A 72,089-nucleotide genomic window follows, 5' to 3' on the forward strand; every position below is an offset into this window, starting at 1 on the left:
TTAAAGGGATGGAGGTTTGCTTATGATTCCAATGAGCTGAGACCACAGAGAACACTGCTTGGCTGAGTGTGTGGGAGAGAGGGAGGGAGGGGAGAAGGAGAGAGAGCGAGAGAGAGAGAGAGAGAGAGAGAGAGAGAGTACAATGCATTCAGAAAGTATACTTTTTCCACAACCGCCTCATTCTAAAATGGATTAAATAGTTTTTTTCCCTCATCAATCTACACACAAACGCCATAATGACAAAGCAAAAAAAGCAGTTTTTTATACATTTTTGCAAATGTATATAAAAAAAAACCGGAAATATCACATTTACATAAGTATTCCGACCCTTTATTCAGTACTTTGTTGAAGCATCTTTGGCAGCGATTACAGCCTAGAGTCTTCTTGGGTATGACGCTACAAGCTTGGCACACCTGTATTTGGGGAGTTTATCCTATTTTTCTCTGCAGAGCCTCTCAAGCTCTGTCTGGTTGGATGGGGAGCATCGCTGCACAGCTATTTTCAGGTCTCTTCAGAGATGTTCGATTGGGTTCAAGTCCGGGCTCTGGCTGGGCCACTCAAGGACGTTCAGAGACTTGCCCCGAAGCCCCTGCTGCGTTGTCTTGGCTGCTTAGGGTCGATGTCATGTTGAAAGGTGAACCTTCGCCCCCAGTCTGAGGTCAACGATCTCTGTGTACTTTGCTCCGTTCATCATGCTTTCGCTCCTGACTAGTCTCTCATTTCCTGCCGCTGAAAAACATCCCAACAGCATGATGCTGCCACCACCATGCTTCACCGTAGGGATGGTGCCAGGTTTCATCCAGACGTGACGCTTGGCATTCAGGCCAAAGGGTTCAATCTTGGTTTCATCAGACCAGATAATCTTGTTTCTCAACGGCCAAGAGTCTTTAGGTGCATTTTGCCAAATTCCAAGCGGGCTGTCATGTGCCTTTTGCTGAAGAGTGGGTGGAGTGCTGCAGAGATGGTTGTCCTTCTGGAAGATTCCCCCATCTCCACAGAGGAATCTGGAGTTCTGTCAGAGTGACCATAGGGTTTTTGGTCACCGCCCTTCTCCCCCGATTGCTCAGTTTGGCAGGGCGGCCAGCACTAGGAAGAGTCTTGGTGGTTTCAAACTTCTTCCATTTAAGAATGAAGGAGGCCACTGTGTTCTTGGGGACCTTCAATGCTGCAGACATTTTTTGGTACCCTTCTGCAGATCTGTGCCTCGACACAATCCTGTCTCGGAGCTCTACGGACATTTCCTTCAACCTCATGGCTTGGTTTTTGCTCTGACATGCACTGTCAACTGTGGGACATTATATAGATAGGGGTGTGTCTTTACAAATCATGTCCAATCAATTGAATTTACCACAGGTGGACTCCAATAAAGTTGTAGAAACATCTCAAGGATGATCAATGGAAACAGGATGCACCCGAGCTCAATTTTGAGTCTCATAGCTAAGGGTCTGAATAACTATGTCAATAAGGTATTACAGTTTTTTTTATATATATATATACATTTGCTAACATTTCTAAAAATCTGTTTTTGCTTTGTCATTATGTGTTGATTGATGAGGGAAAAAAAGATTTAATACATTTTAGAATAAGGCTGTAATGTAACAAAATGTGGAAAAAGTCAAGAGTTCTGAATAATTTCCTAATGCATTGTATGTGCCTGTGTGTGTGTGTGTGACCTGAGACCACATCCATGTGGCTGCCAGGATATTGTGTGCAGGAACGCAAGGCCAGTGGCCACAGGTGTGTGTGTGTGTTTGCGCATTTGCCTGTGTGTGCATGTGTGCATGTGTGAGTGTATGTTTGCATATGCACCTGTGTATATGAGTCTGTGTGTTTTGCACATGCGGCTGCGTGTGTGAGTGTAACCTCCTGCTGCGATGTGGATCATCAGCACGCAATGCTCTGAATGAGCATTGATAAATAATCCAAGGTGTTTCAGTTTGAAGTCCCAGACAGATACATGTAATATTACCAAGAATAACTAGCAGTCCTTCACAAACACAATGAAAGCTGAAGCAGTAGGTACAAATAGAACAGGGTCAACATTCACAATGCACTGAACTCGTTCTCGCACTGCCTGAAATGAAGTGTCTTTTCCAGAAGATTACCAGTAAGTTGCCAGCATTCAACGTGATAGTTATACTACTGCTGTAGTTATAATGTTGCTTCAAAATAGTAAATTCTAGTGATAACAATTGTGTTTTGCTGCTCATGATTGAATGTTGAACGCAACTGACGATGACAGTGATGTATTGGCTATGGCATAATGATCATAATTAAACTCATGGAAACACAAGGAATGGTGAAAAAGTAGAATGATAATGGGTAAAGGAGTAGATGGTTGGGAAAGTGTGCAGAAATATGAGTGTAAGCATACTGTCAGATACTCAAAGATGTGTGTTTAGAGTGTTTGACACACCAAGTAGTGTGTGTGCCTGCTTGAACATTATATCATTGCATGTGTCAGCTCCTGGCCTCATGGTACTTCAGTTTCCTGTTGAGAGTAGCCTACACACCCTGGCCTTTCTCTCTCTCCTTCCTGACTCAGAACTATAGATAGTATATACATTCAATATCTATTTCCTGTATCACATATACATCTATACTCAGAACAATAGATGGTATTTTGATTACATACACATCTATACTCATAACTAGAGATAGTATATTGATTACATATACATCTATATTCAGAAGCGTGTGCTCTCATGTTTCAGCATGCGGATGTTGGTGAGGGATCCGCTGCCTCTGTGGTGGTGGTGGTGTTGTTGGTACCCATATCCCTGGTGCTGTTCCTCCAGTCACCGCTGGCTGATTCCAGACGACACATTGCTGCTGGGGCTAGAGCCGCTCGAACCGCGGTCTTCAAACACACTCACCTCGATCTGGAGGGCACAGGAGTTAAGGAGTGCGAGGGAAGGGGGTAATATATGTACACAGATAGGGGATAAGGGGTATACTCTAGGCCAGGGGTAGGCAACTAGATTCAGCCACGGGACAATTCTTTCTGAGCGAATGGTCGGGAGGACGGAAAATCATTCTAATAATTTGTACACTGCAAATTGACCAAAACTAAGCCAAATAATAGATTGTATTTTAAAATAACAATAATTTCATACCTTGATTACATTGCGACACGATCACATATGTCTCTTTTTTGTGTGGGAATACTTGGGAACAGATTTCCTAAATTAAAACATTTTTGCTGTATTCCTGGTGATTTTAGTCTTCATTTAATTTTTTTCATGTTTATTTAAAAAAAATACCTGTAGGCTGTCACTCAAAATAAAAACAACAGTAAGAAATAAATACAGAGTTTAAGTAATAATAAATTCAGTATAAACAGGAAAAGAAAACAAAAAAATTGGGCCTCCACCCTCAAACTCCCATTCCATTCCCCCAACCCCACCCAGCAAACATGTCTCCATCCAGAAGCATTTACAGTGCCTTTAGAAAGTATTCATCCTTTTAAAGAAAGGGTAACCCATTTTGAATGTTGTATTGCTTTTGCCTCCCGTATTTATGCTGCAATAGTTTATGTGTTGAGGGGCTAGGGTCAGTCTGTTACAATATCAAGAATCTGATTAAACAGCATGATCATTACACAGATGCCCCTTGTGCTGGGGACAATAAAAAGCCACTCTAAAATGTGCAGTTTTGTCACACAATACAATGCCACTGATATCTCAAGTTTTGAATGAGTGTGCAATTGACATGCTGACTACAGGAATGTCCACCAGAGCTGTTGCCAGATAATTTAATGTTCATTCTCTACCATAAACTGCCTCCAATGTCGTTTTAGGGAATTTGGCAGTACATCCAACCGGTCTCACAACCGTAGACCACGTGTGTGGAGTCGTGTGGTCGAGCGGTTTGCTGATGTCAGCGTTGTGAACAGAGTGCCGCATGGTGGCGGTGGGGTTATGGTATGGGCACGCATAAGCTACGGACAACAAACACAGTTGCATTTTATCGATGGCAATTTGAATGCACAGAAATACTGTGATGAGATCCTGAGGCCCATTGTGAGGCCCATTTTTTTTAAAGGTATCTGTGACCAACAGATGCATATCTGTAATACTAGTCATGTGAAATCCATAGATTAGGGCCGAATTAATTTCAGTTGAATGATTTCCTCATATGTGACCCATTTCAGGAAACTAGGTGGATGTCGCAAGTCATGACTTCACAGGAGAGCCATTTTAATTCTATATTTTTTTAATCAAAATGTGTTTTTTGGCAGAAATGCTTTCTGGGACATGTGAACTTTCATGTACCTTAATAACAAACTTGTATGCCATCTGTAAATATAAATAAAATAGTTAAATTACAAGCCTTGTTGGTTAAGCCACAGAAAAAGTCAGCAACCTTCCCACTAGCCATGATTGGCTGACATTAATGAGTGGGCTGACATGCCGAGAGAGGAGTTTGGATTGGTCTGCCATATATGTCTATTTCAGCTGGTCAGTCTGTATTGGGTAATCCGGTCGAAATAACATTTTTTTTCAAATGTATCGTGTAATGGAGCTGAATAAGTGTCACTCTCCACTCTCTGGAGGATCAAGTTTTGAAATCAGTGGAATTAGAGTATGATAGCTAAAGAGACGGAGACAACACCTGTCTCTGGATTACATCTTCAAACTAAGGGCATGGCATCCGTGACAGGGAGACACATCCATCATGCATGATGATATATACGGGTAAGATAGTCTAGCTAGCAACATTTTCAGATATTACACGTTTTTAATTTTGACAGAAAGTGGTTTCATTTCAAGATAAAGTGTACTGTTAGCTAGCTAGCTAACATTAGCTGGCTGGCTCCCTAGCTAATGTTACGTGATGTGACATGTGTGATCTTACACGTTGTTTACCTAGCTAGGTTCATTGTTTACCTAGCTAGCAAGCTACATGTCTTAAGCTAAAGTGTACTGTTAGCTAGCTAGCTAACGTTACATGTATGACATTATTCGTATCCCAGAGCCATTTGCGTTGCTAGTTAGAGCCTAATGTTAGCTAGCTAACATTGAACCTGGTTGGTTAGCTCCAGCAGATACATGCAGGGTAGTAACAATATGATTTGGCACTAATTTCATTGTTGTTTAACTAGCTAATGTTAGCTGGCTGGCTCGTTGGCTAATGTTACGTGAAGTGTGTGATCTTACACGTTGTTTACCTAGCTAGCTTCGTTGTTTACCTTGCTAGCTAGTTAGCTACATTTCTTAAGCTCAAGTGTACAACACCCGTTGAATATGGCCGGTGTCAGTAAATGTCGGCAAAAAAGCGTAATGAAATTGTTGCCAGCAGACCTGGTTAGGCTGTTTCATGTTATCCAGAGGTAAACAAATCATTGGCCAGAGCGTCAAGTGTGTGCTCTGAACACTCCAAGAGCGAAACGAGATGGGTGGGGCTAAAGCTTAAGAGGGTGTGAACGATGCTGAATGGGTGTAGCCAAAGAGCTCTTCACTAGATACCAAATCATTCAAAGGCCATTTTTTCAAAAGTGAGTTTACAAGTTTATCAATTTCAAAGCAGAATTACTTTCCCATTGTTCCTCATAAAAGTGTATGATATAGCATTTTGTAGTCTCTACTTTTATCCAATGTAAAAAACATAATTTGAAATGTTGCTACATATGGTGAGTTACATATGAACTGTAACTAAGTAAAATCTTTGAAATTGTTGCATATTGCATTTATATTTTTGTTCAGTATAAATACAGTCTGTGAACAAACTTAAAATGTATAAGGTTATGGTTCAAATTATGGGATGCCAAGGTCATTTTTTAAATATTATTTTCCAGTTAAAGGGTGGTTCAGATTCAATTAGATCTGTGAACCATACTTTTTTAATGGCTAGCTCAGAATATGAGCTTTCCAAAAGTTGTTTATATATCATAGAGATCAGTCCTTTCAAGAGCTGCCGTGGAAAATTACATAATTAGTCACGCTATTCCTTGTTTAACAGCTTATAGAATAGTCTCTTGTTATATGCTAGTGTCTTTCTAACCTGATACAAACTTTGTGGGACTTAGTCATAAGACTGGGCGTATAGCTAAGGTCAGTTTGGGTGCGACCGCAGCATGTGACATCCCGTGGGTTTACTATCTACAGAAAGTCACATGTATGGTAACTTGCAGAAAGGAGCACATTATAGTGTTTGCTTTTGTGAATGCAGTTAGACGGTTCAGCCCTCGGGCTATCAACCTCGTGCTATCTTAAATCTGCATACAACTAATTGCCTTTTACACACTATCTGCTGACTGCCACATCTACAAAAAGGATGTGCTTCTCTATAAAAGCTGAGAGCCGACACTGTTCGTTGGGCCTTAACTGCACAACTGTTTTAGTGCGTAGTTAACTGCTCCATTTTTGCAAATCTTATAATAAAGTGTTGTTTGAAAGAATCTGCAGTCTCTCTTCCCTTTGATTAGAATTTCTACGACAGAGCCCAGATAGTTTATTTATAAATCCCATAATTGGAAAGAAAAAAGTAGCTGCCTGGTAATGTGTATGTATCTTTCAAATCTAGAAATGTTCTCAAAGCATTACTGTACATGATATCGGCAAGGGTACAGTTCCACAGTTGGATCATTGGGAGTATGCAAATGGCTGCCCTCCTGATCGCAAGACATTATTGTGAAATATTTGAGTATTACATTTCCATGATCATTGCAGAATAAATTCCTCATCTTTTCTGACTTTGATGGTTTCATAGACCACTCACAAAATAACCTATAGGCCTACAACAAGTTAGTATAGGCTACCATTCGTTTGATCTCTCATTTAACTGGACCCAAGTCACAGTAGTAAATAGATAAGCTACTGTAGATTCATGGAAAAAAGTGAATGCAAAATATTATTGCTTTCAAACGATCTGTTTACAGGTCCACAACTATTTGCAATTGATTTTGTCTTGCAGAAACGGTCAGATACAGCAAATGTCACTTAAAAAAATACCTTCTGCGCCACAGAAATGTTATAAAGTTTGCCATTGCTATTTCCTTTAGATACTGTCTTGGCCTAATTCCAATACTTCCAAAGTATACAGCACATAAGGGCATTATTTGTCACCATAAAAGGTGAATTATGGGCGTTATTCAAGCAGAATTATAATGTTTGTTCGCACACTCACTTTTTTACGACAGGTCTTGATTTATAACGGGCACGTGTATGTACGGTGTGCGCCAAGTTTATAAAACTCAATATTTTTGTGCGTGCACAGTCTTTTCAGAAATGAGGCATGCAGATATTTACAGTAGTGTTACATTTATGCAACGGTTATAAATGAGGCCCCAGAGGAGAGAGCAGGGCCAGGGGGGAGAAAAGGAGGAAGACAACAAGGTCTTCATAAAACAAAAATTATCTTTAGTGAGCTACAACCACACTGAAGTCGCCCTAACCCTCTAAATTATGACTCTACGAGGCTTTGCCTAGTCACTTTAATCACCAGCAGTCAACTTTAGGGAAATCTATGTCTTGAAAGACACCTAACCCTAACCTCTATAATCAAATCGCTAACTTTTGGTAAGAAGACCTGCCGTAACAATAGACCAATGTATTGCTCAAAAAGGATACGACTCTCATGCCTCTCTCTACAGGATCGGTCAGTAGCAGACCTCTGGGAGCGTAGATCTTCTCATTCTGTTCCTGGATATACCCAGAAATCTTCTTCAATACCTGACAGAGTGAGAGGAGAGAGAAAGAGGCAGAGGGAGAAGAGGGAGATAGAGGTGAGAGGGAGAGAGAGAGGAGAGAAAGATGAGGGAGAGATGGAGAGGATGTTGCTTAGAATAAAATACGGCTATAAATCCTTGCCCCTTGCTTTTACATTTGCACCTCTCTTTACCCTCCCCCCTCATGTGCCCAACAGAGTGGAAGAAATGATGGATGGAAGAAATTACTTTGCACTAATTCTTTCTGTCCATGTCTGCTTGTCTTTCTGTCTACAGCTGCTTGTCTCTATCTTGTCTAAAGCCCTAACATAAGCAAAACCCAGTGTATTTCTATTATGCTCTAAGGACACTACGTTATTCTAACACACACTTCCAAAGAACTCATGTTGAGTGAGACCCATTGAATTAGATAAACCAGAATTGATGACTCAGAGTCTTTCACCATTTGAACTTTTCTAAACTTTTCTCTCTTTTCCATTTAAAAGCTTTGGTCCATAATTTGGAGACTTTGGTTGGTAATTGTTGAGATGCCCTTTTTTCAGTGTAATTCCCATTTTTGGATGAACTGTCTGCAGTGTTTGGTTGAAGTTCCTGGGCCCTGCGTCCTGTCCAAAGGGTCTACTTGTACATCAGCTGCCTCACGCTACAGAAACAGGAGATAAGCTCCTGCTCCGGGCCAAGGCTTGTGCAAGGCTAGTTACTGGGTTGTTAAATCAAATCAAACAAATGTTATTTGTCACATGCGCCGAATACAAATGCTTACTAACAAGCCCTTAACCAACCAGTTTTAAGAAAATACCTAAAAAAAGTAAGAGATAAGAATAACAAATTATTAAAGAGCAGCAGTAAATAACAATACCAGGGCTATGGTACAGAGTCAATGTGCAGGCAGGGGCACCAGTGTCAAGGTAATATGTACATATAGGTAGAGTTATTAAAGTGACTATGCATAGATAATTTACATATAAGTCATTTAGCAGACGCTCTTATCCAGAGCGACTTACAGTAGTGAATGCATACATTTGAGCCGTTTTATTTATTTTTTATTTTTTGTACTGGCCCCCCGTGGGAATCGAACCCACAACCCTGGCGTTGAACACACCATGCTGGCATTGCAAACACCATGCTCTACCAACTGAGCCACAGGGAAGGCTAATAATAGAGAGTAGCAGCAGCGTTCCATGCAAATAGAATTGAAAGCCATTTCATTAGCTGATGCAACCCGTCAGGATGCTCTCGATGGTATAGCTGTAAAACCTTTTGAGGATCTGAGGACCCATGCCAAATCTTTTCAGTCTCCTGAGGGGGAATAGATTTTGTTGTGCCCTCTTCATGTCTGTCTTGGTGTGCTTGAACCAGGTTAGTTTGTTGGTGATGTGGACACCAAGGAACTTGAAACTCTCAACCTGCTCCACTACAGCCCCGTTGATGTTAATGGGGGCCTGTTTGGCCCGCCTTTTCCTGTAGTTCACAATCAGCTCCTTTGTGTTGCTCACATTGAGTGAGAGGTTGTTATCCTGGCACCACACTGCCTGGTCTCTGACCTCCTCCCTATAGGCTGTCTCATCGCTGTCGGTGATCAGGCCTACCACTTTTGTGCCATCAGCAAACTTAATGATGGTGTTGGAGTCGTGTTTGGCCACACATTCATGGGTGAACAGGGAGTACAGTAGGGGACTAAGCACACACCCCTGAGGGGCCCCAGTGTTGAGGATCAGCAATGGGCGATAATTGTGCACCTTACTTCACAATTGAATTTAAATTAGGCCTAACTGAATGATAAGGAGGATGAAGAGGTAAATTTAATTTAGTTAAGGTAACAAAGTTAAGGTATTGGAGTGGACATCACAAAGCCCTGACTTCAATCCTATATAAAATGTGTGGGCAGAACTGAAAAAGTACGATATTCTTTCCCATGTGCAGTTGCAAACCGTAGTCTGGTTTTGGAGCAGTGGCTTCTTCCTTGCTGAGCGGCCTTTCAGGATATGTCGATATACAGTGAGGGAAAAAAGTATTTGATCCCCTCCTAATTGTGTACGTTTGCCCACTGACAAAGAAATGATCAGAACGCATGTCAAAAATGTTATAAATTGATTTTGCATTTTAATGAGGGAAATAAGTATTTGACCCCCTCTCAATCAGAAAGATTTCTGTCTCCCAGGTGTCTTTTATAAAGGTAACGAGCTGAGATTAGGAGCACACTCTTAAAGGGAGTGCTCCTAATCTCAGCTTGTTACCTGTATAAAAAGACACCTGTCCACAGAAGCAATCAATCAATCAGATTGATGGCCAAGACCAAAGAGCTCTCCAAGGATGTCAGGGACAAGATTGTAGACCTACACAAGGCTGGAATGGACTACAAGACCATCGCCAAGCAGCTTGGTGAGAAGGTGACAACAGTTGGTGCGATTATTCGCAAATGGAAGAAACACAAAAGAACTGTCAATCTCCCTCGGCCTGGGGCTCCACGCAAGATCTCACCTCGTGGAGTTACAATGATCATGAGAACGGTGAGGAATCAGCACAAAACTACACAGGAGGATCTTGTCAATGATCTCAAGGCAGCTGGGACCATAGTCACCAAGAAAACAATTGGTAACACACTATGCCGTGAAGGACTGAAACCCTGCAGTGCCCGCAAGGTCCCGCTGCTCAAGAAAGCACATATACATGCCCGTCTGAAGTTTGCCAATGAACATCTGAATGATTCAGAGGACAACTGGGTGAAAGTGTTGTGGTCAGATGAGACCAAAATGGAGCTCTTTGGCATCAACTCAACTCGCCGTGTTTGGAGGAGGAGGAATGCTGCCTATGACCCCAAGAATACCATCCCCACCGTCAAACATGGAGGTGGAAACATTATGCTTTGGGGGTGTTTTTCTGCTAAGGGGACAGGACAACTTCACCGCATCAAAGGGACGATGGACGGGGCTATGTACCGTCAAATCTTGGGTGAGAACCTCCTTCCCTCAGCCAGGGCATTGAAAATGGGTCGTGGATGGGTATTCCAGCATGACAATGACCCAAAACATACGGCCCAGGCAACAAAGGAGTGGCTCAAGAAGAAGCACATTAAGGTCCTGGAGTGGCCTAGCCAGTCTCCAGACATTAATCCCATAGAAAATCTGTGGAGGGAGCTGAAGGTTCGAGTTGCCAAACGTCAGCCTCGAAACCTTAATGACTTGGAGAAGACCTGCAAAGAGGAGTGGGACAAAATCCCTCCTGAGATGTGTGCAAACCTGGTGGCCAACTACAAGAAACATCTGACCTCTGTGATTGCCAACAAGGGTTTTGCCACCAAGTACTAAGTTGTGTTTTGCAGAGGGGTCAAATACTTATTTCCCTCATTAAAATGCAAATCAATTTATAACATTTTTGACATGCGTTTTTCTGGATTTTTGTTGTTATTCTGTCTCTCACTGTTCAAATAAACCTACCATTGAAATTAGACTGATCATTTCTTTGTCAGTGGGCAAACGTACAAAATCAGCAGGGGATCAAATACTTTTTTCCCTCACTGTAGGACTAGTTTTACTGTGGCTATAGATACTTTTGTACCTGTTTCCTCCAGCATCTTCACAATGTCCTTTGCTGTTGTTCTGGGATTGATTTGCACTTGTTGCATGAACGTACGTTCATCTCTAGGAGACAGAACGCATCTCCTTCCTGAGCGGTATGATGGCTGCGTGGTCCCATGGTGTTTATACTTGCGTACTATTGTTTGTACAGATGAACGTTGTACCTTCAAGCATTTGGAAATTGCTCCAAAAGATGAACCAGACTTGTGGGAGGTCTTCTAAAGCCATGACATCATTTTCTGGAATTTTCCAAGCTGTTTAAAGGCACAGTCAAATTAGTGTATGTAAACTTCTGACGCACTGGAATTGTGATACAGTGAATTATAAGTGAAATGATCTGTCTGTAAACAATTGTTGGAAAGATTACTTGTGTCATGCACAAAGTAGATGTCCTAACCAACTTGCCAAAACTATAGTTTTTTAACAATAAATTTGTGGAGTGGTTGAAAAACGCGTTTTAATAACTCCAACCTAAGTGCATGTAAACTTCCGACTTTAACTGTATGTTTGCTGCACCTTGCGGGTTGATATGCATCTGATGCATACTGTATGCTAAAGGGGATACCTGGCAACATTCTCTAGTGTTAACACACAGATCATGCATGCACGTACATGCTCATACACCCACCCACACAGTATTCCTGGCTGGGTATACTTTATCATCAGTCATCTACTGAGATTTTATCAAATCTAGTATAAATAAACAACTTTCTTCACATGGCCAATATGATCTCGAGATCTCCATGTTGCACATATCTTAGCTGACAAATATATTATCTTACATTGACATGAAAGGAGAGCACAGAGCCCACTTCTGCTTGGCTCAAACCTGAATGGCAATGAATCTAGTGTGTCTTGATTCCCTTCAAGTACTTTTGCATTGTTTTGATCCCAAAATTCTTTAAAAAACAAACAGAAACATACATAGAGATGAATTCTGTGTGTCTCGATTTGCTGTGTGATCTTCAGCATAGTATCAGTGAATGAACGCTTATGAGAACATTACAGAAACATGGAGATGAAAGTTGTGTGTGAGAGATAGCGAAGAGGGGCAGGCTGGGACTTTTTGATCTCTTAACGTCTTGCTCCGTCTGACCTACTAACACACGCACGCACTCACACAGACACACACACGCACAGCTGAGGGGAGGATTAATTAGTGTGTGTGTTTGTGTGTGCATGTGACCGTAGGGGCATCAAGAGAAAGATGAATCCCTTCATCAGCTGTGTTTGTGCCTGTCAGTCGCTTAGACGGAACACACACAAAAGCCATGTTATGGTTGGAAGGGCTGTCCATGCCCACTGGCACCCAGGTGCCAGCTGTATGTCATCACACACACACACACACACACACACACACACACACACACACACACACACACACACACACACACACACACACACACACACACACACACACACACACACAAAGCAGTGGACAGCTGAAGGCAACATAGTGTATCAGAGGCTCAATCAGACCATATCACAGAGCCTTTGGCTGAGTGTGTGTGTGTGTGTGTGTGATTGTTTGCATGGGATGTGTGTGTGTGTGTCTGTGTGTGTGGGTGTGTGTGTGCGTGTGTGTGTGTGGAGTGTATACGTGTGTCCAGCTGATAAGAGGCCACACACCAGTGAGCATGTATGAGTGGACAGATTCCCAGGACTACCCACGGTCTAGATCAACATCTTTGTCATCAAAGCACACTGATTACACATAGCGTGTCAGAACAACTACAAAAAACAATGTTCTCTCAGCCGACACTCATAACTAATTCAGGTTATTGAACCAATTCAGTTTATTTCCCTGCGTCAAATGGCAGGTTTCCAAACTGGTATTGCTAACCAGTCAAACCTTAGTACACGTGTTATCTTAATTTGACCAGTTTCTCACAGCAGGAAAATATTCATGCAGCAACAGAAATTGTGAATTATATATGGATTATAATAAATGTATATGTTTGTTTGGGGTGAATACATTTTTAGTTAGGATATATCAAGTCTGACATTTTAAAGTGAAAATTACACACTTGAGAAGCTTTTTTAAACCTTGAATACTACAATTTCCATTTCCTGCTGCAACAAAGTGATCAAATTAAGATAGAACACCTGTAGGTGGACGTCACAATAAAACTTGCTGACTTCAAGAGTCAGCAATTGCTGTGCACTTGCACACTGCAAACTAGCCATACAGACAAATGCAGCATGTCAGAACAGTTGTAATTCAATTGAATGCTTCACCATGCCACAGTTCACACCTCTGAAGAGGGGCGGCATTTCTGACGCTACCATCCTGTGATCCCTACCCCTTTCTCTTTGGCAGAATGTCTCAGTGTTTCATGTGAACTTCCCAAGGCCATAAGATACCAGCCTTTAGACCAACTGTTCTTAGTTTCACCCAATACTGACGCTGCATTGGCACTCTCAATGTCAAATTAGTTCAAATAACGTGTGTATTTTTGTGTGTTTGTGGGGTGTGTGTGGGTGTGTGCGTGTGTGTGCGTGTGACACCACCTCTCTGATCAACTCACCTGGGTCTCACAGTGTATATAAAACCCCATAGAGCCTGATCAAACTATGACATGGTTAGATTGAAGTCAGCAGAAGCATGGCACATCAGCATTGTAACTGTCCACAGGAGCATGGACGGCTAGCGCTGCATAAGCAATCCAGTCGCTGTGATTGATGTTAAGTTAGTGTAGCATGTTAACGAAGATGCTACGCTAAGATGCTACGCTAACGTGACATCAATAACAGCATGGAATAAAAAAAAAAGATATATTTCACCTTTATTTAACCAGGTAGGCCAGTTGAGAACAAGTTCTCATTTACAACTGCGACCTGGCCAAGATCAAGCAAAGCAGTGCGACAAAAAACAACACAGAGTTACACATGGGATAAACAAAAGTAGTCAATAACACAATAGAAAAATCTATATACAGTGTGTGCAAATGGAGTAAGGAGGTAAGGCAATAAATAGGCCAATAGTAGTGAAGTAATTACAATTTGGCAAATTAACAGATGATGATGTGCAAGTAGAAATACTGGTGTGCAAAAGAGCAAAAGAAGTTAATAAAAACAATATGGGGATGAGGTAGGTAGTTGGATGGGCTATCTACAGATGGGCTGTGTACAAATGCAGCGATCGGTAAGCTGCTCAGATAGCTGATGCTTAAAGTTAGTGAGGGAGATATAAGTCTCCAACTTCCGCGATTTTTGCAATTCGTTCCAGTCATTGGCAGCAGAGAACTGGAAGGCAAGGCGGCCAAAGGAGGTGTTGGATTTGGGGATGACCAGTGAGATATACCTGCTGGAGCGTGTGCTACGGGTGGGTGTTGTTATGGTGACCGGTGAGCTGAGATAAGGTTGAGCTTTACCTAGCAAATACTTATAGATGACCTGGAACCAGTGGGTGCAGAGCATACAGGTCGCAGCGGTGGGTGGTATATGGGGCTTTGGTGACAAAATGGATGGCACTGTGATAGACTGCATCCAATTTGCTGAGTAGAGTGTTAGAGGCTATTTTGTAAATGACATCGCCGAAGTCGAGGATCGGTAGGATAGTCAGTTTTACGAGGGTATGTTTGGCAGCCTGAGTGAAGGATGCTTTGTTGCGAAATAGGAAGCCGATTCTAGATTTAATTTTGGATTGGAGATGCTTAATAGGAGTCTGGAAGGAGAGCTTACAGTCTAGCCAGACACCTAGGTATTTGTAGTTGTCCACATATTCTAAGTCAGAACCGTCCAGAGTAGTGATGCTAGTCGGGCGGGCAGGCGGGTGCGGGCAGCGATCGGTTGAAGAGCATGCATTTAGTTTTACTAGCGTTTAAGTGCAGTTGGAGGCCACGGAAGGAGTGTTGTATGGCATTCAAGCTTGTTTGGAAGTTTGTTAACACAGTGTCCAAAGAAGGGCCAGATGTATACAGGATGGTGTCGTCTGCGTAGAGGTGGATCAAGAGCAACATCATTGATATATACAGAGAAAAGAGTCGGCCCGAGAATTGAACCCTGTGGTACCCCCATAGAGACCGCCAGAGGTCTGGACAACAGGCCCTCCGATTTGACACACTGAACTCTGAGAAGTAGTTGGTGAACCAGTCGAGGCAGTCATTTGAGAAACCAAGGCTGTTGAGTCTGCCAATAAGAATACGGTGATTGACAGAGTCGAAAGCCTTGGCCAGGTCGATGAAGACAGCTGCACAGTACTGTCTTTTATCGATGGCGGTTATGATATCATTTAGTACCTTGAGCGTGGCTGAGGTGCATCCATGACCAGCTCCGAAACCGGATTGCACCTCGGAGAAGGTACAGTGGGATTCTAAATGGTCAGTGATCTGTTTGTTATCTTGGCTTTCAAAGACTTTAGAAAGGAAGAGCAGGATGGATATAGGTCTGTAACAGTTTGGGTCTAGTGTCACCCCCTCTGAAGAGGGGGATGACCGTGTCAGCTTTCCAATCTTTAGGATCTTGGACGATACGAAAGAGAGGTTGAACAGACTAGTAATAGGGGTTGCAACAATGGCGGCGGATAATTTTAGAAAGAAGGGTCCAGATTGTCTAGCCCAGCTGATTTGTATGGGTCCAGGTTTTGCAGCTCTTTCAGAACATCTGCTATCTGGATTTGGGTGAATGAGAAGCTGAGGAGGCAAGTCACTGTGAGTGGTGCGGAGCTGTTGGCTGGGGTTGGGGTAGCCAGGAGGAAAGCATGGCCAGCTGTAGAGAAATGCTTATTAAAATTCTCGATTATCGTGGATTTATTGGTGGTGACTGTTTCCTAGCCTCATTGCAGTGGGCAGCTGGGAGGAGGTGCTCTTATTTTCCATGGACTTTACAGTGTACCAGAACTTTTTGGAGTTAATGCTACATGATGCAAATTTCTGTTTGAAAAAGCTAGCCTTTGCTTTCTTAACTGAATGTGTGTATTGGTTCCTAACTTCCCTGAAAATTTGCATATCGCGGGGACAATTCGATGCTAGTGCAGTACACCACAGGATGTTTTTGTGCTGGTCGAGGGCAGTCAGGTCTGGAGTGAACCAAGGGCTATATCTGTTCTTAGTTCTGCATTTTTTGAAAGGGGCACGCTTATTTAAGATGGTGAGGAAATTACTTTTAAAGAACAACCAGGCATCCTCTACTTACGGGATGAGGTCAATATCCTTCCAGGATACCCGGGCCAGGTCGATTAAAAAGGCCTGCTCGCAGGATAACCTACGTTTCGCGAATGCTAACATTCGCTCTGGCATTACGAGACAATCGCTAAGATGTCATTAGCACTGACATGAGAACAGATCAAGATGTTCCTCTCCTTTTCTTTTCTCTCCAATTCTACTTTTCTCTCTTTCTTTGCTCTCCCAGAAGAGAGGAAAAAAGATGTCTGATCACTAGAAATATACTTTGATTTTGAAGGTTTAAAAAGGTCCTACGAAAGTCAATATATGCCTTCCTCGGCACTCACAAAAGAAAAGAAAAACAATCGCTCAGCGCTGGGTGTAAAAACAGCCAGCTCATCTCTTTTCCAAGACCCCAACTTTCCTTTGGTTTTCCTACTGGAAAAAGGTCACGCCAATCATCATAATTTTATTAGCCAATAAGTAGACTTTTTTTTCATGGGACTTAGCATAATACCCGACCTGGCAGGGCCACAGGCATGTCTGTAGTTTCTATTATGATGACCAACCTGTTTTTCTCTTCTGCTTATTCTACCTTCTTAGAAGAAATTGCTTTTCTTTCTGATGTTTATTGTGCGTGCAGCTAAATAACCACAATTAGTATCAGAGAGAGTGGCTTTGTATGTGTGTGTGTGTGTGGAACTTCATTAAACCCTTGAACTGGAACTACTGCTTCCTCGTGTTCTGACCGGACACCCTGTGGTGGTTGCTACCGGCCTAAAATCCAGCACCTAAGTTATCCCTTTTTATTGGTCCCTTGAATTCATAAACAACCCATATGCTTCACTGGCCGCAAACTTGATGCGCAGAGCCGGAGAACGCTGCTTAGACCACTATGCCACTGCAGTTCACAATGCTCTAGCAAGCTGTGAGAATACTTGATGGTAATAGCGCATCGTTTTTTATTATTTTGTTTTAAGACCCCTAGATCTTTACATTGTGTGAAGTTGAGGTGATTATGAACGACAGACCAATCACAACTGTAACAAATTACCCTAATGATCTAGAACCCCTGACTCCGAACCATCTGCTTCATCTGAAAGTAAAGCCAGTCCTGCCACCAGGACTATTCCAGAGAAGCGACCTATACTCACGAAGGAGATGGAAGCAAGTACAATATATCACTGACCTCTTCTGGAAGAGATGGATCAGGGAGTATCTTCCACTTATGCATGGCCGGAACAAGTGGAACAAAACTAAGAGAAACTTCAGTCCTGGTGACCTTGTTGTCATCGTTGATGACACTGCCCCAAGGAACTCTTGGCTAATGGGGCGTGTGGTGGAGGCTTTGCCAGGGGTCAATGGTCTTGTTCGGAGCGTCATGGTTAAGACCAAGACCAATATTTTACGGAGACCTATCAATAAACTCTGTCTGCTCCTTGAGGCGGTGGAGTGAGATACACACACATACACAGTGCTCCATCTTCGAATCACGTGCCCCTTCTTATTCGTTGATGTCGTACTCTTACATTCTTTGATGTCGTAGTCATACATTATTGGACGTCAAACTCTTGACATTTTTGGAAGTTGAACACCTGAACACTTCAACTAAGACAGATCTATAGACTCCTTTCCTATATGGGACCTTGTATATTTGTATATAGCTATGAACTGTAATAGTGCTCTGGTATAGAATGTTTTGTGTATTGGCTCTACGTTTGAATATTAAGTAATTGTTGTGCATTCAGTGCAGTTAACAATTAGGGGCCGGTATGTTAGAGCCGATTTGGACATATTTGTATAAAAGACAGAACATACAGAGATCCATGTACGTTTGTGTAATATATTAAATATGAATGTATATGATGAAATATTAGGTACGTACCTTTATGATTTATATTTACCTGATTGAGATGTATTCATTTGTTGTTAGTGTAACTTTGTTTCTGGCCCCCCCTCTTGCCCATTCATTGTACTGTGGTAGGTGTGTTAGGATAAAGGAAGGAAGTTCAAATCAAATCAAAACTAATTTGTCATGTGCGCCGAATACAACAGGTGTAGACCTTACAGTGAAATGCTTACTTACAGGCTCTAACGAATAGTGCAAAAAAGGTGTTAAGTGAAGAAATAAAACAACAGTAAAAAGACAGGCTATATACAGTAGCGAGGCTTTAAAAGTAGCGAGGCTACATACAGACACTGGTTAGTCAGGCTGGTTGAGGTAGCATGTACATGTCTTCCCTGTGGCTCAGTTTATAGAGCATGGTGTTTGCAACGCCGGCATGGTGTGTGCAACGCCAGGGTTGTGGGTTTGATTCCCACGGGGGGCCAGTATATAAAAAAAAACTCTATGAAATGTATGCACTCACTACTGTAAGTCGCTCTGGATAAGAGCATCTGCTAAATGACTAAAATGTAGATATGGTAAAAGTGACTATGTATATATGATGAACAGAGAGTAGCAGTAGTGTAAAAGAGGGGTTGGTGGGACACAATGCAGATAGCCCGGTTAGCCAATGTGTGGGAGCACTGGTTGGTCAGCCCAATTGAGGTAGTATGTACATGAATGTATAGTTAAAGTGACTATGCATATATGATAAACAGAGAGTAGCAACAGTGTAAAAACAGGGGTTGGGGGGGGGCACACAATGCAAATAGTCTGGGTAGCCATTTGATTACCTGTTCAGGAGTCTTATGGCTTGGGGTAAAAACTGTTGAGAAGCCTTTTTGTCCTAGACTTGGCACTCCGGTACCGCTTGCCATGTGGTAGTAGAGAGAACAGTCTATGACTGGGGTGGCTGGGGTCTTTGACAATTTAGGGCCTTCCTCTGACACCGCCTGGTATAGTGGTCCTGGATGGCAGGAAGCTTGGCCCCAGTGATATACTGGGCCGTACGCACTACCCTCTGTAGTGCCTTGCGGTCAGAGGCCGAGCAATTGCCGTACCAGGCAGTGATGCAACCAGTCAGGATGCTCTCGATGTTGCAGCTGTAGAACCTTTTGAGGATCTCAGGACCCATGCCAAATCTTTTTAGTTTCCTGAGGGGGAATAGGCTTAGCCGTGCCCTCTTCACGACTGTCTTTGTGTGTTTGGACTATTCTAGTTTGTTGTTGATGTGGACACCGAGGACCACACGGCCAGGTCTCTGACCTCCTCCCTATAGGCTGTCTTGTTGTTGTCGGTGATCAGGCCTACCACTGTTGTGTCATCTGCAAACATCATGGTGTTGGAGTCGTGCCTGGCCATGCAGTCGTAGGTGAACAGGGAGTACAGGAGGGGACTGAGCACGCACCCCTGTGGAGCTCCAGTGTTGAGGATCAGCGTGGCAGATGTGTTGCTACCTACCCTCACCACCTGGGGGCGGCCCGTCAGGAAGTCCAGGATCCAGTTGCAGAGGGAGGTGTTTAGTCCCAGGATCCTTAGCTTAGTGATGAGCTTTGAGGGTACTATGGTGTTGAACGCTGAGCTGTAGTCAATAAATAGCATTCTCACATAAGTGTTCCTTTTGTCCAGGTGGGAAGGGACAGTGTGGAGTGCAATAGAGATTGCATCATCTGTGGATCAGTTTGGGCGGTATGCAAATTGGAGTGGGTCTAGGGTTTCTGGGTAATGGTGTTGATGTGAGCCATTACCAACCTCTCAAAGCACTTCAAGGCTACGAACGTGAGTGCTACGGGTCTGTAGTCATTTAGGCAGGTTGCCTTTGTGTTCTTGGGCACAGGGACTATGGTGGTCTGCTTAAAACATGTTGGTATTACAGACTCAATCAGGGACATGTTGAAAATGTCAGTGAAGACACCTGCCAGTTGGTCAGAACATGCCCGGAGCACACGTCCTGATAATCTGTCTGGCCCCGCAGCCTTGTGTATGTTGACCTGTTTAAAGGTCTTACTCACGTTGGCTATGGAGAGCGTGATCACACAGTCGTCCGGAACAACTGATGTTCTCATGCATGCCTCAGTGTTGCTTGCCTCGAAGCGAGCATAGAAGTAATTTAGGTCGTCTGGCAGGCCCGTGTCACTGGGCAGCTCGCGGCTGTGCTTCCCTTTGTAGTCTGTAATAATTTGCAAGCCCTGCCACATAAGACGAGCATCGGAGCCGGTGTAGTATGATTCAATCTTAGCCCTGTATTGACGCTTTGCCTGTTTGATGGTTCGTCGCAGGGCATAGCAGGATTTCCTGTAAGCTTCCGGGTTAGAGTCCCGCACCTTGAAAGCGGCAGCTCTACCCTTTGACTCAGTGCGAATGTTGCCTGTAATCCATGGCTTCTGGTTGGGGTATGTACGTACAGTCAATGTGGGGACGACGTCCTCGATGCACTTATTGATGAAGCCAGTGACTGATGTAGTGTACTCCTCAATGCCATCGGAAGAATCCCGGAACATGTTCCAGTCTGTGATAGCAAAACAGTCCTGTAGTTTAGCATCTGCTTCATCTGACCACTTTTTTTATAGACCCGAGTCACTGGTGCTTCCTGCTTTAATTTTTGCTTGTAAGCAGGAATCAGGAGGATAGAGTTGTGGTCGGATTTACCAAATGGAGGGCGAGGGAGAGCTTTGTACGCGTCTCTGTGTGTGGAGTACAGGTGATCTGTAATTTTTTTCCTTCTGGTTGCACATTTAACATGTTGATAGAAATTTGGTTGAACGGATTTAAGTTTCCCTGCATTAACGTCTCCGGCCACTAGGAGCACCGCCTCTGGGTGAGTGGTTTCCTGTTTGCTTATTTCCTTATACAGCTGACTGAGTGCGGTCTTAGTGTCAGCATCTGTCTGTGGTGGTAAATAAACAGCCACGAAAGGGCCTTCGAGTGGGGGAGGAGTCCTAGCTAGACGCGGGAGCGGTATAGTCTTTTGACCATACAGACAGGTCATATTATGTATTTTCCATGTCAAGTAATCTATGATTTAAGTTGATTGGAGAATCATTTTTTTAGATATAAGAAGAATAAACCTTCTTGTTGCAACATATCCCTGGACCTCATTGAATGTTTTGTCCGTTTGGAAACCTTGAGTGTGGACTGTATGCGTACGAAACAACCCCGCTTCAGGATAGGGCAGTGGCTATGGTAAAGAGGAAAGGAAGCCCCTACAACTCCCTTTATGTTTACAAGGCCCTACTTCAGAAACGTTATCTAACTTTGCTGTTGAAGTATAGACACCTGAATTGCCTAATCCGTTCACAGGATTGGTTAACTCTTTGTAACAGACACAGGGAGTAAGGATGCAGTAATTGAGTTTAATAATAATGAACATGGTCGCGATACAAAACAAGAGAAGCGTCTGACATAGAAACATAAACAATACCACCTGAGACTGATAACATCAGAGTGCAATATATAGGGTAAGTAATCAATGGAGTAATGAAGTCCAGGTGTGACTGATGAGACGCAGGTGTGCGTAATGATGGTTGCCAGGTGTGCGTAAAAGATGGGTTGCCAGGACCGGTGGTTAGTAGACCAGTGAAGTCAAGCCCCGGAGCGGGAGTGGACATGACACTCTTGCAGTTCCTAGGATCTCCACGGAGCTAGGCAAATCTATATTGAAAATATATTTAATCTTTATGTTCTGGTGCCGTTCAGGCAATCTAAAGTAGGTAGGCATTCCGGAGGTCAAGTTTAGTAAACACTGTGGCACCATGGAGGGGGGAAAAAGCAGCACTGATAAGTGGCAAGGGATACTTGTTCCTGACAGTGATACTATTCAACCCACGGAAGTCTATGCATGGCTTCAGTGACCCATCCTTCTTCTTGACAAAGAAAAACCCAGCTCCCACCGGAGAGGAAGAAGGTCTGATATGTCCGACAGCCAGGGAGTCCTGGATGTATTCTTCCATGGCTTCTTGCTCGGGGCGAGAGAGGTTATACAACCTGCTACTAGGGAGAGGAGCTCCAGGCTGAAGCTCGATAGCACAGTCGAAAGGCCGATGAGGCTGCAGAGATGGGGTGTGATGCTTACTGAATACAGGAGCTAGACTGTGATATTCTGGAGGAACAGAAGACAGGTCTGGGGGTTCTGGAATGGACTGGGGTGCAGACAAGGCAGGAGGAAGGGCAGAATATAGACAATTAGAATGACAAAGTGTACTCCAAGTAGTTACCCTTTCGGTAGACCAGTCAAACTGTGGGTTGTGTAGCTTTAACCATGGATGACTCAGAACCAGTGAGTGAGAACAGTCGATTATGTGGAAACTTATCTTTTCCTGGTGATTTCCAGAGAGACGCAGGATAACAGGAACAGTTCTCTCCAAAACACGGAAGAGTAGCTTTCAATTGACAGCGTTGGCATCCAGAGGTGAATCGAGTGAAACAGTGTCCAGACCAAACTGATTAACGAACCCTCGGTCCAGAAAGCTCTCGTCGGCGCCTGAATCGATGAGAGCAGGCAGAGGAAAAGCCTGGCTCTGCCACACAAGGTTGGCCTCAAGCAGGGGTCTGGGAGATGATGGGCAGGCGATTTGGCTCAACAGTATATTCAACCCTACTGCTGAGCCCCCTCTTTTGCTGGACACAGGTAACAAGTGGAGACCAGGTGACCAACCTGGCCACAATATAGACAGCTCCTAGTACTGATACGCCGCTACCTCTTTTCTGGAGATAGACAGGTCCGGCCGAGCTGTATGTGTACAGGACTAGAACATGCCTGGAGGCACTGAAGCAGATGTTATGGGCCATGCAACCCTACCTCCCCTCTCCCTCCGATGCTCACGGAGGCGGTTGTCAATGCGGATAGTGAGATAAATGAGTTCATCAAGTCCATCAGGCTCCTCTCTGGACACCAACTCGTCTTTGAGGGTCTCAGTGAGTGCGTTCCGGAATGCTCCCTGAAGGGCCTCGTCATTCCAGCCGCTCTCTGCAGTGAGGGTGCGGAACTCACATGCCATTTCAGCCACAATCTGGGAGCCTTGACGAAGGGACAGAAGTAGTTTAGAGGCATCCTTTCCACAGACCGGGTGGTCGAAGACCTTCCTCATCTCATCTGTGAATCCACCGTAGGAGAAGCAGATAGGTGACTGTCTCTCCCACACCGCAGTGGCCCAGGAAAGCGCTGCTCCACGAAGGCAGCCAATCAAAAAATAAATCTTGTCTCGTTCACTAGCATAAGAGTAGGGCTGTTGCTGAAATACTAGTGAACATTGCACAAGAAAGGCTCTGCAAGCGCCAAGATTACCGTCATAGCGCTCAGGAGTCGGAACAAAAGGCTCCCGGGTTGGAGAAGAGGGACTTGAGACTGGTTGTGAACTCTGGGCAGAGGTTCGGACCTGTAGGTCAGACAGGCTCCGTGAAAACTCCTTGATGTTCTCCAGCAGGACTTTCAGGGCTTGGTCATGTTGCTCAAGTAGGGTGCCTTGGCCAACAAGACTTTGGTGAAGAGTAGTGGAGTCTGCTGTGTTTATCTCTGGGCCAGATCGTACTGTTAAGCGGAGCGACACAGGGGAACCCAAGAGCAGACTCAGATGAGGAAACAGGGATGAATGAACCAAAATATTTATTGTTACACTGGGAGATATGGAGTGCAGATCTGGGGAAGCTTGGATGAGTTGCAGAAAAACCAGATGTGGAGACTGAGGTTGGAGTTAGCTGAGTAGAACAGGGTAAACAGGTCCTGAGGGGAATCCAAGGTAGCGGTGGTGAGTAATATCCAGAGAAAGGTAGTTGGGTGGTGAGATGTGGAATAGGAGACAGGAGCCAGAGACAGAGCGGTAACTGCAATGAGAGGATAAACGGTGTCAGGCAGGGAAACAGGCACAGCAGAGTAACAGGATCTTGAATAATCATAAATGGCTAGAATCATGAACTGACTGAGCAGAGATTACGATCTGGCAGAGTGGAAGTGGCAGGACTGAGTATTTGTAGAGGTCTTGATTATGGAACGAGTTGCAGCTGGTAGGGATCTGCTCTGATTCCAGCACACCTCTCTCCAACCACACAATCACACAGAGAAGGAGAGAGAGAGAGAGAGAGAGAGTGTACAGGGGGAGTAACTGCAGGTCAAGAAGACACCGGATGAACACCAGAGGGCGTAGCAGGAGCAGATGTGACAGTAACTGAGTCAGGTTTGTAGGCCTCATTGCTCGCAAATTTCTGCCCACAAATTTTCTATGGCATTGAGGTCAGGGCTTTGTGATGGCCACTCCAATACCTTGACTTTGTTGTCCTTAAGCCATTTTGCCACAACTTTGGAAGTATGCTTGGGGTCATTGTCCATTTGGAAGACCCAAGCTTTAACTTCCTGACTGATGTCTTGAGATGTTGCTTCAATATATCCACATAATTTTCCTCTCTCACGATGCCATCTATTTTGTGAAGTGCAACAGCCCCTACAACATGATGCTGCCACCCCCTTGCTTCACGGTTGGGATGGTGTTCCTCGGCTTGCAAACCTCCCCCTTTTTCCTGAAAACACAACAATGGTCATTATGGCCAAACAGTTCTATTTTTGTTTCATCAGACCAGAGGACATTGCTCCAAAAAGTATGATCTTTGTTCCCATGTGCAGTTGCAAACCGTCTGGCTTTTTTATGGTGGTTTTGGAGCAATGGCTTCTTCCTTGCTGAGTGGCCTTTCAGGTTATGTCGATATAGGACTTGCTTTACTGTGGATAGAGATATTTTTGCACCTGTTTCCTCCAGCATCTTCACAAGGTCCTTTGCTGTTGTTTTGGGATTGATTTGCACTTTTCGCACCAAAGTACGTTCATCTCTAGGAGAAAGAACGCGTCTCCTTCCTGAGCGGTATGACGGCTGCGTGGTCCGATGGTGTTTATATTTGCGTACTATTGTTTGTACAGATGAACGTGGTACCTTCAGACATTTGGAAATTGCTCCCAAGGATGAAACAAACTTGTGGAGGTCTACCATTTCTTATCTGAGGTCTTGGCAGATTTCTTTTCATTTTCCCATGATGTCAAGATAAGAGGCACTGAGTTTGAAGGTAGGCCTTGAAATACATCCACAGGTACACCTCAAATTATGTCAATTAGCCTATCAGAAGCTTCTAAAGCCATGACCTACTTTTCTGGAATTTTCCAAGCTGTTTAAAGGCACAGTCAACTTAGTGTATGTAAACATCTGACCCACTGGAATTGTGATACAGTGAATTATAAGTGAAACAATCTGTCTGTAAACAATTTGTGTCTACACAAACTACTTGTGTCATGCACAAAGTAGATGTCCTAACCGACTTGCCAAAGCTATAGTTTGCTAACCAGAAATTTGTTAGAGTGGTTGAAAAACAAGTTTTAATGACTCCAATGTAAGTGTATGTAAACGTCCGACACTGTATATACAGGGGGTACCGGTACAGAGTCAATGTGCAGGGGCATTGGTTTGTCGAGGTAATATGTACATGTAGGTAGAGTTAAAGTGACTATGCATAGATTATAAACATAGATTATAGATTATAAACAGATTATAAGCCGCAGTGTAAAAGAGAGGTCTGGGTAGCCCTTTGATTAGCTGTTCAGGGGTCTTATGGCTTGGGGGTAGAAGCTGTTGAGAAGCCTTTTGGACATAGACTTGGCACTCCGGTACCGCTTGCCGTGCGGTAGCAAAGAGAACAGTCTATGACTAGGGTGGCTGGAGTCTTTGACAATTTTTCGGGCCTTCCTCTGACACCGCCTGGTATAGAGGTCCTGGATGGCAGGAAGCTTGGCCCCAGTGATGTACTGGGCCGTACGAACTACCCTCAGTAGTGCCTTGCGGTCGGAGGCAGAGCAGTTGCCATACCAGGCAGTGATGCAACCAGTCAGGATGCTCTCGATGGTGCAGCTGTAGAACCTTTTGAGGATCTGAGGACCCATGCCAAATCTTTTCAGTCTCCTGAGGGGGAATAGGCTCTTCACGACTGTCTTAGTGTGTTTGGACCATTCTTGCGTATGTCTATGTCTGGTGTGTATGTGTGTGTGTGTGTGTGTGTGTGTGTGTGTGTGTGTGTGTGTGTGTGTGTGTGTGTGTGTGTGTGTGTGTGTGTGTGTGTGGTACCTTTTCATAGCGTGTCTCCATACATAGGAAGATGAAGTAGGCTGTAGCGCACGCCAGACATCCCTCCATGTAGGACTGGCCTCCGACCTTCTCTGCCTCCGCATAGTAGGTGTTCAACGTCTTTACTGTGTCCTCGAACAGCGTCCGCTCGATCTACACACATACACACATGCACGTAGGCGCCACACACACAGTTAGCAAATCAGCACTATTAGAGTGAATGCTCCATCTGTCAGAAGACTGCAACACAAACATACACACACACGCACATACACGCCCACGCCATATGTATACCAGCGTGAGGCTTTTATGTGACACTGTGTGAGCCATGATACACAAGCTGTTCTTCCACCACCACAGAAGGACACAAACACACACACACACACGCAAGCACACACAAACACACAAATACACACACCACCAGGCACATTCTGTTCTCCCAAAATACCCTTTATTCTATCGATTTAGAAATACATGCGTCACTTGTGGCATTCAAGGATGGACAAAAGAACCTTGAAAGGCTCCAATTCTAGGAATGTGAAAACAAAGTGAAGTCATATGTCTATGTCTCCTTCGTGTACCTGCCTGTGTGTGTGTGTGCTCACCCTGCTGCCCAGCTCGGAGGGGAACTTGGTCTGGAAGCGGCAGACGGTTCCTTCGCTGTAGTCTCTCTGGATGAACACCTTGGTGGCTAGAGACGGACTCTGCCTCAACTCCTGAAGGTTATGGAACTGTGGAGGAAGAGAGAGAGAGTAGAACGAGAGATATGGAAGAGAGGAGGGGTGTCAGAAAGAAAAGGGGTGAGGAAGAGCGAGGAGGGAGATACAGAGAGGGGAGAAAGAAAGACAGGAGATACAGAGGGAGTGGAGAAAGAGAGAGATGGGAGAGACAGGAGGAATGGGAGGAACAGAGATTGTCAAGGATCAAGGAGCCAAAACACACTGACACAAATTGAAATTGAGAAAATACTGCAATGTTAGGTCGGTCTTATATTGCCCTTCAGCCACTGAATGAAAATAGGTGGGTAAAAGAATGTCTCTGAAGCACAAAGAACTGAAGCCAAACAGTAGAGTCAAGCATACTTACAGTATTGGAAGAAGGATTGGTATATCATATTTCTGCGGCAGTTTCACTGAGCTGTGTGGTATTTTATATTAAATTCTGGGTATTTTGGTTCCTGGATGCTGATTGGCTTATATAGCATGTCAGCCCTATGTATAATCAGACAATATACCACGGGGATGACGCAAAAATTATTGTTTACTGTTCTATTTATGTACAGTTGAAGTCTATATACACCTTAGCAAAATACATTTAAACTCAGTTTTTTGTAATTCCTAACATTTAATCCTTGTAAAAATTCCCTGTCTTAGGTCAGTTAAGTTCACCACTTTATTTTAAGAATGTGAAATGTCAGAATAATAGTAGAGAGAATGATTTATTTCAGCTTTTATAACTTTCATCACATTCCCAGGTGGTCAGAAGTTTACATACACTCAATTAGTATTTGGTAGCATTGCATTTAAATTGTTTAACTTGGGTAAAACGTTTTGGGTAGCCTTCCACAAGCTTCCCACAATAAGTTGGGTGAATTTTGGCCCATTCCTCCTGACAGAGCTGGTGTAACTGAGTCAGGTTTGTAGGCCTCCTTGCTCACACACGCTTTTACAGATATGCCCACAAATTGTCTATAGGATTGAGGTCAGGGCTTTGTGATGGCCACTCCAATACCTTGACTTTGTTGTCCTTAAGCCATTTTTCCACAACTTTGGAAGTATGCTTGGGGTCATTGTCCATTTGAAGGACCCATTTGCGACCAAGCTTTAACTTCCTGACTGATGTCTTGAGATGTTGCTTCACTATCTCCACATCATTTTCCTACCTCATGATGCCATCTATTTTGTGAAGTGCACCAGCCCCTCCTGCAGCAAAGCACCCCTACAACATGATGCTGCCACCCCCGTGCTTCACGGTTGGGATGGTGTTCCTCGGCTTGCAAGCCTCCCTCTTTTTCCTCCAAACATAACAATGGTCATTATGGCCAAACAGTTCTATTTTTGTTTCATCAGACCAGAGGACATTTCTCCAAAAAGTACGATCTTTGTCCCCATGAGCAGTTGCAAACCGTAGTCTGGATTTTTTATGGCGGTTTTAGAGCAGTGGCTTCTTCCTTGCTGAGCAGCCTTTCAGGTTATGTCGATATAGGACTTGTTTTACTGTGGATAAATATACTTTTGTACCTGTTTCCTCCAGCATCTTCACAAGGTCCTTTGCTGTTGTTTTGGGATTGATTTGCACTTTTCGCACCAAAGTACGTTCATCTATAGGAGAGAGAATACATCTCCTTCCTGAGTGGTATGACAGCTGCGTAGTCCCATAGTGTTTATACTTGCGTACTACTGTTTGTACAGATGAACGTGGTACCTTCAGGCGTTTGGAATTTGCTCCCAAGAAATGAACCAGACTTGTGGAGGTCTACAATTTTTTTTCTGAGGTCTTGGCTGATTTCTTTTGATTTTCCCATGATATCAAGCAAAGAGGCACTGAGTTTGAAGGTAGGCCTTGAAACTCAAAATGATGTCAATTAGCCTATCAGAAGCTTCTAAAGCCATGACATCATTTTCTGGAATTTTCCAAGCTGTTAAAAGGCACAGTCAACTTAGCGTATGTAAACTTCTGACTCACTGGAATTGTGATACAAGTGAAATAAAGTGTCTGTAAACAATTGTTGGAAAAATGACTTGTGTCATGCACAAAGTAGATGTCCTAACCGACTTGCCAAAATTATAGTTTGTTAACAACAAATTTGTGGAGTGGATGAAAAATAAGTTTTAATGACTCCAACCTAAGTGTATGTAAACTTCCAACTTCAACTCTAGGTAACCAGTTTATAATAGCAATAAGGCACCTCAGGGGTTTGTGGTACATGCCAATATACCACGGCTAAGGACTGTTTCCTGGCACTCTGCTTCGTGCAGTGCTTAAGAACAGCCCTTAGCCATGGTATATTTAAGCAATAAGGCCCGAGGGGGCGTGGTATACGGCCAATATACCACGGCTATGGGCTGTTTTCAAGCACGACGCAATGCGGAGTGCTCGGATACAGCCCTTAGCCGTGGTATATTGGCCATACACCACAAACCCGAGGTGCCTTATTGCTATCCTAAACTGGTTATTAATGTAACTATAGCAGTGGTATACGGTCTGATATACCACGGCTGTCAGCCAATCAGCATTCAGGGATCGAACCACCCAGTTTAGCCAATATACCACACCCCTTCGGGCCTTACTGCGTAAATAGACAACGCAGCTGGAAGTGAATGGCATCAGCACACACATGCACGCACACACACACACACAATACTGCATTAATCTGTCAACAACAGTGCATGCTCAGCTATCGCTGCCATTACATAACTTGTCAATCAACAGCACAATTATAGTAATAGACAAAATTAAGAGGAACCACTTCAGAACAGTGTGCCGGAGTCAACTATATTACACCAAAATATTCAATGTCTGCATCCCAAATGGCACCTCATTCTCTTTATAGGGCACTACTTTTGACCAGGTCCCATAGGGCTAGGGTTAAAATAGTGCTCTATATAGGGAATAGGGTGCCAATGGAGCGCAGTTATATACTTCAGGTTTGGAGAGGGTGAGTGAGCCAAAGTCAGCTTGTCCCGTGAATATTACAGGATTATTACCCTCTCTGTGAGGAGAGGAGTCAGAGACAAGGGGTCCACAAAGTTTATATTCATAGAAGAACACACGGACAGCAATTTAACATGAGTGTGTGTAATTTTTACCTAAATTCCAAAGTGTTTCCTTGACACATGTTGACGTTTAAATATTATATTGGACAAAGTATTACTGTGTGTATTTTTTGCCAAGAACTGATGATTATATTGATTATTGCCAATATTTTGGGAGTTGCTAAGGCTAATGAATCTAACAACAATGATGTAGCATACAAATACATGATCTTAGAATGAACATTTGAGCTTCTACATTCACTATCTGTTCTACACTGAAAAATAAGGATACGGTTAGGGTACAGTATTGTTCCTGGGGTTACAAAAATATCAAACTACACATAATGTACCTTCAAAGGTACACATACAATCTCACGTGGTACTGTTTGGTACTTTTTAGGGTACATGTGCAGATAATCTAGTATAATGTTACATTTTTTTACCCAATATTCTGAATATAAAAGGTACAATCATCACACACTCTCAAAAACCACATCCATCCTCATCATATTTCCCAGCATGGTCTATTGCAAGTAGATTTTTAGAATTGTTTGTTTCAATGTGTGTCTTTGCATGCATATTGATTGATTGATCTTATGCTACACAAAGATAAATAACATCCCCACTGGACACAAACTGGTAGAATCAACGTTGTTTCAAAGTCAGTAATGTAAACTGTTATTTTGAAGGATTATGTCATCCTGGTAACCAATTTTCAACATAGACAAACCTTGTATAAAATATACTGAAATTGTACCTTGAAAGAACGTCAGATCTTACATTCACTGTTGCTATCGAAGACATTCCAAAGGGTAAGTTTAACAGAAAAAATGATATATAACCATACTTTATAAGTCATATTTCATAAATGGTACTATTTAGGCCTATATTGCATTTGCGATGTCATCAACAGCTATTGTTTCAACTCAACCCAGGGTTCAACTAAAAATAGACTATATATATATATAGGCCTAGGGTTTCAAGCTTCGGTTGATTTAAAATGTAATCTTCAAGTTAATAATTTAGTGCCTTCCCTGTAGCTCAGTTGGTAGAGCATGGTGTTTGCAACGCCAGGGTTGTGGGTTCAATTCCCACGGGGGGCCAGCACAGAAAAAAATTTATGAAATTGTATGAAATGTATGCGTTCACTACTGTAAGTCGCTCTGGATAAGAGCGTCTGCTAAATGACTAAAATGTAAAATATGTTGGATTCACGTTTCCATCGCAACCAAAAATCTAAGTTAAATAATAGGACTAAATCAAATCAAACTTTAAAAGTGCATTTAAAGTTTGAATTTATTTGATTTAGTCCCATTCTTTAATTCAGATTTTTGGTTGCGATGGAGACGTGAATCCAACATATAAATTATTAACTTGAAGATTACATTTTAAATCATCCGAAACTTGAAACCCTAGGCCTATATATATATATATATATAGTCTATTTTTAGTTTAACCCTGGGTTGAATGGAAACAATAGCTGTTGATGACATCGCAACTGCTATATTTTTAAGCTGGATATTGAATTATGTTTGATTGTCAACGCATCTAAATATCAACATTTGAAGGACATAAGCAGATTTTTGTTTTAAGGCAATCCCAAACCTTAACCCTTACCTTAACCATTCGTAATGAATGCCAGCCCTTAAGATTTTGAAGTTAACGCCTAAACCTAACCCTAAACACTTAGAAATTTGACATTTGAAACAACTTTGAAATTTGACGTTTGAGAAACATGGATGAACGTCTAATTCTGAAGTGTGACTGTGAGAGCTACAGTAGTTGGTCTTCTTACTGGAACCTCCCATTTCACCACTTTCATCTAAAACAGGCAGGTGAAAGCATCCAGACAATACAGTACAGTCCCCTTATTGCCTTGATCTCTCAGACGCTACCTCATTAGAGGGTAATATCCCCCCTGTATGTATGTATGTATGTATGTATGTATGTATGTATGTATGTATGTATGTATGTATGTATGTATGTATGTATGTATGTATGTATTGGTACCACAGAGTGTTTCAAAACAGAGAGCAAACATATCGGTATGTTCCAATCACAGTCACTCATATCACAACACAGCAAACACACAAATGGACACACACACATAAAAACACACACACACACACACCCATCACAAATCTTGTTGACAATGACATAACATTATTGTGCTATAATCATTGCAACAGATCAAACTCAGTGATCAAGACATCATTAAGACCTTATTAATAGTGATGTAATTACCATGGTAATTACTTCGTCCTACACTGTTGCTAGGGGAAGCATGAAATAATCTGTCCTAACAGCAACGGAAACAGGCCTAAATACAGAGAGATGGAGAGATATAAATAGAGAGAGTGGGGGGGAAGAGAAATAATTAAGAGACGGAGCAGAGAGAGAGAGAGAGAAAGAGAGACAGAGAGATGACTATGTGCTTGCAGGCATACAGATATCAGTACCTTCTATTTTCCTAGAGACACAAAGCTCTGTACAGTCATATCAATATAGACCGATAGAACTGAACTTCAGCCAGCCTGCTAACAAACTTTCTCCTCATTGGCATAGGTTTACAAAGAGTAACTTTACATGCTGTTACAACACAAGACATTACAAACAGTTATTGCAGAATGTGTAAGTGATCTCTGTGTGAATTATACCAATGACCTTAGCGCTATGCTCCTACCAACTGAGCTAAACTAGAACCTCTAATGTAGCAGAGGTGGTTTGGTGAACTACGCTCGCATGACTAACATTGCCTTAGGCCTGAGGAGCCGTGTTAGCTCACAAAACGTTGTTAGGTGACTGGGGTTCAAAACCATGTTCGTCATATTCTTTGGAGGCCATGTAATCTAAACAGTAGGCTAAGTAGGTTTGGCCTACTTTTGAACTGACAACAGAAGCATACACACACACTTTCTGTGCTCAGCTAACCGCACAGGAGGAAAGCTGCATTTGTGCAACCGTAAGCATGCCACTAATCATGAACACACGCACACACATACAGTAGATGCCTCCAAGGCCACTACTCATGAATTTATAATCTCTGCATTATTTCTCATGAAATGCCAGAGGGGAAAAGGGGAGAGAGAAGAAGGGAGCCAGGCTCCGGCAGTCTTCAGTTAGTCCCATGAGATTAGTGTTTTTTTCTCTACCTCAGGTTATTCCTCCTTCCTTCTTTTTTTCTCTCCATCCTTCTGTTGCTTGTTTACCACAACAAGCGTTCTTCTTTCCTCATGTTGCCTTTTTGACTGATGAGGTAGCTACAGGAATTTGAATAGCATGCAATACAAAGATGTTATGAAGCTTGAAATTGAAACTATAAATGGTATTGTCAAGCTGCATATTAGATATATTTAATGTATTTGATCAGGGGTCCGGTTAACGCAGAATCCTGCGTTTTTCCACGCAGAAAAAATATAAAATGCATAAGAAATATCTTGCTGCGTTTTGTAAATGCAGATCTAAAATGCGTCTTATCGTAATTTCTGCTTGGCATCAGACACATTTTGTGCTTCAATTGCACTTCTCCACTCCCATGAGAATTCACGAACGGGCATTCAATTAGCAGACAGCGCTCTGAATCATACGTAGCTACATTTCAATGGTGCTCTTCTCAGCGTAGCCTACTTTTCTTTGGTAAAATGCAAGATTAACTTCAAGCAAAACATTAGGAAATGTACACTACATGACCAAAAGCATGTGGACACATGCTTGTCAAACATCTCATTCCAAAATCATGGGCATTAATATGGAGTTGGTCCCCACTTTGCTCCTATAACAGGGCTCCCGAGTGGCACAGCGGTCTAAGGCACTGCATCTCAGTGCTAGAGGAGTCACTCCAGACCCTGGTTCGATCCCGGGCTGTATCACAACCGGCCATGATCGGAGTCCCATAGGGTGGCACACAATTGGCCCAGTGTCGTCCGGTTTAGAGGAGAGTTTGGCCGGGGTAGGCTGTCACTGTAAAATAACTGACTTGCATGTCAAATAAAGTTAAAATAAACAGCCTCCACTCTTCTGGGAAGGCTTTCCACTATATTTTAAAATATTGCTGTGGTCACTTTCAGCCACAAGAGCATTGGTGAGGTCGGGCACTGATGTTGAGCGATTAGACTTGGCTCGCAGTCGACGTTCCAATTCATCCCAAAGGTGTCCGATGGGGTTGAGGTCAGGGCTCTGTGCAGGCCAGTCAAGTTCTTCCACACCAATCTCGACAAACCATTTCTGTATGTACCTCGCTTTGTTCACATGGGTAATGTCATGCTGAAACAGGAAAGGGTCTTCCTCAAACTGTTGCCACAAAGTTGGGAGGACAAAATCGTCTAGAATGACATTGTATGCTGTAGCGTTAAGATGTCCCTTCACTGGAACTAAGGGGCAAAGAAAAACAGCCCCAGACCATTATTCCTCCTCCCCAAATGTTACAGTTGACACTATGCGTTTGGGCAGGTAGCGTTCTCCTGGCATCTGACAAACCCAGATTCGTCCGTCGGACTGCCAGATGGTGCAGCGTGATTCATCACTCCAGAGAACACATTTCCACTGCTCCAGTGTCCAATGGTGGCGAGCTTTACACCACTCCAGCCGACGCTTGGCATTGCGCATGGTGTTCTTAGGAGTTTGTGCGGCTGCTCGGCCGGAACCATTTCATGAAGCTCCCGACTAACAGTTCTTGTGCTGACGCTGCTACGAGAGGCAGTTTGGAACTCGGTAGTGAGTGTTGCAACCGAGGACAGGCGATTTTTACGCGTAATGCGCTTCAGCACTCGGCAGTCCCGTTCTGTGAGCTTGAGTCGCCTACCACTTCACAGCTGAGCCGTTGTTGCTCCTAGATGTTTCCACTCCACACTAACAGCCCTTACAGTTGACCGGGGCAGCTCTAGCAGGGCAGACATTTTATGAACTGTCTTGTTGGAAAGGTGGCATCCTATGACAGTGCCATGTTGAAAGTCACTGAGCGCTTCAGTCAGGCCATTCTACTGCCAATGTTTGTCTATGGAGATTGCATGGCTGTGTGCTCGAGTTTATACACCCATCATCAATGGTTGTGGCTGAAATAGCCGAATCCACTAATTTAAAGGGGTGTCCACATTCTTTTGAGTATATAGTGTAGCTGGCTACATTCTTTCTATGATAAACGTTCGAAATATGATGGCCATACTTCTTTGTAAGCTTGTGTGGCTGCCAGCCTAATAGCGTTGCACTTCTGTTGTCATCTGATGAAAACTAAGCTATTTTCTGCCGAATGTGTTGCACTAATGTATTTTTTGTGACGGTAAACTATAGTTGCATACCCCTGATCCCTCTATTGAATTATAAAAAAAAACACTTGACTTTCAATAAAAAATGCCGGTGAAACGGTTTAAAATGCTGATTTCTGAATTCTAGTGTGACCCCTGTTGATAATAGGAATCCATGTACCGTTCCAATTGATTTACTTCAATGTATAAAGACATGCATTCACTCATAATGAACACAGAATAAGGTTCTGATCTTCTCATTGGCTGAGATTCTTCCTTAGCCAATTTCTAATAGAAGTTACTGTATGCACAACACTTGTCTTAAAAACCTCTGAGCGTTTCTGGACTGACATTCTGGTGTACAAAGCTGTGAATGTTGTAGGATCCCGTCACTTATAGTGCCAGAAAGCCCCATCTTTCTGCTCTCCGCTCCCACTCTCTCAGCGGAGCTGACTTGAAGTGTCAGGTTTCAGACCCACATTTGCATATCCAGACAAATAATCGATTTGGTCTTCCTCTGAGCGACTCAGCCCTGCCTGTGTGATGGCATAAAAACAGTGACAGTCCAGCCTGTGATATTCTCAGCCGGATCTAGAGCTCTCAACATGCAAACATACATAATTTCATTGAATTTAAACAAGACCATTTTCTCTTGGTCACAGACAGACAAAATCACCTTGTGCTTAAAGCTGAAGTTGTAACGAGTCTGCACACATTGAATGGTGTCTCTGCACCGCTCAGTGGATGCTTAGGAGAAAATTCTCTGTTGTAAGTTATATGAAATGGTGTCAATATTGTACTGTCACTGAGGATAATCCTATTTATTTTAGTTCTAAAAAATGTGAAATCTTATAGTAAGTCATTTATAATTTTATTGTTACTATATTTAGAAAGCATCATTTGTCACACCCTGATCTGTTTCACCTGTCTTGGTGATTGTCTCCACCCACCTGCAGGTGTCTCCTGTTTCCCCATTAGTCCCCAGTGTATTTATCCCTGTTTCCTGTCTCTCTGTGTTTCTCCTAGCTCCTATTTTTCCCAGTCTCTGTTTTTTCCTAGCCCTCCTGGTTTTGACCCTTGCATGTCCTGACGCCGAATCCGCCTGCCTGACCACTCTGCCTGTTCTGACCTCGAGCCTGCCTATCCCCTGGTACTGTTTTGACTCTGACCTGGTTTATGAATTCTCGCCTGTCCCCGACCTGCCTTTTACCTACCCCTTTTGGTGTAATAAATATCGGAGCTCATCCATCTGCCTCCTGAGTCTGCATTTGAGTCTCGCCTTGTGCCCTTATATAATTATGTTTGGGTATGTCTATTTAGGCAGAAATCAACATTTTGCCCTACTGTATCATTCAAGAGGAACAGGCTGCTTGGAAACAACAACACAGGTTACTTACAGAAAAAAACAAATGTGCAATACTTTTCTTTTCTTGTTAAAATGCTACAAATGAAAAAAAACAGGCTAGTTACACAACAGTAACTCTGCACATATTCACACATGCACGGTCATACACACACACACACAAATTACATTATTCCTTAGAGGGGACTGATTGGAGAGAACAATTACTAGATCATTACACATCGCTTCTGTTTTCTGTCTCACTGTATGGCTCGCTCTCTCCCCCCATGCTTCTCTCCTTTCATCCCTTTTCATTGGCCCCACCTCCATCTCTCCTCTTTCTTCCTCTCTGTAAGCTCTCTATCTACTTCAGTCTATGTCTGTCTGTCTGGGTCTCTCTTCCTCTCACTCGGTCTGTCTGTCTGTCTCTCTCTCTCGCCTGTGTAGTACTGTGGTCCTCTCTTCAGTTCATCAGTGTGACAGTGTGCCTCAGACATGGTGTGGACACTGTCAGCAGGGTATACAAGCCCCCCCACACACACTGTGTGTGAAATATTCCCTGACAGTCAGCATACAAGGACCTTGTACAGAAGGCACCCTTTCCTTCTCAACAACCAGCTTGGTATGACCGTTTTCCTCTGGATGTAGTACCCTGCAATTCTTGTCAAATTGCAAGATATAACAAACAAGATATTATTATTATGACCACAGAACAGCCATTGTAATTTTATCTCAGAGTTCTATTTAATCAAACTAGTCTTCAGTTGTGGTCTAATAGGAAACAACTCAGCATTTAGTCTTGACTCAACATTTAGGAAACATTGTTCTAGGCCACTGACTCAGGCCTATATGAGACTGTGTGTGTGTGTGTGTGTGTGTGTGTGTGTGTGTGTAAAATGTGCTGTTCATTTGAGACTCCAGTGGCTGATGGTAACAAACTGCAGCAGCCTGTTCACATTAAATATGTCATGGATAATTGATGGGCTTTGGACATGTGTGTGTGTGTGTGTGTGTGTGTGTGTGTGTGTGTGTGTGTGTGTGTGTGTGTGTGTGTGTGTGTGTACTTGCGTGTGTGCATGCGCATGATTGATGGAACTTGGAGAAGACTGCTGGCAGACCACCAGAGAAAATCAGCACAGCTCTGCCATCGACTCCAAGGCCTGGAAACACAAAAGATCAATCTGACAGCTCAGCGCTTAGCTCCACTGCCTTACTTACAGCTACACATGGTCAGACACACATGCACCCACTCTCACACACAGACTACACAAACTGTGCTCCACTAACTAGTGGGTCTGAGAGAACACACACACCACACACACACACAGTCTGACAAGGGCAACAATTGTGCTCATTAAAGACAGCAAAGACCTTGACACATCATGCCACACACACACACACACACACACACACACACACACACACCCAGCGGGCCAGACCAGACAGTGTGATTCCCTGAGGCGAAACACTGAGTCACTAGGCTGAGCTGAGGCCTCACAGACATACAGTACAGTAGACTGTGACAGCTCTGAGCCCCACCCATCTATAGAGGATAGAGGAGTCAGAACAACACCCAAGGACACTAAGCCTGTGTCCAAAATGGCAACCTATTCCTTAGTGCCATAGGGCTCTGTTCAAAAGTAGGGAATAAGTAGGGAATACCGTGCCATATGAGTCGCAGTCTAAGCTCTTCACTGGTCAAAACGCCAGAACCATCTTGGTCAAAAGGCCCAACAACATGTTTGTTTCCTGCGTTGCAGTAAAAACAATCATGTTGGTGTGAGTTTATCCACGCACTTCTATGTGCATGTGGATTTGTTGGTTAGAGCATGGCGGTAGGAACTCAAAAATGGAGGGTTAAAAACCTGCAAGAATTACACTAAAAATGCAAACACTTACTGTACTGTTTGGACAAAAGTGTTTACTAAGTGGCATGTTACTGCTTTAATGCATTTTCTAAACAATGATTTGTCTAACAGGATAATATAATAATAAAATATGCCACTCAGCTAACCCACGTACTGGTAAGTACAATACCAGTTAAAAGTTTGGACACCTACTAATTCAAAGGTTTTCCTTTATTTTTACTATTTTCTACATTGTAGAATAATAGTGAAGACATCAAATCAAAATATATTTTATATTAGAGATTCTTCAAAGTAGCCACCCTTTGCTTTGATGACAGCTTTGCACACTCTTGGCATTCTCTCAACCAGCTTCATGAGGTAGTCACCTGGAATGCATTTCAATTAACAGGTGTGACTTGTTAAAAGTTAATTTGTGGAATTTCTTTCCTTCTTAATGCGTTTGAGCCAATCAGTTGTGTTGTGACAAGGTAGGGGGGTATACAGAAGATAGCCCTATTTGGTAAAAGACCAAGTCCATATTATAGCAAGAACAGCTCAAATAAGCAAAGAGAAATGAAAGTCCCTCATGACTTTAAGACATGAAGGCCAGTCAATACAGAAAATGTCAAGAACTTTGAAAGTTTCTTCAAGTGCAGTCGCAAAAACCATCAAGCGCTATGATTAAACTGGCTCTCATGAGGACCGCCACAGGACAGGAAGACCCAGTGTTACCTTTGCTGCAGAGGATAAGTTACCAGCCTCAGAAATTGCAGCCCAAATAAATGCTTCACAGAGTTCAAGTAACAGACACACCTCAACATCAACTGTTCAGAGGAGACTGTGAATCAGGCCTTCATGGTCAAATTGCTGCAAAGAAACCACTACTAAAGGACACCAATAATAAGAAGAGACTTGCTTGGGCCAAGAAACACAAGCAATGGACATTAGACCAAATTTGAGATTTTTGGTTCCAACCGCTGTGTAGCTGTGAGACACAGAGTAGGTGAACGGATGATCTCCGCATGTGTGGTTCCCACCGTGAAGAATGGAGGAGGTGGTGTGATGGTGCTTTGCTGGTTACACTGTCTGTTTTATTTAGAATTCAAGGCACACTTAACGAGCATGGCTACCACAGCATTCTGCAGCGATACGCCATCCCATCTGGTTTGCGCTTAGTGGGACTATCATTTGTTTTTCAACAGGACAATTACCCAACACACCTCCAGGCTGTGTAAGGGCTATTTGACCAAGAGAGTGATGGTGTGCTGCATCAGATAACCTGGCCTCCACGATCACCCGACCTCAACCCAATTGAGATGGTTTGGGATGAGTTGGACCGCAGAGTGAAGAAAAAGCAGCCAACAAGTGCTCAGCATATGTGGGAACTCCTTCAAGACTGTTGGAAAAGGATTCCAGGTGAAGCTGTTTGAGAGAATGCCAAGAGTGTGCAATGCTGTCATCAAGTCTAAGGGTGGCTACTTTGAAGAATCTCAAATATAAAATATATGATTATTTGGTTATTACATTGGTTAACACTTTTTTGATTATTACATGATTCCATATGTTATTTCATAGTTTTGATGTCTTCACTGTTATTCTACAATGTAGAAAATAGTCAAAATAAAGAAAAACCCTTGAATGAGTAGGCGTGTCCAAACTTTCGACTGGTACTGTTTGTATCATGTACCCTTCTTGGAATTGAACCCACGACGTGACTAGTGCCGTGACCTTATCAACTGAGCCACAGAACCACACTGAGAAGGAACATGTGCTTTGTGTACAGAAATCACTGGACAGTACTTCACCTTGTAACATAAATGAATAGTTACAACCATGCCAGTCACCCTGTCCCACAGTGACATCAGCCCTGCTGGCCCTAGCATTGCTAAGCATTACAACCTGCTATAACAGACACACACAGTCTCTCTCTCCGTCACACACAGTCTCTCTCTCCGTCACACACAGTCTCTCTCTCCGTCACACACAGTCTCTCTCTCCCACACACACACACACACACACACACACACACACACACACACACACACACACACACACGTTGATGCTGTTAGAGGAAGCTGTTCGTGATCGAGCGTGCAAGCATGTGTGTGCATGTGTGTGTGTTGTTGTTAGTTAGATGAAACAGCATCACAGCACATTCAGGCTACGGAACATAGGCCGTTACAATCCTGTACAGATTACTTGGAAATGAACGTTGAAATCATATTTAGTTGCTATGTGTGACCAACCTGGTGTCGAACACAGATTAGCATCTCAGTGTAAGCCCACTGAGCAAAAGGCAAGGCATCACAAGTCTTCAGATCTTTGGCAAGGTTACTCATCAGGTGAGTATACTTAACTTAACCAACTCCCCTACAATTGGAAACCATGCAGTTCTCAAACCCTGTCCTGATGGATGCTATATGGAAACAGTGATTGTCATATATCCTTGTTGACATCTTGTTAGTACAGTGACCATGACTGCTACTGTACTTGTTGGAGGCACAGCAAGGTGACAGTCAGATGCAAACGTCTCTGCATCTCTAACAATCCACTGAATCTAATTTAGAATTCAGCCAGCTCTGCATTGCAATGTATTGAAATTCCCAAAGAATGTGTGATGAGAAATATGACCACACACACGTACACACACAGCTCTGCCGCTGTCCATGGTGCTGATCATGATACAGTGGAGTAACCACTAGGTGCGCACCCCCAACCAAATTGGACTGACTCACATTCTAGAGTAAGATGCATATATTATTACCAAACAAAAATAAAATGCAAAATATAAAACGTGTTGGTCCCATGCTTCATGAGCGGAAAAAAAAATCCCAGAAATGTTCCATATGACAAAAAGCTTATTTCTCTCAAATGTTGTGCACAAATTTGTTTACATTCTTATTAGTGAGCATTTCTCTTTTGTCAAGACAATCCATCCACCTGACAAGTGTGGCATATCAAGAAGCTGATTTAACAGAATGATCATTACACAGGTGCATCTTGTGCCGGGGACAATAAAAGGCCACTTTAAAATGTTCAGTTTTGTCACACAACGCCACTGATGTCTCAAGTTTTGAGGGAGCGTGCAATTGGCATGCTGACTGCAGGACTGTCCACCAGAGCTGTTGCCAGAGAATTTAATGTTAATTTCTTTACCATAATGTTGTTTTAGAGAACTTGTCAGTACGTCCAACTGGCCTCACAACCACAGACCACGTGTAACCAAGCCAGCCCAGGACCTCCACATCCGGCTTCTTCACCTGCGGGATCGTCTGAGACCAGCTTCCCAGACAGCTAATGAAACTGATGAGTATTTATGTCTGAAATAAAGCCCTATTGTGGGGAAAATCAAATGCTGATTGGCTAGGCCTGGCTCCTCAGTGGGTGGGCCTATGCCATCCCAGGCCCACCATGGCTGTGCCCCTGCCCAGCCATGTGAAATCTATATATTAGGGCCTAATTAATTTATTTCAACTGACTGATTTCATTAGATGAAGTGTAACTCACTAAAATCGTTGAAATGGTTGTATTTATATTTTTGTTCAGTAACGTTATCTATGCTTCGTGGATACCGGAATTGCCAGTGACTCTTTTTGTGACATTCAGAACATACTGTAGGCTGTGCTACCGGTATGTGTGTGGATGAGAAAGCCACCATTATATTTGGTCGATCGGTAAAATATGATGTTTGATGCAGTTTGCTTACAGGACTGCCTCCTTGCTCTTGAACCCCGTTTTCGGTCGTGTTAAAACGGGCCTCCCGCCACGGAATGATACAATAAACCAGCTGTCCGTCGTTCATTCCAACAGCCCGTTTCTCATCGGTTGAATCAAAGGCACAGCGAGGATAGACTGCATATCGCTACAAATTCAACCTACCATGATCTTTTTCTCACAAGGAAAAAAAATGTATACATTTCCACTGAGTATTATTCTACACAACAACGAATAAGATGTTAAATTAGCCTAAAGTCTTACCTCAGTCGCCATGTTGCCATGAGACGGTGCAGGATTCTGTCCTGTGCTGAAATAGGTGCTGAAATCGTCTGCTCGTGGGACAGCGTAGCTCGAGCTTCGGGGGGATGCACTTGCCAGGCTCGAGCGTGTGTGTGGGGAGGGGGGGAGCAATGACTGTATGTATGTGAGCGAGAGAGAGACAGATGCTCTGGGGTGAGGGGGAGGTTGGTAATTACAGACTAGGCTAGTTTATAATTATATGGATGGAAAAGAAAGAAGACAAGTTCTTAGATAGTAAACTGGAGGACAGGAGTCTTCAAAGGTATGCTGCTGTGTAAACATACACTGAATAAAAATATAAATGCAACATACAACAATTTCAAAGATTTTACTGAGTGACAATTCATAAGGAAATCAGTCAGTTGAAATAATTTCGTTGGTCCCTAATCTATGAAGTTCACATGACTGTGAATACAGATATGCGTCTGTTGTCAAAAATACATTTAGAAAAAAGTAGGGCCTTCATTTGCCTCATGCAGCGTGACACATCTCCTTCCCATAGAGTTAATCAGACTGTTGATTGTGGCCTGTGGAATGTACTCCCACTCCTCTTCAATGGCTGTGTGAAGTTGCTGTCCTACACGTCGATCCAGAGCTTCCCAAACATGCTCAAAGGATGACATGTCTGGTGAGTATGCAGGCCATGGAAGAACTGGGACATTTTCAGCTTCCAGGAGTTGTGTACAGATCTATGTGACATGGGGCTGTGCATTATCATGCTGAAACATGAGGTGATGGCGGTGGATGAATGGCATGACAATGGGCCTCAGGATCTCATCACGGTACCTCTGTGCATTCAAATTGCCATCGATAAAATGCATTTGTGTTAGTTGTCCGTAGCTTTTGCCTGCTCATACCATAACCCCACTGCCACCATGGGCATTCTGTTCACAACCTTTAAAATCAGCAAACCGCTTGCCCACACAACGCTATGCATGCTGAAACTGCGATTCATCTGTGAAGAGCACACTTCTCCAGTGTGCCACTGGCCATCAAAGGTGAGCATTTGCCGAACTGCAGTCAGGTCAAGACCCTGGTGAGGATGATGAGCACGTAGTTGAGCTTCCCTGAGACGGTTTGACAGTCTGTTGAGAAATTATTTGGTTGTGCAAACCGACAGTTTCATCAGCTGTCCGGGTGGCTGGTCTCAGATGATCCCGCAGGTGAAGAAGCCAGATGTGGAGGTCCTGGGCTGGCGTGGTTACATGAGGTCTGTGGTTGTGAGGCCGGTTGGACGTACTGACAAATTCTCTAAAACGACGTTGGCGGCAGCTTATGGTAGGGAAATGAACATTACATTCTCTGGCAACAGCTCTGGTGGACATTCCTGCAGTCAGCATGCCAATTCCACACTCCCTCAAAACTTGAGAAATCTGTGGTTTTGTGTTGTGTGACAAAACTGCACATTTCAGAGTATCCTTTTATTGTCCCCAGCACAAGGTGCACCTTTGTAATGATCATGCTGTTAAATCAGCTTCATGATATGCCACACCTGCAAGGTGGATGGACTATCTTGGTAAAGGAGGAACGCTCACTAACAGCGATGTAAACACATATAAACTGTTAGGGCCTACATAAAGCTGTCCAAACAGCAGAACTTTCTTTTCAGCACCATGTAGTGAATCCTTAGCACTGCTACACCTGGCTATCAGTAGAGCCTTGTCTGGCAGTGAAACAGTTCATTCAGCTTCATTTACTGCCTTTAAAAAAAAACATGCCTGATATGACTTGCTTAAACAATGTGGTTTCTACTGATAATTGAGATGCACAAACTATGGCATAAGGGGACGACGAGAGGATGAGGCAATCCGTATTTTGGATTAAGACATTAATGAGCGAACTAGGACGGACGTAGTCAATATAAATATTTGTTCAGCACTTTTGAAATGTACAGCGACAGAATTCCGAACAAGGGCCATTCTTACAGTATTCTCCCTGTATACCGAGTCAGAACCGTAGGATAAATAAAGGGGGAAAATAAGCAGACAATGAAAGCTCTTACAATATTCAATGATATTTCTCTAAAACAGGCTATAGGCTACATGTGCACCACCAGGTCAGAACATTAGGCCAAGGCTACGAACAGCTTACTACACAACATACACGTAGTATTACTTTCTTTGCTACAGTATACATATCTCCCTGGCATATTACAATTTATGCAGCAGCATACAAGACATTTTTGGACTCACCTTGTTGCGCTGTGCTCCCTTGAACAGGAAGGTGGCGCGGCGGTCCTTCTTGTGGGCTCTAGAAAGAGGGCCGAAATCCGACTTGGAATTCCGAGTTGAATGACCATTCAAAATTCTTTTCCATATTTTCCCAGTCAGAGCTAGTTTTATCCGAGTCCCCAGTTGTCTTGAACTCACAGAAATCTGAGATTTCCCAGTTCTGAATTTCTAGTTGTTTTGAACGCGGCAGAAGTCATGCTGGATTGACAGCATGGCCAATGAATTCAAACTTTTCTGGCCCTTGGCATTTCCCCCTTTTTTGTGATATCCAATTGGTAGTTATGATCTTGTCTCATCGCTGCAACTCCCCTACGGACTCAGTGAAGGTCGGGAGCCAAGCCGCACCAATGTGTCAGAGGAAACACTGTCGAACCAAGGACCGAAGTCAGCTTCCAAGAAGTCGCTAGAACACGATGAGACAAGGCCAAACCCTCCCCTAAACCGGACGCTGATGGGCCAATTGTGCGCCGCCTGATGGGTCTCCTGGTCACAGCCGGCTGTGACACAGCCTGGGATCAAACCTTGTGCTGCAGTGGGGCCTTAGCACTCATTGCTGAATTTGAGATTTCCAACTTGGTTAATGTTTGTCCAATTTCCGATACGTTTTATCTGTCATTTATCTTCATATGACAAGGATTGAAAAGGTTTTGCCAGTAGTTTGCCGACTTGATGCACGAGGATGACCGCTTGTTTAGCTTGCTAGCTAAGATTTGGAACGTATGATGTTGACATGATCAGTCCAGTCAAAGCTATGGTAGATATTGCGTGATTTAACATAAGGTCATTGGCCACAGATAAAATTGAGCCTTCTTGAATAGGCACTTCTAATGTAAATCTATGGCAGCACCCAAGGGGGCTAGCTCTCCCTGTAGATTTTGCAGTGACGTAGTGTCCCCATGAGTGACAGAACACTGAGCCAATCACGGCGCAACTAGAGAAGGTTACCAACCCCTACGCTCTGTATATTCTGCTGGCTTCCCCTCCACCACAGAAAACACTGAACTAGGCTTAAACACCTGCATTTTGGAGCTGCCTTAAGAAAGGAAAAAGAGGCCATGTTTGTATGCAGCTTTATTAACAATTTTATTTTATTTTTTACATTGTTTGCACATTGACATGTGACATATCAATGCTAAACAGGCTCTGTCCTACCTCTCCTGAATGACGTGTCAACATTGAAAAGCAACCAGAGCAGAAACTGGCTACTCTTTATTTGACTGAAGTAGTTGTCAATGTAACTGCTGTTTGACTTAACAGAACAATTGTATTTATTCCCAGTGCTGAGCTAGTAGTGTAAGTGACATGTAACATTGGCTAATGTTTTATCCCCTCTCAACTGAAATTCTGTCTGAAGAGAATTAACTAGCAAGCTAGTTAGTAGCTACCACAGCCAGTTCAGCTCTAGCCTTTAGCTATCTGTCAGACAGCAGTATTTAACAGCTGTTGTGTGTATGGACATGTTTTGTAGCCTTTTTGTCCCGTTTCAACAAAAGTAAAATAACTTAGCTAGTTTTCACCAGTTTATGTACCATTAGAGCTAGCCAAAAGTTGGCTAACTCTAATGAACTGACTCAAAATGATGATACTAGCAGCCAAGCGGTTGAAGACTGATATTCTGACATTTGACAGCACAATGTGGTGGCGAGTTAAGACAATCATGATGTCATGACTGTCCTGATCGGCTCAGGTTACCAATGACCACAATCCTGCAGAGAGATTTCACCCCCACCAGAGAAGAAGGTTGGATCTCAAGGGATAGGAAGATGGGGGGGGCGGGGGTTTATGACACCTCACGCTCATTGTAAATCTAAGGCAGTGTCACGTCCTGACCAGCAGAGGGCGTAATTGTGTTAGTCTTGGTCAGGATGTGGCAGGTGGTTTGTGTTTGTTAAATGTTTGTGTTGTTGATTGGGACTTCCAATTGAAGGCAGGTGTGTTGAGTTGCCTTTGATTGGAAGTCCTATATAGGTGTGTGTGTTTTTCTTTGGGGTTGTGGGTGGTTGTTTTGCACTGCGTTTCTTTAGCCTGCAAACTGTTGCTGCTGTCGTGTTTATTGTTTCCTGTGGATGCTTCACTCCTTTTGTTGGGTAATTAAAGATGAGTATTCACATACCTGCTGCGCCTTGGTTCATTTCTGAAGACAGCCGTTACAGAACCATCCACCAAACCAGGACCAAGCAGCAGAAGAGGAGGAAGCCACAGGAGAAGAAAAGGGAGGAATGGACGTCCTGGACGGCAAGGGAGCCTACACCTGGGAAGAGATCCTGGCCGGAAGGGATTGCCTCCCATGGGAACAGGTGGAGGCACTCGGGAGAGTGGAGGCAGCTGGACAGAGGAACCAACGGGAACGTTATGCTCGAACACGGTTGGCTAGGAAACCCGAGAGGCACCCCCAATAAAAACATTTTGGGGGGCACACGGGTAGCTTGGCCAGGCCAGGGAAGAGCCGTAAGCCAGCTACCCGTGACTACAGGGAGGTGCGTATGAGGTGGAGGGCGCCATGTTACGCTGAGGTATGCACCATCTCGCCTATACGGACGCACAGCCCAGTTCACCCAGTACCAGCGCCCCGCAGGTGCCAGGGCAAGGTGAGCATCGAGCCGGAAGGGGTGATGCCAACCCTACATTCAAGACCACCAGTGCGCCCTTTCGGTCCGGAGCTGCCCGCCAGTCGTAAGTCGCCAGAGCTGCCCGCTAGTCAGAAGCTGCCAGAGTGGCCAGACTGCACGGTTCTGCCAGAGTGGCCAGACTGCCCGGTTCTGCCAGAGTGGCCAGACTGCCCGGAGCTGCCAGAGTGGCCAGACTGCCCGGAGCTGCCAGAGTGGCCAGACTGCCCGGAGCTGCCAGAGTGGCCAGACTGCCCGGAGCTGCCAGAGTGGCCAGACTGCCCGGAGCTGCCAGAGTGGCCAGACTGCCCGGAGCTGCCAGACTGCCCGGAGCTGCCAGAGTGGCCAGACTGCCCGGAGCTGCCAGAGTGGCCAGACTGCCCGGAGCTGCCAGAGTGGCCAGACTGCCCGGAGCTGCCAGAGTGGCCAGACTGCCCGGAGCTGCCAGAGTGGCCAGACTGCCCGGAGCTGCCAGAGTGGCCAGACTGCCCTCCGGCTCAGCCCGAGTGGCCCTCCTGCCCTCCGGCCCAGCCCGAGTGGCCCTCCTGCCCTCCGGCCCAGCCCGAGTGGCCCTCCTGCCCTCCGGTCCAGCCCGAGTGGCCCTCCTGCCCTCCGGTCCAGCCCGAGTGGCCCTCCTGCCTTCCGTCCCAGCCCGAGTGGCCCTCCTGCCTTCCGTCCCAGCCCGAGTGGCCCTCCTGCCTTCCGGCCCAGCCCGAGTGGCCCTCCTGCCTTCCGGCCCAGCCCGAGTGGCCCTCCTGCCTTCCGGCCCAGCCCGAGTGGCCCTCCTGCCCTCCGGCCCAGCCCGAGTGGCCCTCCTGCCCTCCGGCCCAGCCCGAGTGGCCCTCCTGCCCTCCGGCCCAGCCCGAGTGGCCCTCCTGCCCTCCGGCCCAGCCCGAGTGGCCCGCATGTCTTCCGACCCAGCCCGAGTGGCCCGCATGTCTTCCGACCCAGCCCGAGTGGTCCGTCTGCCAGGGTCAGCCCGAGTGGCCCGTCTGCCCGGCGCAGCTATCGGCGCCACCAAAGTGGGCGACGCCGAAGGTGGAGCGAGGTCCACATCCTGCACCTGAGCCACCTCCAGGATAGGTGGGTTGGGGAGGGAGGGTGTAGCACAGTGCCGTCGGTGACGGCAGCCACCCCCCCTTCCCTCCCTTATTGTTTAGGTGCTAATTTTTGTTGGGGTATTTGGGGATTTTCTTGTGTGTTCTTTTTTTAGGGGGGGGGGGTACTGTCACGTCCTGACCAGCAGAGGGCGTAATTGTGTTAGTCTTGGTCAGGATGTGGCAGGTGGTTTGTGTTTGTTAAATGTTTGTGTTGTTGATTGGGACTTCCAATTGAAGGCAGGTGTGTTGAGTTGCCTTTGATTGGAAGTCCTATATAGGTGTGTGTGTTTTTCTTTGGGGTTGTGGGTGGTTGTTTTGCACTGCGTTTCTTTAGCCTGCAAACTGTTGCTGCTGTCGTGTTTATTGTTTCCTGTGGATGCTTCACTCCTTTTGTTGGGTAATTAAAGATGAGTATTCACATACCTGCTGCGCCTTGGTTCATTTCTGAAGACAGCCGTTACAGGCAGGAGACCAAATTCCTTTGTCCTCTCACTATGGAGAACATTAACATGCAATAAATGGAATTTGAGACAAGGGGTTTCGTCAGCCACAATGGTGGTAATGAAGATAGATGGAAAATGAAAATTAATGTCAGTTTTGTTATGTTATTAAAAGTCAAAGGACGACGTTATAACGAAAACATTGTAACTAAGAGTTTTCCTAATATGTGCTTGATGTTTATACATTGTACGTTGGGGGGAAAATGTCCAAATCAAAGAGAATATTTTGGTAAAGATGAAATGTGAAGTTAGTTGTCTAAATTGGATCTGAGTAAAATCCAGACCTTGCCTCGTAACTTGTTACGCCCAGAGAATTGCGGTTACGCCCACTTCTGACCCGAGGGTATAAGACATGTGATTTAAGAATTAACATATCAGACTAAATGACCCGAGCTGCAGCCAAAGTCTGAGTAGTCAACGAACCCAAAACGCAACACAAGGTTGAAGAGAAAGGAACCCTTTTCTACCCATGCTACGGATGAGTAGCTGCGTCTAAGCGGGTGAATTCAAGCCGGACCACTCAGTCTCCACTCCCCATCAAATCGTGGTATCTACACTGTTTTCATTCCTACGCTGTGAGCACTGAGCTAAAGGGCTGGCTGTCCTCAGAAGACCCCTTTCAGAACAAGGGCGAGGGATCAGACCACTAAGCCAAAAGGACACTGACATCGTGAGGACAACCAAAGAGTTGCACCAGAGAAGTGCGTCATTGAGAAGCCTAAACGGTCCACGCGGAGACTCCCATCGGAGACCTTCAACATGTAATTACATCATTATATTCTGCCCCATAAGAGCGGCAGTTTGTGGCAAGGCTAGGGTTAAAATAAGCATAGCTGACAAATGCACCCAAATGTATATTTCTCTCGTGTACTTTCTCTTTTTCTCTCTCTTTTAAATCCCCACGAGCCAGAATGTGTTGGCCCGTTGTACTAAGTTCTAACCAATAGCCTAGAATGTGTTTTTGTGTATGTGTATCTTATATTATAATTTTAGCTTTCTAGTAAATAAATACTCGACTAAAATTGGTGTGGTACGAACTCATTGGTGGAACTCGGATTTGTGCAGATTCCCGGATTATGCGACGTTCAGAATGAGACTATAGAGGAAATTGATTAATTAGCAACTGTTGTAAAATCGATATTCTGATATTCTTTGAGTTAATTTGGGAAGTAGAAACTCAATAAAACAAATTTTCCCATGGTGCCCTAGGTTAATGAGGGAATAATTGCCTGATTCATTTAATCACGCAATTATAAACTGTTAATCATTCGATGAGCAGCAGTCGTCACATTAACTAATACAACGTCACAACATATTGGCTCCCCCTGTGAGGAACCTAAGATAAAACTAGGCCGGACTTTTGGGTTAATTCCATACCAATTGTGTAGCAAGATACATATACCATTAATAGCTATAGGCAGGACTAGTGCGGGAGAGAAGCGTGTGTGTGTGACGTTCCATTTCACCCAGATACTGGTCGGGAGAGAACCACCCCTGTGGTATATCTGACGAAAGTCAGTGTGTAGGGGGGTCTACTGAATGCTATGAGCTGTGGCATATGTACCAGCCAATGCAGGCATTCTGAGAATAATACTAGTTGGGCCCAACGTAGTGTTATTTCTGTTTATCGCTTTCAGGAGCGATCTGACTCGGTCATAAGCAATTTCTAGAGCAGAGACATATGAGCCAGCCATTATGGAAATTTGAGTAGATATATTCGTTTGACATCGCATCACTGGATCTCTCCCTACAAACCATGATAGATAAGTATGAGGCCAAGCGGAGCAAGGGCGACACCTACGTGTCTAAAATAAACACCCTCAACTCCCAGGTGGAATCTGCGATGAAGCAGAACACCACCCTTAGGGATCATCTGGAGGAACTCCAGAACAGTCACGCGCTATTGCGGGACAACCAAACCAAGCAACCTAGCTTACATCCGGAGCTCAGAGAATGAGGGAATGTAGACGACAGGAGATTTCAGCCTCTTTCTGTTGGCCATTCGGCCCACAGTGACATGGGGCCTCCTTGCCAACACAACCACAGCTTTACTTTTCCTCTTGGCCTTTCGGCCTACAATTCCCCACGGGAGAATGCAGATGCTCCCCGCGCACTTGGTGGTGATCGCCTTGACAAAATCGTCAAAAACTTCCGCCTCTTCGACCCCGTTCCAGGAAAGCCAAATGACACTGAGACATTCTTAGCAGACATAGAAGATGCCTTGGATGGCTACCCAAACGCTACGAATGCCGACAAGCTCTACCTATTGAAGCGAACGTCCAATAGACACGTGACAAGGTTCATCCGTTTACGCTAAACTTGCCACGGTTTGAAAATTTAATTCAGTGGTTCTGCGACTCGCAAACACGACAGCTCGTTGGCTAACAATATCAGACAAGCTCGAAATGAACACCCACAAGCCTACTATCACCGGCTTTGTTCAGCTTACTTTGGCATGCTCAATGAAACCGTAATGGAAGACCTATTACCATTCAAACAACTGTTTCTGTCAAACATCTCTCCCAACTTCATCAACTACTTGGGCCCTACTGCCCATGTTGGGTTGCCAATCTCGATGCTCTGAAGCATCAAAAGCAAGCTGGGCTAAGAGCCCGGACACCTCGACTTTCGAACCATCACTCCAATTAGAAGGTGCAGCATCAGGGACAGGTGCGGTAAAAGATGACGATCAAAGGGGGTGGCAACCAAGTAACCACCACACCGACAACCACCGCAGCAGCAAATGCTATGATGAACGTCCCCAATCTAACAGGTCCCGTAAAGATCAACCTGGCCGATATGTCCCTGTGCCTAACCCTCACAAAGGGTCAGGACACAAGGGTAACAAGTGCAACAAGGGCAACAAAGTGTTCAACAATGATCTAAACGCTAACTGAAACGATACAGATGCTCTGATAAGAGATGTACTGCATTGTAAGAAATTTGAGAAAGAGGACAAGGATAAGTCAGCATGAATAGGCGTAAAATTGTTGGAAACCAATTCCGCCGAAATTCATGCAATTAAAGAGGACGTCAACATTTCCATTACCCCCACCCTCACTCCAATCCCTGTCCAGGGACCGCTCGTTCTAGACACAAGCCCACAGGTTTTGTCTACAGACTTGGATACGTATGTGGAGATGCACAAGATAAGCAGCTTTGCAACAGATGATTCCTCTCCCATTCCAATAGAGGACCCACTGGGTCACATAAGTGAGTTATCCGTCTTGGAAATCGACACAGATTACAAACCGCTTGGTACTCCCAACCCACTTCATTTTGTTATGAAATATGACGTGAAAAAATAACTCGAACAGGCCATACCTTAGAACAGTCCTGGAGGACTGTTTGACCTGTCGCGCTCTGATAGATTCGGGTTCGATAATTTCCCTCATATCCGAAACCTTGCTGGATGAACTAAAAGGGGCAGTGGACCCAAGAAAATGTTGGTTGAAAATGGAACGTTGCGACACGAAGCTTAGGCGTTTCACCCAAGCTTCCTCGCCACAAACCAAGCGTCTCCTACTTAAACTCAACTTCGAAAGCGTGTCACTGGTTCACCCCGTATACGTGACTACCATACACAACGAACACATGCTTATTGGGATAGATTTAATTGACCGTTCGGTACCACCCATGGATGGGAAAACTAACCAAATCTGGTCACAAATATCTATGCCAACTCTGTTGACTTCACCGCATTCTTCCAAGGCTACCTGCCATACATTGCGCAACAACGTGGGTTCGACGTCAGCATCTGACGCAAACCCGGTGAACTTGGTCATGAGTCCATCATTGGTGACAAATGACAAGGTGAGTTCAACTCGGAACTTAACCGAACATGAGGTTTTCCTGTGTGGCTTGGGTGATTCACCAGCCGACACTTACTGACCTCCTCTGATAGGGGCGTGTGCCTAAACGACACTATGGTTGAGGATGCCAGACTAGCAACCTGGTCAGAAAAATCCGCAATCAGTTTGGAAATTTCGAAAACGGCTAACTGCCATCCCCTTGTGCCGAAAACGTTTAGATTTCCACTGGGAACGACTCCCCAGACGACGCTCACAGCAATAGGGGTGTGTGCGCTATCGATCCACATTGGAACCAAGGAAGTAGCTCACTACCTACTGGTTGTCGCGGACCTCCCACATACAGTCTATGTGGGAGAGGACATTTTGGTAAGATTGGGTGTTAAACTCGATACCATACACCAAGTTCTTTGGTCTTTGGTGCAGCCAAACCAACATGCCTTATCTTTCGATCCGGTGCAAATGGCATCCGGGCAGACTATTCCAGAAACTTGAAAGGTGATAACTGAGTCCACCATGATGATTCCGGCAAGAACCACAGAGGTTTCTTTAAGACTGAACCTGGCGCCCGGATACCGGATGGAAGGCACCACTGCGTTCTTCCAACCCTCTCCGCAACTATTAGACTTGGGGCTAACTATCAATGGCAACCCGCTGTTGGAACTAACCGCTAGATCCACTTACCTCCTGGTACAAAATCTTACTCAAGCGGATATTTCCATTCCTCGGCACACTCAGCTAGGAACATTGATCGATTACTCCTTCCATGATTTTGAACTGGTTGTTCCCGTGATTGGGCCTCTTCTATCCTCCCTAGACCTAGATGGCGAGGGAGGTACGCTGTTTACTTGTCCGTCAAAAGCAATCGCAATAACTCCCGTATTGCCACTTAATGACTCATCAACGTTCAGGCTGGTTGTCGATTCAGACAGCAACCTGTTAATATACTCCATCATCACGGAGGATGATATCGCGTCTCCTCCTGCATGTGAAGTACACTCTTGTGAGGTAACAACCGATGACTCTCCCAACAGTGACATGCCATCACCACCCGATGAAGACCTGTACAATGTCGCCGAACCATATCCTGGTTTCCATGCACAGGTAGTACAACTACTGTAGGAGGCTGATGCTCTTGTCAGTGACACTGAACGGCATCAGTTGAGAGAATTGTTTAACAAACACAGTGAGATCTAGTCAACAGACTCGCTGGACTGCGGGGTTACAGGCATTCATGTGGTGCGTATTCCTACACCACCCGGAGCGACTCCTACGTTTGTGAGACAATACAAAATCGCGCTCACAGCATACGCAGCGGTACAAGAGATGATCGATTCCCTATTAGCTAAACGGATAATCAGGGAATGTAACTGTATCAGGGAATGTAACTGTACGTACAGCGCTCCCGTGTGGCCTGTTCTAAAACAAACGGGTAAATGGCGTCTTACCGTTGACTATAGACAACTCAACAAACTGGTTCTGTTGTCTCGTTGGCCAATGGCACAGCTCGACCAAGAGTTGCCAAAGGTGGCAAATGCCAAATACTTCTCCACCATCGATGTGGCGAATGGTTTCTGGACCATGACAGTCAACCCTTGTGACCAACACAAGTTGGCTATTCTCGAACAAGCTTTTCACGTTCAATCGTTGCCCATTCGGGTATGCGAACTCTCCCTCAGAGTTCAACATCTTCCTGCACAAGGCAATGCCAGACGCAGCCTCTAGGGGGGGCGATAATCTACGTGGACGACGTTCTCATGAGAAGTGAGACTTGGTCACATCACTTCAACGAAATGGACCACGTTCTTACCCAACTCGGGACTGCAGGGGCTAAGTTGGCCATCATGAAAGGACAATGGTGCAGGACCAAGGTAAACTACGTTGGGCTTCTGGTGGGTGCCGAGGGCATCCTGCCACAGTCTAACAGAATCCAAGTAGTCCACAACATCAAAACACCTACAAACCTTACCGAGGTGCGCGGCTTCTTGGGGGTATGTAATTACTGCCGTCAATTCATCAAAAACTACACCGACTTGTCTAAACCGTTGACTCGTCTTCTTCAGAAAGACATCCCATTCGTTTGGGATGCCACTCACAATGAAGCTGTGGCTTCCTTGAAAAACCTGCTTCGCGAGGCACCCTGCCTGGTATACCCCAACAAAGACAAGACATTATTTTTGGAAGTCGGTTTCTCAGAGCACTGCCTTAGCGCTGGGTTGTACCTAAAATACGACCAAGACAAACGTGTGGTTGCTTATGCGAGCAAAACAATCAACCCTGCTGAACACAAATACTCAGACTGCGAAAAAGCGCTGCTGTCGATGGTCTGGGCAATGAAAAACTTAACCAGTTATGTCGGCGGACAAAAGGTGATCATAGGAAAAAAAATATTTTACCTTTATTTATCCTGGTAGGCTAGTTGAGAACAAGTTCTCATTTACAACTGCGACCTGGCCAAGATAAAGCAAAGCAGTGTGACACAGACAACAACACAGAGTTACACATGGAATAACCAATAAACAAGCCAATAACACAATAAACAAGTCAATGGCACAGTACAAAAAAAGAAAGTCTATACACAGTGTGTGCAAAAGGCATGATGAGGTAGGCAATAAATAGACCACTGTAGCGAAGAATTACAATTTAGCAGATTAACACTAGAGTGATAAATGAGCAGATGATGATGTGCATGTAGAGATACTGGTGTGCAAAAGAGCAGAAAAGTAAATAAAAACAGTATGGGGATGAGGTAGGTAGATTGGGTGGGCTATTTACAGAAGGACTATGTACAGCTGCAGCGATCGGTTAGCTGCTCAGATAGCTGATGTTTAAAGTTGGTGAGGGAAATATAAGTCTCCAGCTTCAGCGATTTTTGCAATTCATTCCAGGCACTGGCAGCAGAGAACTGGAAGGAAAGGCGGCCAAATGAGGTGTTGGCTTTGGGGATGACCAGTGAGATATACCTGCTGGAACGTGTGCTACGAGTGGGTGTTGTTATCGTGACCAGTGAGCTGAGATAAGGTGGAGCTTTAGCTAGCATAGACTTATAGATGACCTGGAGCCAGCGGGTCTGGCGACGAATATGTAGCGAGGGCCAGCCAACTAGAGCATACAGGTCGCAGTGGTGGGACGATATATGGGGCTTTAGTAACAAAACGGATGGCATTCTGATAGACTGCATCCAGTTTGCTGAGTAGAGTATTGGAAACTATTTTGTAGATGACATCGCCGAAGTCGAGGATCGTAGTATAGACAGTTTTACTAGGGTAAATTTGGCGGCATGAGTGAAGGAGGCTTTGTTGCGAAATAGGAAGCCGATTCTAGATTTGATTTTGGATTGGAGATGTTTAATATGAGTCTGGAATGAGAGTTTACAGTCTAACCAGACACCTAGGTATTTGTAGTTGTCCACATATTCTAGGTCAGAACCGTCCAGGGTGGTGATGCTAGTCGGGCGGGTGAGGGCTGCGAACGGTTGAAAAGCATGCATTTGGTTTTACTAGCGTTTAAGAGCAGTTGGATTCCACGGAAGGAGTGTTGTATGACATTGAAGCTCGTTTGGAGGTTAGTTAGCACAGTGTCCAAGGAAGGGCCAGATGTATACAGAATGGTGTTGTCTGCGTAGAAGTGGATCAGGGAATCACCCGCAGCAAGAGCGACATCATTGATATATAAAGAGAAAAGAGTCGGCCCGAGAATTGAACCCTGTGGTACCCCCATAGAGACTGCCAGAGGTCCGGACATCAGGCCTTCCGATTTGACACACTGAACTCTGTCTGCAAAGTAGTTGGTGAACCAGGCGAGGCAGTCATTAGAGAAACCAAGGCTATTGAGTCTGCCGATAAGAATACAGTGATTGACAGAGTCGAAAGCCTTGGCCAGGTCTATGAAGACGGCTGCAGAGTACTGTCTTTTATCGATGGCGGTTATGATATCGTTTAGTACCTTGAGCGTGGCTTAGCCTCTTGACGGTCGCCTAGGATAGGGGGCGCCACAGCGCATTTTGAAAAAAATTAGTGCCCATTTTAAACGGCCTACTACTCAAGCTCAGAAGCTAGGATATGCATATAATTAATACTTTTGGATAGAAAACACCCTAAAGTTTCTAAAACTGTTTGAATGGTGTCTGTGAGTATAACAGAACTCATATGGCAGTCAAAACCCCGAGACAGATCAAAACAGGAAGTGGAATTCTGAATTGCGAACTCAACTTCATCACGTTGCCTATTAATCACACCGTGAGCTATGGTTCATTGAGCACTTCCTATTGCTTCCACTAGATGTCCCCAGTCTTTACAAAGTGGTTTGAGTCTCCTACTGTTAAAACTGAATGAATGAGACGCTGTGGAACGTGGTCACATGGAGAGGGCCATCACCATTATGACGCCGGCGCCCCTGGTTACCCTCCCCTTTCAAAACGTTTTGAAACACAATGCAATCGTCCCCCTCGAATCTTATTGGCTCTCTTGTTGAAAAACGCCCTGAAGATTTATGTTATACAACGTTTGACATGTTTGAACAAACCTAAATAAGAAAAAAAATGCATTTTGTTGAAAGAGTAGCCCCGGGCACGTCGGAACTTTTGGTGAAGCCTTCAGAACACGCTAACAAGAACAAGCTATTGGGACATAAAGGATTAACTTTTTCGAACGAAAATACATTTGTTGTGGACCTAGGATTTCTGGAAGTGCCTAAGGATGAAGATAATCAAAGGTAAGGGATTATTGACAATAGTATACAAGACTAGATGTGAAATGCGATTGTTCCAAGATGGCTAGCCTATTGCTATTGCTAGCCTATTGTTCTGAGTATCGCATCCCCTTTTATCGCAAAGTGTGATTACCCAGTAAAGTTATTTTTAAATCTGGCATTACAGGTGCTTTCAAGAGATATTCATCTATAAATCTTAGAATGACAATATTACATTTTAAAAATGTTTTCGAATAGTAATTTAGTAAATTGTAGCACTGTTTCACCGGATGCATTTGAGGGAAAATAGTTAGTCAACGTTACGCACCGATGTAAAATGCTGTTTTTATATATAAATATGAACTTTATCGAACAAAAGAATGCATGTATTGTGTAACATGATGTCCTAGGAGTGTCATCTGATGAAGTTTGTAAAAGGTTAGTGCTGCATTTAGCTGTTTTTTGGTTATTTGTGATGCATGTGGTTGGTCGGAAAATGGCTATGTGGCTACTTTTACGATATACTCCTCTAACATAATCTAATGTTTTGCTTTTGCTGTAAAGCCTTTTTGAAATCGGACAACGTGGTTCGATTCAGGAGAGGTGTATCTATAAAACTATATAATTTGGAAAAAAAAATGGGGGAAAAAAATTATTACATTTTGTTATGCTAATGGCGATATGATTTTTCGCTGGATGTCCGTCGAGGCCGCACAGGGGTTAGGTTCACCCGTGACCGGCTCGGAAACCAGATTGCACAGCAGAGAAGGTAGGGTGGGATTCGAAATGGTCAGTGATCTGTTTATTAACTTGGCGTTCGAAGGCTTTAGAGAGCCAGGGCAGGATAGATATAGGTCTATAGCAGTTTGGGTTTAGAGTGTCACCCCCTTTGAAGAGGGGGATGACCGCAGCAGCTTTCCAATCTTTAGGGATCTCATACGATACGAAAGAGAGGATGAACAGGCTGGTAATAGGGGTTGCAACAATGGCGGCGGATAATTTTAGAAAGAAAGAGAGGGTCCAGATTGTCTAGCCCAGCTGATTTGTATGGGTCCAGGTTTTGCAGCTCTTTCAGTACATCTGCTGTCTGGATTTGGGTGAAGGAGAAGCTGGGGAGGCTTGGGCGATTAGCTGCTGGGGGGGTGGAGCTGTTGGCCGGAGTTGGAGTAGCCAGGATGAAGGCATTGCCAGCCGTAGAGGAATGCTTTCTGAAATTTTTGATTATCATGGATTTATCGGTGTTGATCATGTACCTAGCCTCAGTGCAGTGGGCAGCTGGGAGGAGGTGCTCTTGTTCTCCATGGACTTTACAGTGTCCCAAAACGTTATGGAGGTAGAGCTACAGGATGCAAATTTATGCTTGAAAAAGCTAGCCTTTGCTTTCCTGACTGACTGCGTGTATTGGTTCCTGACTTCCCTGAACAGTTGCATATGGCGGGGACTATTTGATGTTATTGCAGTCCGCCACAGGATCTTTTTGTGCTTGTCAAGGGCAGTCAGGTCTGGAGTGAACTAAGGGCTATATCTGTTCTTAGTTCTGCATTTTTTGAAAGGGGCATGCTTATCTAAGATGGTGAGGAAATTACTTTTAAAGAACGACCAGGCATCCTCGACTGACAGGATGAGGTCAATATCCTTCCAGGATACCCGGGCCAGGTCGATTAGAAAGGCCTGCTCGCAGAAGTGTTTTAGGGAGCGTTTGACAGTGATGAGGGGTGGCCGTTTGACCGTGGAACCATAGCGGATACAGGCAATGAGGCCGTGATTGCTGAGATCCTGATTGAAAACAGCAGAGGTGTATTTGGAGGGCAAGTTGGTCAGGATAATGTCTATGAGGGTGCCCATGTTTACGGATTTAGGGTTGTACCTGGTGGGTTCCTTGATGATTTGTGTGAGATTGAGGGCATCTAGCTTAGATTGTAGGACTGCAAGGGTGTTAAGCATATCCCAGTTTAGATCACCTAACAGAACAAACTCTGAAGCTAGATGGGGGGCGATCAATTCACATATGGTGTCCAGGGCACAGCTGGGAGCGGAGGGGGGTCAATAACAGGCGGCAACAGTGAGAGACTTATTACTGGAGAGATTAATTTTTTAAATTAGAAGTTCGAACTCTTTGGGCATAGACCTGGAAAGTATGACAGAACTTTGCAGGCTATCTCTGCAGTAGATTGCAACTCCTCTCCCTTTGGCAGTTCTATCTTGACGGAAAATGTTGTAGTTGGGTAAGGAAATCTCAAAATTTTTGGTGGCCTTCCTAAGCCAGGATTCAGACACAGCAAGGACATCAGGGTTGGCGTAGTGTGCCAAAGCAGTGAGTAAAACAAATTTAGGGATGAGGCTTCTGATATTAACATGCATGAAATCAAGGCTTTTTCGATCCCAGAAGTCAACAGATGAGGGTGCCTGGGGACACGCAGGGCCTGGGTTTACCTCCACATCATCCGAGGAACAAAGGAGGAGTAGGATGAGGGTGAAATATTAAAAGGAGCAGATTTCTGGGCGTGGTAGAACAGATTCAGGGCATAATGTGCAGACGGGTATGGTGGGCTGCGGGTACAGCGGAGGTAAGCCCAGGCACTGAGTGATGATAAGAGAGGTTGCATCTCTGGACATGCTGGTTATAATGGGTGAGGTCACCGCATGTGTGGGAGGTGGGACAAAGGAGGTATCAAAGGTATGATGAGTGGAACTAGGGGCTCCATTGTAAACTAAAACAATGATAACTAACCTAAACAACAGTATACAAGGCATACTGACATTTGAGAGAGACATAAAGCGAGGCATAAAGCAATCACAGGTGTTGATTGGGAGAGCTAGCTAAGACAACAACGGGTAAGACAACAACGGCTAATCAGCTAAGACAACAACAACAGGTAAAACAGCAATGAATGGGCAGAGGGTCGGTTAACTGAGTTTGCGGCTGGGGCCGGCTGGGGCCGACAGTTAAACAAAAATAAACAGAATGGAGTACCAAGATTAATGGACAGTCCAGCAGGCATCAGCTATGTAGCCAAGTGATCATAGGGTCCAGGGGACAGCAATAGATGGAACAGGGAAGCCGCGGAGTAGTCACTACTACGTTAGCACGCGTGCGACACAGCCTTTAAAGTTAGCAGGCCGGGGCTAGTAGAAGTGTCTGCTCCGATGTCCGACAGAGGCCGGTTGAAGGCACAGCGGATGGAGTATTTGTCGGCAGACCAGTCGTGGTGGTGCGGCGGGGCGCCGTGTCGACAAAGGATCCAAGGCAGATGGCGAAAGAGGTATTGTAGATGTAGTAATTTAGTTTGCTAGCTGGGAGATGCGCCTGGCTCACGGCTAATTGGTGCTAGCTTCGGGGCAGGGGCCTTAGGCACTATAGCCACTCGGCAACAGCGGTGATCCAGTGCCAAGGTCCAGAGCTTACAGCAAGGATCCGGTGGAGTAGTGGATTCTAGCCGTGTTTGGGTGGAGTCCGGGTGAACAACTGAGTAGGCCGGGAGGTGGGCCTGGCCTGGCTTAGGGCTAACTTCGGTACTGGGTCACTCAGTGGCAGCCAGCTAGCTGTGAAGATCAGGAAAAATGGTCCAGGGTTTACGGCAGGAATCCGGCGTTGTAGTGAAGAAACAGTCCAATACTGGTAGGCTGGCAAGTATTATCCAGGCAAAAAAAGGGCTGGTATCTGTGCAGAAGGTAAAGACCGCTAGCAGTGACTAACAATGACTAAATAGCTTGTAGCTAATTAGCTGGCTAGCTTCTGATGGCTAGGTGGCTCTGGCTATAAGGTCTAAAAAAAATAGTGGTTCCGTATCACATTGGGTGAGGCAGGTTACCGGAAGGTATAATTGATTTAAAATGGAAAAGAGATTGAAAATAAAATTGAAATATATACAAAAAAGGACGAAAAATACAAACGTACACGAGAGGACGAACAAAACATGTCACCAGCCTGTGACTTTTCTGAAAAGCCAATGAATCCGTGAGGGTGCTGTACACAACAGCAGGATAGCGGCTTGGCTCATGACGCTGCAGAGCCATGATGTAGTAATCAACTGCGCAAAAGCGAAAAACCTGCCTTTGGGCAGTGCTTTGGCGGTGTTTCAACACTGTGGTGACGATGAAACTGACTCCGCACCACCTCCGCGTGACATAACTCCGCCATTGCCTTTGAACCACGTGTGTCTTGACATGCCGATGGCATTTGTAGATGACTGTTCTTACCGCCATCTAGACCACTTGCAAGCTGGGGTGGTATTGGTATGGCACAATGACATTCCGTGCAAACCGCTTCAATTTTAGCTTGGCAACAAGACCAGCCAGTTTGCAGAAGTGGCTGGCGTGCTGAACACCCTGCAAATGGCGGTGAAACACGAATTGTCAGAACTGGCAATCTGCACCGACTCAAACTACGCACGACTCACCTTCTTATGCCACTTGCCGTTTTGGAAACAAAAGCACATGACTACCTCAAATGGTAAAGAGGTGAAAAACAAAGAGCTCATTCTAGCTTGTGATGACCTCGTCAACAAACACGACATACAGGTGTATTGGAAGAAAGTCAAGGGACACTCCAAATCACCTGGTCGTGACAAACTTGGCAACGACCATGCCGACAGCATGCCGAAATCCGATGCAATTCACAGCACACCTTTGGTGTTTGATGCTCGAGACGAAAAAAATCACTGAGGAAGCTATGGTGTCTGCGGTAACGCATAGCCATGTAACACCACGGGAAACGTTTTCGCACGAACATAATGTGTTGCTAACACATTCATTCCTGAATGGCGACCTGGTAGCAATGCAACACCAAGATGAGTCCCTCGCCACTTTGATGGTATTCCTGTCGGATCCCGTCAACCACCCAGTGTCCGAACTGGCTTTGGCAGGTTCACACGACTTGCGTTCGCTGTACGCAACTAAACAGCACCTCACACTTGTAGATCACCTACTGGTTTATGTTTCAGAAACCAACACCACTCGAAGGTGGGTGGTTCCTAAAACACAGAAGGGGATAATGATAGCCCATGCCCACAACGAGCCATGTGGAGGCCATAGGGGGGTCAAGGCTACATGTGAAAAATTGCGACAGGTGGCCTACTGGCCTCACATGGAACAAGACGTGGCACAATACGTGAGGGGGTGTCTAGTTTGCTGCCAGTTTCAACCCTCCAAGCCACTTCACAGAGCACCCCTGCTATGCAAGGGTGTGTCTTACCCCTGGAGCTTGATCCAGATCGACTGGGTCGGCCCAGTTGCCAGGTCGGCCAGAGGCAACAAGTATCTCCTCACAGTGACTTACGCATTCACACAGTGGGTGGAGTGCCTGCCCACGACCAATGACACAGCGGAAACCATGGCCGTTCTTTTTCTAAACCATGTTTTCAGTCATGTCGGCCTGCCAGGAGAAACCGTGGACAGCGACAGAGGAACCCACTTTTCGGCAGCTGTAATGACCGAACTGTGGCGGCTCCTGGGAGTCAAAGCTAAACTCCACATCGCATACTACCCTAGGAGCTCGGGCAGGGTAGAAAAGAGCAACCAAACAATCGTCAAAACCCTGAGGAAATATGTGGCAGCCAACCACAAAGATTGGGACCTCAAACTCCCATTGGTACTGATGGCGATCAGAGCCACACGCAACAGGTCTATGGGAATAACACCCTTCGAGATGATGACGGGCCGGCAAATGACACTTCAACTACATCTCCTGTACCAACCGGGAGATGTCGTCGCAACCACCGCCTACACGGCTCATAAATACGTGAACGTTGGAAAGAAGTGCAGAAGGTGACAAGACCTACCACGACAAAAAAGCCTCACACCAGGTGTTTGAGGTCGGGGATAAGGTGTGGTACTACCTATACACCAAACCGGCGGGCGTCGCGACAATGTTCCTGCCCCACTGGATGGGGCCACACGAGATTGTGGGGAAGCTGTCACCTGTAGCTTATCAGATCAGAATCGGCAAAGGTCGACAAAACGCCACAATAAAGTGGGTCCACGGGAACCAAATCAAGTTGTACACTTCCCCCATGGGAATAGAAGGGGTGCTAGCCAGCACCGACTAGATAAAAACTTAGCAAAGTCAGAGGTACAAAGAAAATGCTTAAGTATCCTCAGCTGATCCCTTCCAGGAGATTGGTACGTTGCTCCCAACATATTTTATTCTCTTCCCAGCTACCAGATATATGTCTGTTGTCACTATTGATATTGTCCTGTGCTGTACTGTTCCAAAATAAGAAAACCAGAAAAGTTGTTGTGCAAAACATTTTCGTTTACGAAAGCAAATAACTTAAATAATCCAACAATATCGCTGATTATGCGTTTCTGTAGGATGGAGTTCCTTTGGCTGATCCAGACACTCTGCGCCCTGATCAAAACCAACCCAGCAGACGTAATCACGAACGGACCCCCTACGGGAATCGTTCTCTGCGACGATCCAGGACTCCTTATAACTAACTGCAGAGTACACTGCCTAGATGCAGAAAATCTGTACCGCCAACACATTCCACCTGCAGCGCATTTGAGTTGGGCCGGGGCTGACTGGACCACCCAGGCAGTGACAGAGGAACCCGGCAAATGACACTTCAACTACATCTCCTGAACCAACCGGGAGATGTCGCCGCAACCACCACCTACACGGCTCATAAATACGTGAAAGTTGGAAAGAAGTGCAGAAGGTGACAAGAGCTATTATGACAAGCTAGACACTGCCCATATGTTGGCCCAACTCCAAAAGTTCACAGTAACCCAGTCAGAACTAGCCGAGCCCAGGCGAGAAAAACGATTCATCGGGGCACTACTATCGATAGGGGCAGCTGTAGGGTCACTATTTGCCCTAGGTACCACTGCCGTCAACACAGTCAGTCTAGCCACAGTCAAGAGGAATGTTAGGGAGATTACTGAAGAGATACCACTTATCCAGCAGCAGATGAAGGCACAGGCCCTCAGGTTGCAACATGTGGGAAAGTCTCTCCAGGACACTATTCTGGTGGTCAACACACACGCTCCTCTTCTGAACAAAACTATCCTGTCTGTAGAAAAGCTAGCAGAGGTTAACCATGACTATTCCCATGTCCAATTGGTTCGATTGTTATTGGAGGATTTTCTCTGTGAAGTTAGCTCTTCTATGGACCACTTGGCCATTGTCGAGTCACGTCAATTCGAATCTTAGTTAACCTGTTATGGCTAGGGGGCAGTATTTTCACGGCTGGATAAAAAACGTACCCGATTTAATCTGGTTACCACTCCTACCCAGTAACTAGAATATGCATATACTTATTACATATGGATAGAAAACACCCTAAAGTTTCTAAAACTGTTTGAATGGTGTCTGTGAGTATAACAGAACTCATTTGGCAGGCAAAAACCTGACAAGGTTTCACGCAGGAAGTGGCCTGTCTGACAAGGTGTCGTTCTTCTTGTCTCTGTTTATTGAAGAGTGAGGATCTTAGCTGTCCCGTGACACTTCCTACGGCTGCCATAGGGTCTCAGAAGGCGGTAAAAAGCTGAATCGTGGCTTTGCAGGCTCTGGCTGAAAAAAAGTAGTGCGTTTGGGTAGTGGCTGGTTACAGTACTGTGAGACTCAGGCTCATGCCCGCGTCGACCGAAAGCTTTGTTTACTTTCCTCTGTTTAGCTAAATGGACATTCCCGGTCGGAATATTATCGCTTTTTTACGAGAAAAATGGCATAAAAATGGATTTTAAACAGCGGTTGACATGCTTCGAAGTACGGTAATGGAATATTTAGATTTTTTTTGTCACGAATTGCACCATGCGCACGACCCTGATTTACCATTTCAGATAGTGTCTGGGACGCACGAACAAAACACCGCTATTCGGATATAACGATGGATTATTTTGGACCAAACCAACATTTGTTATTGAAGTAGCAGTCCTGGGAGTGCATTCTGACGAAGAGAACAAAAGGTAATCAAACTTTTATAATAGTAAACCTGATATTGGTGAGTGCTAAACTTGCCGGGTGTCTAAATAGCTAGCCCGTGATGCCTGGGCTATGTACTTAGAATATTGCAAAATGTGCTTTCACCAAAAAGCTATTTTAAAATCGGACATATCGAGTGCATAGAGGAGTTCTGTATCTATAATTCTTAAAATAATTGTTATGCTTTTTGTGAACGTTTATCGTGAGTAATTTAGTAAATTCTTAGTGAATTCGGCGGAAGTTTGCGGGGGGTATGCTAGTTCTGAACGTCACATGCTAATGTAAAAAGCTGGTTTTTGATATAAATATGAACTTGATTGAACAAAACATGCATGTATTGTATAACATAATGTCCTAGGGTTGTCATCTGATGAAGATCATCAAAGGTTAGTGCTGCATTTAGCTGTCTTCTGGGTTTTTGTGACATTATATGCTAGCTTGAAAAATGGGTGTCTGATTATTTCTGGCTTGGTACTCTGCTGACATAATCTAATGTTTTGCTTTCGCTGTAAAGCCTTTTTGAAATTGGACAGTGTGGTTAGATAAAGGAGAGTCTTGTCTTTAAAATGCTGTGAAATAGTCATATGTTTGAAAAATTGAAGTTTTTGTATTTTTGAGGAATTTGTAATTCGCGCCACGCCTATCATTGGATATTGGAGCAGGTGTTCCGCTAGCGGAACGTCTAGATGTAAGAGGTTAAGTTGAGTTACTCTTTGCTTTCTTTGTTCTTTAATTATTGCAAACACTTGAATGGTAAATATGTTGTTCGTATATATACGGTCTCCCTGTGACACCACGCAGGGCAGACAGAGAAGAGAGCGTCACATTCTTTTGTTCTCCCTTATATACTCTGACAGAGATAGTTCCCGATCAATGCTGGCCTGTCAGAGGGAGGATGAGCGTGGTTTAAACTTGCTCATCCTATCGTCGGCGTGCAGGCTGGTCCCAGCCTCGTGACGCACTTCCTGTCACCGGGTGTAGTTCTTGTCTTCAGCAGTTGATTTATCCATAGTTTATATACTTAATATTGTAGCATAGCTTCCCCGGTATATTATATAGGTTATGCAAACAAATAGCCAGTTCAACCCTAACACCATGAATAGAATCCCCTCATATCTAGTGCCCCTAACAATGGTGCACGACATATTGACCTCAGCTACTTCAACCACGATAAGGCCGTTACAGTCACATTTGGCCTATAGTCTGGTGTCGGTCATCCCAATACACGTTGATGTTGATCATAATGAAGTAGGATTTCTACTGACGCTGCCGGTTGTTGAACTGGAGAATATCTATAGATTGAAAACGGTTCTAAATGTAGGATTTTGGCGCGACAGTACCCATGTAAAAATTGCCACGCCCCCAGTTGTAGCATATCAGGAAGACAACCCAGAGTTATAGCTCACCCCTAACCTGTTAATGTGTACTCTGCCCAAAAATGTCCACTACCTCTGTCCTAGCAAACCGTTCGTCAGGGATAACACGGAGCGTCTTTATGGTCTTAAGCCTATCACCAGCGATATACGCTGTAGAGCCAAACTAACAGCAAGGGATGGTGCCACCACCACACAAGTGGAGGTGGTAGGGAACCGATGGTTGGTCAACACACCGTTCACGTCTGCCACTGTGACGTACGAACGCCATGACTCAACCACCCAATTGAACCTCCCCAACCAGACTGTTTTTGTTAAGGTACCAGAGGGGGCGATTATCCACATAGACGACCTCGCTCCATACCAACTTCCCGACGACAGGATAGACACAGAGATTGAAATGCCTGATGCTTTTGCTAAACGTTCCCTTGAGTTACCAAAATCCATTCAAAACCAAATCCAATACGAGGGACCAATGACTGTTGATCTTGGCGTACTGGATGAGGCACTCTTAGTTGACCCGGCTGACTACCTACCAAAAGATTGTTTCCCTTGGCATGTGCACCTACTACGTACACAGGCGCACACGTGCAATGGAAGACCTAATGAGGTCGTATACACGGATCACCCGTGGGACGGAAGCGATTCCGATTTTCAGAAAGTTGGCAATAGATTCTGAAACCACCTCTGGGGGTCCAGCCACAGCATCCCCAGCCTCCTCTCCCGAACTTGCTAGGTCAGCCCAGTAATGCCCCCAAAGTAAGCTTTGGCCTTCAGGGGCCATTCTTTTCCAAGTGCCTTAACTACCCACCTTCAAGTAAGATCACCCTAGATATGACATTAGAAACAATGCCATAATAGAGCCATTTAGCCAAGACCTTGGACATATATAGAACATAGGTCAAATTAGATGATTAAGGTGTGGTAGACATATTATGTATAACTTTTATGTTTTTATTCCATTTCTCGTTTCATTTCCTTTGACACTTAGGAAGTGGTAGAGCCCCAAACAAGTTCCCCATACAACCACCAGTAGAGCCACAACGCCGCTCATTTGGGGAATGAATGTAATGATGTATTGCCTGAGTGTTGTGCATATTAATGTCTGGCGAGTTACTGCCTAGGTCCACTAGCTGGGATAACCGGATGACGGGCCGGAACACAGAGCCACTTCCGGAACCCCCAGGTCCATTCTGGGGGTGATATGCAGCTTGCAGAAATCCTACCAGGGTGAACCACCAAGGAGGGGCTGCTATGATGATCCACAAACCAGGACAGCCGATGGTCATTCTTATGGAGGATTGCAACATGCAGAATCCTTCCAAGTTGAACCTACCAGAGGGGGACTGTCATGACTATCCTGCTGGGCTCAGGTTACCAATGACCACAATCATGCAGAGAAATTTCACTCCCACCAGAGGAGAAGGTTGGATCTCAAGGGATAGGAAGATATGGGGGGGGGGGTTATGACACCTCACGCCCATTGTAAATCTAAGGCAGGAGACCAAATTCCTTTGTCCTCTCACTGTGGAGAACATTAACATGCAATAAATGGACTTCGGGACAAGGGGTTTCGTCAGCCACAATGGTGGTAATGACGATAGATGGAATATGAAAATTAATGTCAGTTTTGTTATGTTATTAAAAGTCAAAGGACAATGTTATAACAAAAACATTGTAACTTTAAGAATTTTCCTAATATGTGCTTGATGTTTATACATTGTACGTTGGGAGAAAATGTCCAAATCAAAGAGAATGTTTTGGTAAAGATGAAATGTGAAGTTAGTTGTCTAAATTGGATCTGAGTAAAATCCAGACCTTGCCTCGTAACTTGTTAGCCCAGAGTATTGCCCTAAAGGCGGTTACGCCCACTTCTGACCCAAGGGTATAAGACATGTGACTTAAGAATTAACATAGACTAAGTGACCCGAGCTGCAGCCAAGGTCTGAGTAGTCAACGAACCCGGGTGAATTCAAGCCGGATCACCCGGTCTCCACTCCCCATCGAATCGTAGTATCTACACTGTTTTCATTCCTACGCTGTGAGCACTGAGCTACAGGGCTGGCTGTCCTCAGAAGACCCCTTTCAGAACAAGGGCGAGGAATCAGACCACTCAGCCAAAAGGACACTGACATCGTGAGGACAACCAGAGAGTTGCACCAGAGAAGTGCATCATTGAGAAGCCTAAACGGTCCACGAGGAGACTCCCATCGGAGACCTTCAACACATAATTACATCATTATATTCTGACCCATAAGAGCGGCAGTTCGGGGCAAGGCTTTGATTAAAATAAGCATAGTTGACAAATGCACCCAAATGTATATTTCTCTCGTGTACTTTCTCTCTCTTTTAAATTCCCATTTTGGGTAACACGCGCCAGAGTGTGTTGGCCCGTTGTACTAAGTTCTAACCAATAGCCTAGACTGTGTTTTTGCGTATGTGTATCTTTTATCATAATTTTAGCTTTCTAGTAAATAAATACTCAACTAAAATTGGTGTGGTACGAACTCATTGGTGGAACTCGAGTTTGTGCAGATTCCCAGATTATGCGACGTTCAGAATGAGACTGTAGAGGAAATTGTTTAATTAGCGACTGTTGTAAAATCGATATTCTGATATTCTTTGAGTTAATTTGGGAAATAGAAACTCAATAAAACACATTTTCCCATGGTGCCCTAGGTTAATGAGTTAATAATTGCCTGATTCATTTAATCACGCAATTATAAACCGTTAATCATTCGATGAGCAGCAGTCGTCAAATTAACTAATACAACGTCACGATAATGAATACTATCAGACATCCCCAAATGGGCAAATTTATAGGCCTACATTTGCGTGCAGGCCAGGTAGACTAGTCCTACTTCTATACGCGTAATCAGGTCCTTACTCAACATTGACAAAATCTTTTCAAACAAAAGACGATTAATAAATTGAATAGAAAACTCATAAATGGAATGAAATAAACAATGCATGTTTCATTCCAGAATATGCTCTACCGCCATTTCATGGATATTCATTGTTTCATAACTTCATTGTGTGCTGTGTCTATCAATTCCCAATTACATCACCAGTAGTAGCTTGCATTTATCTTTAATTCCCATAGTTAATCTGAAATGTTTGTTCGGTTATGGTAATTTATGTTAATGCATTCAATGTAGTAGCATTACTGTTACGTTGTATAAATGATTGGAGACAGGAGCAGGAATACGTAATCAGGGGTTTTAATACTCCACCCAAAAATACAACATGCCATGAAAGGCAAACGTACAAAGCCCAAAACAAACACGTGTACAAAAACACAGGGATGTAATCCAAACAAGAGAGCGAGGTTAAACCTCTAATAAATACACAGGACAAGACCCGTAATAACAAATACACAACAATACATGGGACGAGACCCGTAATAACGAGTGCATGAAAGCCGACACACTAAAGCACAGGTATTCACAAGCCCAATGGACATGGGAACATTAACCGACCAAACAATAGTGAACAGAGGCACATATATACAATTACTAATCGGAGGGAATGGGAACCAGGTGTGCGTAATGAAACAGTTTAGTGAAGCCTAGAGGCCGGTGACTAGACTTCCAGACAGAATGAGCAGCAGTACCAGGAATCCATGACAATTACAGTCATTTACTGTGTTTTGCAGAAATCACAACCTATGCTACACTTGTGATGAAGTTTGTTTATTTCACTCCATTTATGAGTTTTGTCAATTTATTCATTGTCTTTTGTTTGAAATGTTCCTGTCAATGTTTTAAATCGATTGGTCAACAGAAAAGACTACTCTTGGTGGACCAAGATTTTTTTTTGTCAGGGACAGCCCTAGTAGAAATGCAGGAAATTAGCTTTAGATACCCCCAAAAGATCTGAGGACCCCTGCCAGGTTATTTCCACCCCACTTCTAAAACCAAAGTTGCACCCCTGCTTTGTGTTTTCCCTTAGTTATTAATAGTTGTAATGTTTATTCATAATTCAGAGGAAATACCTCCCTTTCCATCTGGCTCTCTACGTCAGCTGTAAAAAACATCCAACTGTTATCTCAGGCTGTTTGCCTGATAACTCATTCAAGCATAAATACTGAGAGAGACACCTGAGGCAACAATCATTCAAAGTATTTGTACATTAAGTGAGTGCTAAGAGCTTAGGGTTGTGAGTTCAAATCCCGCTTCGCCCCTAATTCACTGCAAGTACAGTAAGTAGGGCTACACTAGTCATAGTGATATGTGCTTGTGTTAACAGTGTAAATCAGTCAAACACAAATACTGCCATTGAAATTTGAGGGAGCAATACATTACATAATCATCAATGATTTATAAGTTTAACAGTGAGTGCTTACCCACTGGGCACAATACATAATTTCAATGTCAGCAATATTTGGCTGAGATGTTGATCAATGAGATTGCAAACTATATTCACACATTCACAAACACAATGAAAAGTTAATTGAATTTTCAATGTGTAATCAATTACATTTTAGCCATTTAGAAGACACTGTTATCCAGGGAGACTTACAGGAGCAATTAGGGTAAAGTGACTTACTTCAGGGCACATGGTCAGCTTTGGGATCTGAAACAGCAACCTTTTGGTTACTGGCCTAACACTTTCAATTATTAACCGCTAGGCTACCTGTGACCCAATTATCAATAATTATCACTATGCTTTCAACCATCTTAAAGCACAACTAAATTCCAATGGAAAAAGAATGTCAGATTCTTTGCGTAGCTGTCACCCAAATGTCTATCACTGCGCTAGCAACCATTTAAAAACAAATCAATATTTCACCTTATTGTGAAATGCTTACCTACAAGCCCTTAACCAACAATTAAATTAAGAAAATAGAGTTAAGAAAATATTTACTAAATAAAATAACAATAATGAGGCTGTATACAAGGGGTACCGGTACCGAGTCTGTCACGATCGTCTAAAGGAGTAGACCAAGGCGCAGCGTACTTAGAGTTCCACATGTTTAATAAATATGAAACTCACCAAAACAATACAGACGAAAACGAAGCGTGAAGTTCTGGGCTGCTCACAGGCAGCTACACAAACACAAGATCCCACAAAGCACAGGTGGGAAAAGGCTGCCTAAGTATGATTCCTAATCAGAGACAACGATAGACAGCTGCCTCTGATTAGGAACCATACTCGGCCCAAAACAAAGAAATACAAAAACATAGAAAAAGGAACATAGAACGCCCACCCTAGTCACACCCTGGCCTAACCAAAATAGAGAACAAAACCCTCTATGGCCAGGGCGTGACAGTACCCCCCCAAACCTGACTCTAAAGGGGAGGGTCCGGGTGGGCCTTCCTTA

At 44.4% G+C, this 72,089-nt stretch overlaps 1 protein-coding gene across 4 annotated transcripts; it reads right to left on the reverse strand.

Annotated features, from left to right (window-relative positions):
- Positions 1-1,366: 1,366 nt before the first annotated feature.
- On the reverse strand, positions 1,367-42,621 carry LOC106612991 (golgin subfamily A member 7B). 4 transcript variants are annotated; one of them, XM_014214806.2, is made up of 5 exons: positions 42,496-42,618; positions 26,939-27,064; positions 26,334-26,486; positions 7,572-7,673; positions 1,367-2,882 (listed from the first exon to the last, which is right to left on the reverse strand). In XM_014214806.2, exons 1-5 carry the CDS (start codon positions 42,505-42,507, stop codon positions 2,799-2,801), a joined length of 477 nt encoding a protein of 158 aa, XP_014070281.1. In that variant the 5' UTR covers positions 42,508-42,618; the 3' UTR covers positions 1,367-2,798. The 4 variants fall into 4 exon arrangements, with proteins under 4 accessions (XP_014070281.1, XP_014070271.1, XP_014070263.1 ...); XM_014214796.2 differs by having other exon boundaries at positions 26,915-27,064; XM_014214788.2 differs by lacking the exons at positions 1,367-2,882; positions 7,572-7,673 and adding an exon at positions 21,571-24,057 and having other exon boundaries at positions 42,496-42,621.
- Between the last annotated feature and the right edge of the window lie 29,468 nt (positions 42,622-72,089).

Source organism: Salmo salar, chromosome ssa01 (genome assembly GCF_905237065.1).
Source record: "Salmo salar chromosome ssa01, Ssal_v3.1, whole genome shotgun sequence".
Taxonomy (NCBI): Eukaryota; Metazoa; Chordata; class Actinopteri; order Salmoniformes; family Salmonidae; genus Salmo; species Salmo salar.

Excerpts from the sequence above, each read along its gene's own strand:
- LOC106612991 (XM_014214779.2), bottom strand. Across the intron at positions 26,487-26,914 it reads GCACACACACACACAGGCAG|ATCGAGCGGACGCTGTTCGA; the intron begins GTACACGAAGGA and ends GTATGTGTGTAG. Across the intron at positions 24,058-26,333 it reads TGGAGACACGCTATGAAAAG|TTACCGCTCTGTCTCTGGCT; the intron begins GTACCACACACA and ends CTCTCATTGCAG.